This window comes from Tiliqua scincoides, chromosome 5, assembly GCF_035046505.1.
Source record: "Tiliqua scincoides isolate rTilSci1 chromosome 5, rTilSci1.hap2, whole genome shotgun sequence".
Lineage (NCBI taxonomy): Eukaryota > Metazoa > Chordata > Lepidosauria > Squamata > Scincidae > Tiliqua > Tiliqua scincoides.
The window spans coordinates 109,212,249-109,284,337 of NC_089825.1; the positions used below are offsets into that span (position 1 = coordinate 109,212,249).

Consider the following 72,089-nt stretch of genomic DNA (forward strand, 5'->3'; position numbering starts at 1 on the left):
GCAATTTTTTCACGCGCCTTGGGGGCTTTAGGGTTACAGCCCAAGGACTTTGGCCTGCACTCCCTCTGCATTGGGGTGGCCTCTGCTGTGGCGGAGTTGGGTTTATCAGGGGAGGACATTCAAAGGATAGGATGTTAGCATTATCAGCTAGATCATTATAGCTTACAATTCAGGCTCCAGCCAAGATTCTATCATTATCATTATTAATTTCTGGCCTTCCGTCATCATTTATGACCAGATCTTTAAGCACATGAAATGATTAAATATTTGTTGACTTCACTGTCCTCAGGAAGACATTCTGAGATGTATTGCATTAGTAAAGATGAAACAAGTGATGTTAGCAGCTAATTTCAATGAAAACTCATAAACATTTGCGTTTAGATCTGAAACCAGTTCTTTTCCTCAGTCCAACAACTAGTTCACACATGTATGCTCCCCGCTTGATGGCTGCAGCGAAGCTTGCATGTGTGAGCCATCATACCTCACAGTCACCAGTTCAAATCACACTCCACAGTTTAATCTTATAATGAGGTTTAAAATATAATTGCAGCTGCATGCAAGCTCCTTTCCCATCACACTAAACTGGAGAACTTTGGGCAATATAAGAATGTGGTGGAGCAGGTCACAAGGTTGTCGTCCTGTCCTGTCTCATCCGTCCATCCCCCCACTACATAATTGACAATCCAAGGGCTTAGCACTTGGACTGAAGAAAGGAGACTGGTAGGGGAGTTTCAGGGGAAAACCAATGGGTAAGGAAGAGATAAGAATCCTTTTCTCACCCCAAAAGTCTCCACTACAAATGGCATCATCCCAGGTGTGATTTCTTCAAAGGAGAAGCATGGGCCAGGTTTACATGTTGGAGGAAAAGGGAGAACTGGGAGTTCCCCTCTTGGACAATGCTGTGCTTGAGGCAAGTGATGCATCATTTTCCTCTGACAGATATGCCACATGCAGTTAATTATTTGTGGGGAAGAGGCTAGGAGGAGGAGAATTAGTAGCAAGGTGTCAGGTTCTTATAATGAATTTACCAAATTCAGTGGAGACAGCTACTAGCTAAAGTTCAGATACATTCATGAAAAATATATCCATCAATAGCCATTACAAGTCCCCAAACCCATATTTCAGGCTGCAGTTCCATCCACACATTCCTGGGAGTAAGCCCCATCAACTAGAATGAGACTTACTCCTGAGTAGACTTGCCTAGGCTTGGGCTACCAGAGGCAGAAAACAAATCTCTATGGGCCCAATCCAATCTAACTCTCCAGCACCGGTGCTGCCACAATGCAGGTGTGAAGTAAAGGAGTGAATGTTCCTATACATTGAGGAGGCCTCTGTGACTGCCTCCCCATCACAGGATGCAGTGCATGCCCCATTGGTACAGCTGCACCGGCACTGAAAAATTGAATAGGATGGGGCCCGAAGTCATCTTGAATGTGTAAGCATTGTATACTTGTTACAGTATGTATCTCTGTCAAGTTCTGGGGAGTGTAATAATTCATTTCATTTATATGGCACCATTTAGAGTTCAATTCTATTCTTATCCCCCCCCCACTGGTGCAGCCACGCCAAAAATGGGCACACTGTTTCCAGTGGGGGAGGACAAATCAGGAGGCTTCAGAGGCAAAAGGAGTTTTAATTCCCTGACACTTTTGTAAGCCTCCTGCTCCTCAGTGGGTTTCCTCAGACTAGCAATTTCACTAGTGGAAGTTTAGGGAGAAAAGGAGGTGGGGAGGCTGAAGAAAAGGGGGATAGGATCCAGTGCATGCCCCCCACAGCCTCCCTGCCTCCCTTTAATACAGTATGTGGTCCTAGAACTGGAATTTTCCTTGTCTTGATATATTGATGATGCAATGGTAAGTGGGTTTTCTGGGACATGGCAGAGTAAGGGCTATTTGCCCCAAGGGGGGAGAGATAGAATAAGTATAAAGAATAAACACTCTTTCATCTGAATCTGTTATTTCAGACAAATCTAGAATCTGTTAACTTTAAAGTTAAAAACAAATATTAGGAGATCCAATCGCAACTCTCTTCCAAAAAGTTTGTCTTGAGGGAAAAAATGTTCTGTGCTATATTTAGCTTGATCTGTGCATCCAAATTTTGTCTCTGGTTGTAACACTGGATGTACCCCTGCCCTGATACAACACTGTTACAATCAGAAGGGAAGATGATGTGCTTAAAAATACTTCATGTGCGCTGGTTGGAGAAAAGCATTTTTAGTGTTAGCAGGGAATGGAGTTCAGGTGCGGAGGTAGGCTAACCCCCCACCGAATTCCATTATAATGGGGTTGGATCAGATATTCCCATAGTCCTGAGAACTGGAGTTTGTGAAAGCTGATGTTTCTTCTTGAAAAGTTAAAGATATATAAATTCTGTGAGTTTCTGAGAGTTCATTAGGAGGAGGAAGCTGGAAAGAGAGAGAGAAAGCAAAGAATGGGGCAGCACAAATGCTTTCTAGGGATTGAAAAGAAAAACTGCCGTTGTGCTTTGACTGTTGTCATGCTTGTATTTGTGTGGCTAAACCCTCTATTCCATGTGCCACCTTTTGACAAATATTCCATTTAATATTCCCTCACAGATGGAGCCCCTACATCGGATGGTGCAGAATGGCACAGCTGTTACTGAATTTATACTCCTGGGGCTCTCCAGTGACCCAGAGGTCCAACTCATTCTCTTTGGTCTCTTTCTCCTTTGCTACTTGGTTGCCGTAGGTGGAAACACTCTCATTCTTCTCATCATCGCTTTGGACAGCAGACTGCACAACCCCATGTATTTCTTTCTGGGTAATCTCTCTGTTGTGGACATTGGGTTCACATCTTCCACTGTTCCCAAGATGCTGATAAGTTATCTCTCTCAGGACAAGCGAATCTCCCTTGCTGGTTGCTTCTCCCAAATGTATTTCTTCATCTCCTTTGGTGGCGTTGAATGCCTCCTGCTGGGTGTGATGGCATATGACCGGTATGCTGTCATTTGCCACCCACTGCACTATGGTGTATTCATGAACCATATTCATGTATGTATTCATGTATGTTGGTGTATTCATGAACCCCAAAACATGTGTGTGGCTGGCAGCATCTGCCTGGATTTTGGGCTTGCCTAACTCTGGTGTGCACTCTGGCATGATATCCCTTTTGTCTTTCTGCCAGGACAATGTCATCCAACACTTCTTTTGTGACATCCCACACCTGTTTCCGCTCTCCTGTTCTGACACTCAAGCCAATCAAATTGCGACCTTTGTGGTGGGTGGAGGTGTGATCATGTGTTCATTTCTGGTTACTCTGGTGTCGTATGTCTATATAGTTTCAGCCATTCTCAGGATTAGCACAAAGGAAGGGCGTCTCAAGGCCTTTTCTACCTGTGCTTCTCACCTGACTGTGGTCAACATCTACTTTGGCACCATCATCTTCACATACTGTTGAGGTCTGAACCCAGGAAATCACTCAGGTCCTGTGCACAGGAGGGAATGTAACAAACTCTATGGTGAATAGTCTGTTTGTTGCAAGTAACAGGTAGCAGCTGTTCCTGATTGCTGACTCTGTACAGCTGATTGTGGGCGTGCCTTGTGCATATAACAGGGCCGCAGACAAACACTCAACGGTGAGTGTGAGCATGTAGGGTGAGCTGGGGAATTGGAATCAGGATGCCGTAATGTGTGTTGCTGTATGATTGACCAGTGTTGCTGTAAATATCCTTGTATATAATATATCTTGGTGATGGAACCTAACTCTCGTGTCAAGTGCTTCTTTGCCTTCTGACAGATTGCCTTGGACATCAGCCTCGCGTTTCTGTTGTGCTGCCATTTGTTTTTGCTCTGCTGGAGACTCCTACACACACCCTAACCTCCCTCAACAGGTTATGGACCCAGGCTGTTGATGTTTCCAAGGTCGTTCCTGTTTTCATTTGCTGCCTGGAAGCGTGGGTCTTATCTGCTGTTGCTGTAAGACGGAATGCAGGCTGCTGGCACCGAGATGGCTTTGACTGGCTTTCCTATCGTAAAGCTCCATGAGACGAATTACCTCACCTGGGCTACCCATGTGGAAATGTTCCTACGTAAGGAGGGGCTATGGACTGTGGTGGAGAACCCCCCACCCCAACCAGACGCTGCTGAAAGGAGGTTGGTGGAACGTGCGCTGGTTACCATTGTGCTATGTGTGGGAGAGAGTCAGATAGTGCATGTTCGTGGAATCACCTCTGCAGCTGTGTGTTGGGAGACCTTGAGGCAGATTCATGTGCAAACGACTGTGGCCTCAAAGATTGCTCTCACACGGCAGTTGTATCGTGCTCAGATGCGGGCAGGAGCCAGTGTTACAGAGCACATGCTCTACATGAAAAACATGTTCCTGAGGTTGCAGAAGCAAAATATGATTTTTCCAGAGGTGCAGAAAGCCTATATTGTGTTGTCCTCTCTGGATCAGATCTTTGACCATTTGGTCACTGCTTTGGAATGTTTACCAGAGGCTCAATTGACTCTTGCTTACATCACTGGCCAGCTGCAGCAGGAGCACGAGCGACGTCTGGAAAACAACTCCAGAGGAAGGACTACGTCTGCCCCTGTTTCTGCAGGTGCAACCTGCAGTATGGATGTGTCCTCCCCCATGCCTGCACTGCACTATGTGAGGAAGTGTTTTTCCTGTGGTGCAGAAGATCATTTACAAAGGGCCTGCCCTGCAAGGAGGGCTCCAGGAAGCCTCGAAGGCAAGGGCCATGTGGCAAACATAGACCAGAGGTTTCTCTGGTACATGCAACTGAAAAGGAGTCAACCTCCATTGTATGGATATTGGACAGTGGTGCAACTGAGCATGTAGCAAATTCTAAGAGTGTTTTTTTCCACTTTAGGATCACCTGATAGGTCTTACGTGGTATTGGTGGATGGGCTGTCCTCTCCTGTGGAAGGATGTGGGGTGGTTCACTTGCCAGAACTGTGTGAACCTTTGGAGGGGGTCCTATATGCTCCGAATTTACAACACAGTTTGCTCAGTGTATCAGCGTTGTGCAAAAAGGGCTATCATGTTGTTTTTGCTGGGAAGCATTGCACAGTGTCCAAACAAGGGAAGAAATGTATGCTGGGAATTGAAAAAGATGGCCTGTTTATTGTCCAGCCTAGGGCTGAGGCACATGTTACACATGCTATCAACCCTAAGCATCATGGTTGCATCCATGTCTTGCATAGGTCCTTAGGACATCCAAGCTTCAAGGCTGTTTTGCAAACAGTAAAGTATTCAAAGGGCTTGAATTTAACCCCTTGTAAAGAGTTCCTGAATTGTGCTGTCTGTAAAAAGGTTAATATAACAGCAGCTTCTGTGGCAAATAGGAGTGAGCGGGTAGCTAGTAAACCCCTAGAGCTTGTTGACTCAGATCTAATAGGACCCATGGATAAATCTATTGGTGGTGCCAGGTTCCTACTACTTGTTCTTGACAGGTATTCAAAATATATGTTCTGGCTTCCTTATGGCTTCCTTATGGCTATTGGGCGGAGGCTGCAAAATGTGCCTGCTATGTCTTTAATCACACCTACTCCTCTATAGTTGGAATGACTCCCTATCAAATGTTACATGGGGAACCTCCCTCTCTAAAACATTTATACCCATTTGGTACATGTGGGGAAGTACTGGTGCAGAGAAGGAGCAGAAAGCGAGCTCCCAGAGCTCAGCCTGTTACCCTGCTAAGTTATGAACCTGGAAGTAAGGGGTATAGGTTGATGACCAAGTCAGGCAAGTTAATAATCTCCAGGTCTGTGAAATTTTATAACCCTAAATGGACTTCAGTAGAACAAACTGTGTTTATACCTCTTGCACCTGGGATTGATGAAAGTGAAAATGCTTCTCAATCGCCTAGAAGGGTGTCACCTAGACAACAGGTACAACATGTGAACCCAAAATTGAAAGTAGGCAGAAAACAGAAATAACTTCACAGGATCCTGTTTCACCTGTCTTACACAGAACCACACGAGTGACAAAACCCCCTGATCGTTATGTGCCTGAGTCAATTTCAATGTGTCAGACTGTAGGGCCGGAACCCCAGGATTACTCCCAAGTTAAGAAGCTACCTAATGCTGAGAGGATGCGCTGGGAGGAGGCCATGAAGGCTGAAATAGAATCTATGAGAAAGCATGCTGTATTTTCAGCTGCAACTCTTCCCCAGGGCAAGAAAGCGATTGGCACTCGCTGGGTCTTTAAACTAAAACAGAGCCAGACTGGAGGAACACCGGTCTATAAGGTAAGGTTGGTGGCAAAGGGGTTTAGCCAGACAGCTCAGGACTATGATGAGATCTTCTCACCTACTGTCCGAGCTGAAACCTTTAGAACCGTTTTGGTTTTATGCTGCCAGGCGTGGCTGGAAAACCATGTATGTGGATATAGAAACAGCATTTTTACACGCCCCATTGGAAGAGGGGATAATGTTGTGTATGCAAGAGCCTGAAGGATTTCAAAGCCTTCAAGAAGGGCAGGTATTATGTCTACAAAAAGCCATATATGGGCTAAGGCAAAGCCCCCACCAGTGGAATGTCTGTTTAGATTCCCGTCTAAAAGACATTGGGTTCACAGCATCCAAGGCGGACCCATGTCTGTATATAAAAGATAATGGAGAGAACCAGATACTTGTGACGGTGTTTGTGGATGATCTTATTGTTTTGGCGAAGACTCAACAGAAAATTGAGGAGGTATTAATAGAATTAAGGAAACACCTCACCCTAAGAACCCTTGGTCCCATTAGCAAATATCTCGGAGTGAATGTAATACCCACTCCTGGAGGGTACAAATTACACCAGGCACAGAAAATAGTAGAGTTGCTAGAGAGGTGCAATATGAATGAGTGCAAATGTTGCAAAACACCTATGGTCCCTAATTTCATGCAAACTGCAAGTGCAGAGAGTCCACCTTGTGATCGGGAAATGTATCAATCGGTAGTGGGCAGCATGCAATATCTTTCTCAGTGGACTAGACCTGATGTTGCTTGTGCTATTGATATACTGAGCAGGTTTGTATCCGCTCCTACACAGCAACATTTCCAAGCACTAAAAAGACTTCTAAGATATCTAAAGGGTACTCTACATCATAGGTTAGTTCTTAATCCACAAGGCCCAGAAGAACTACTCATATATGCTGGTGCAGACTGGGGCAATTGTCCAGACACAAGAAAGTCTATTTCTGGTCTGGCTATAATGTTTGCAGGCGCTCTGATTGGCTGGTGTTGCGTAAAGCAGACGTACGTTGCGCTATCCTCATCAGAAGCAGAATATGGTAGTCTATCCTTGGCCTGTACCGAAGTAATATGGTACAAACAGCTGTTGATAGATCTAGGGCTTAACATGAGTGTACCAATCCAAATTCTGGAAGACAATGAAACATGTATTGCCATGGCAAAGTCAGACAGAATTAAAAACAGAACTAAGCATATAGAGCTGAGACATGCTAATGTAAGGGAGGCAATACAAAACCGTTTAATTGTATTAAACTATTGTCCTACGGAGGCACAGCTGGCGGATGTATTGACAAAACCATTGTCTGTAACGAAACATGAAAAATTCTGTTATCAGTTAAATGTAAAAGATTGTGCACTGGGACAGGACCAGAATGATTTGGAGGGGTGTTGAGGTCTGAACCCAGGAAATCACTCAGGTCCTGTGCACAGGAGGGAATGTAACAAACGCTATGGTGAATAGTCTGTTTGTTGCAAGTAACAGGTAGCAGCTGTTCCTGATTGCTGACTCTGTGCAGTTGATTGTGGGTGTGCCTTCTGCATATAACAAGGCCGCAGACAAACACTCAACGGTGAGTGTGAGTGCGAGGGTGAGCATGTAAGTGAGCTGGGGAATAGGAATCAGGATGCCATAAATGTGTGTTGCTGTATGACTGACCAGTGTTGCTGTAAATATCCTTGTATATAATATATCTTGGTGATGGAACCTAACTCTCGTGTCAAGTGCTTCTTTGCCTTCTGACAGATTGCCTTGGACATCAGCCTCGCATTTCTGTTGTGCTGCCGTTTGTTTTTGCTCTGCTGGAGACTCCTACACACACCCTAACCTCCCTCAACACATACATCTGTCCCAACTCCACATACTCCCAGGAGCAGGATCGGATTTTGCCTGTGCTATACAGGATTCTCACACCAATGCTTAATCCGATCATCTATAGCTTGAGAAACATGGATGTGCAAGGGGCACTCCAGAAAGCCATAAAACTACATTCACAGAATCCAAATGATTGTGGGTTTACTGCTTCAATATTGTGAAGTCAAGACTCAGTTCTCTATATTAGCTATATTAAATATGCTTCTGCCTGCCTTGTGGAACTTTCAAGTTTCACTCTTGGAACAGAGGATGTTTGTGATACAATCCACTTTTGAAAGTGTCCCACATTTTAGAAATAATTCACAATGTGGTTTGGAATGAAATTGCTGTTTGAGAAAAAGATGTCCAAAACAGGACGTTTCCTTGGTGCCCTTCCTCAGTCAAGTCCCTTGTTCTTATTGTGTCTGTGAGCTCCTCAGAGCAAGGACTTCTCTTCTAATGTAAAGTACCATGCACATTGATGGTGCTATATTTTTATTATTAATAATAATAATTACATCCCACTGGGTGCAAGAAGTTATCAATTTCTATGGAGTACACTTTGAATCTACAGAGGTTGGAATGGTTAAGACCTGTCTGATTTACACTCAGCACAGATGCTTCTCCTGGAATTTATAGCTGAATCCAGTGACCTTGACATAGGTAATGCTGAATCTCGCCATTTCTAAGCTGCAGCTGTTGGATGGGAAAAGGACATTGCAGCTTGAGGGGCATCTTGCAGGGGAATTTTGCATGTTGGAGGTCTATTCCAGGCAGGGAATAGCCCTGGAGCCATGGAAGAGGTTCCCCTTTCCAAGGAACAGTAACATTCCTGGAGCCCCTGAGCCAGCAAAGAGGCTGAAGAGGGGGGCGGGAAACCCTGTGTAACCAGATCACAGCAAGGTGCAGCAAGGTAGAGCTCTCTCTCTCTCTCTCTCTCTCTCTCTCTCTCTCTCTCTCTCTCTCTCTCTCTCACGCACACACACACACACACACACACACACATGCACACACAGGGGCAGGTGTGGTAGCAACAGAGGGGATTGCTTTAAAAAACCAAGGGAGTGTTTGCCAAATCCCCCCCACATGTTGCACAAGCAAACCTACCCACCAAGCAAAGCATGAGAACTTCCATGATGGTGGCCAGAGGACGAGGCTTCCCAAGCAAGCTCACCATTCCAACTGTGAAAGAAGCAGGACAGCTGGCAACAGGAGGGCTGAGTACAGAGTGGAGGGGAGGGAACTGAGAACAGCTGCCTTAGTTTCCTTCCATCCGGAAGTGTCAGGATGCAGCAAATTTGCATATATCTATGGCATTTAGCACAACGAGGTTTTTTGATAATCATGCGGAACTACCACGGATAAATAGGCTCCACCTGTAGATCTGTTACCATTTTTTATTTGGAATGCGCACACACACACATCTGTTACAATTTTTTTATTTGGAATGTGCATGCACACACACATGAATATATTAGGTTTATATCTTTGTATAATAGGGATGATGAATATATTGGGAAACATATTTTTCCATACAAAGTAAGATGAGCTACAACTTAATGAGCACAACAAATTTAGATTCTTCTAGCTTGATTCAAAGCACCTCATGTAATCATAATGTAAATTGTTTCCTCCTTTTGCTCTCAATTTTCAAGCTTTTATTTCAAAGCTTTTCTGTTGCTGGATCACCATTAGCTTAGTTTGCCAGAAATATGGGATATGTTTCTGACAACACTGTGTGAACTATAACACTTATAGTTTCAATATCCATATTTAGAAAGAGGATACTGGGTGGGTAATGGAAATCTTCTCTTGGGGTCCCCAAAAATGATATTTCTATTATACTGATATCTGACCCTAAGGATTCCAGAGTAGCACACATGCTTCTCTTTTATTCTCACAAAGCCTGAGAAATAAATTTGTGTGACAAATTTTGACTGGCCTTTGGTTACTCAGAAGTCTTCGTGGCTAAGCTGAGATTTGAATGTGGATTTTCTCAGTACAACTCCAGCATGTGATCCACTAAAACAACAGTCCTTTCTGAGTTTGGCAATAAGATTCTAATCTGCAGTTGCTTTGTTGCCAAGTGGGATTTCATCTCCTGTAGCCACCTTTCACATGTGCCTTAAGCACAATTCTATCCTGCGCTGGAACAGGCAAGCAAAGAGGCTAGTGCTGTATCCAGCGCAGGATAGCCACCAGAAGTAGCTCAACCAGAGGCAAGGGGAAATTTTCCCCTTACCCCTGGGTAAGGGTCGCTGGCCCCTATGGGTCTCCTCAGACTTGTGCCACCTCCTCTGCTGTGAGGTGAAAAAGGTTGAAAATCACTAAGACAAATGGAATTGAAAACACACACAGAGACACACACAATGTCTTCAGAATATGCAAGAAAAAGAAAAAAAGTTATGGGTTTAGGAGGAAATCTGAGCTTCTGGTCACTGACAATTTCCTTTTACCCACAGCGCTTGTGCTAGTAGATATTCTTTCAGTACGTTATGTTCCATACCCAACATGCACTGGAGACCTTTACTTCCTTCCCAGTGCAGAGCAATTTTTGACTGTGGATCCATCCAACATGTTTACTTTAGTCTGGCAGGTCTTCAAGTGCTTTGGGAAGAACAATTCTCAACCCTGCAATTTTCATAATCGGTCAGGTAGTGAATACGCCAAGGATTAGCAGAAGGCACTTGCAGATTTTGTAACAACACACAAGGTGATACACTCTTCACTTCTATAGTTGGTTATAAAGACCCAGTTCAAAGCAATTTGGGTTTCACATTTCTGAGAGTTTCACTGAAAACAGGCAGAGCTGTAACTAAAGGGAATTTCAGGGTCTGTGTAGTGGGGAAGCTGTAACTAGTGTCAGATTTGAGGTCCATTTTATAGCACTTTTCAAGAATGCTGATGGCAGTAACAGCACTGATGATGGCCAGATATGTCACAATGAAGGGGGCCCAGTATGTCTGGGGCCAAGGCTTTCTGATCTGCAGACTGATTCCTTTACTGCTGATAACTTTGCTACTGCAACTGCCTCATAGTGTCAGTATGAATTGTGACCCTCGAAGTGATTCGCAGTCCTGCCCCGTAGACACTAATTCTTTAGAAGGTATTCTAATTGGTGAATTTACATCTTTCGTACACGCAGAGCTCAGGGAACTTCCCTTTAATGCCAGACCAAAATGGTCACTCATCATGCTGTAAGTACTTATTTCAGCCATCCTCTCCTGGATAATATCTGAATGCAGAAACAATATAATTTTTTAGATATCAGTTATTTGATTTTTCTCTGTAAACCGCTTTGTGATCTTTTGTTGAAAAGCGGTATATTAATACTGTTAACAACAACAATAACAACAACAACAACAACAACAACAATAATATACAGATACAGGCATTATACAATTACTCTTGACATTTTTGTTACATTTCTCTGTTTCTCTGTGTGTGACTAGATTCCTATTCAAGTAAAGTCCTCTTGTTCCGCAACATGTCTGTCACTTTCAGTTTGCAATAAATCTTTCTAAATTTGGATTGAGAGCAGAAGAAATCCAACCATCCTGAATTTATTCCTATGGAAGGGATGAGATACATGCATGTCTGTTAATCCATGTTCCAACTTGTTTCCAAGCTGTTCTGCAGCGTCTTTTGTAGCCTAATAATTTGGCTGCAAAGAACCAGGGCAGGGTGCTCAGGCTCTGAAAGAGCAGCAACACTCGTGAAGCTGAAAATCCCATATCTCAATCCACTGCCAGATCTCTGTGGCATGCTGACTTTCTGCTACATTTCTCATAGTGGTATAAGTTAGGAGGATGGTGGCACAGGGGTGAGCCTTCTCAGTAGTGGTGCCACAATTAAGGAACCCCGTACTGGGAAAATTAAGATCTACCCCCCCAAGGCGTTTAAGTGAGGGTTCAAAACCTTTTTGTTTCGTTTGACATTTGGGTGATGGCTTGTCTCCTTCCTGTGCTTTCACAGAAGATCCTTGAGTGTTTTTACCCTTTTCAAATTGGATTTATTTATTTTTTGCTGGTTTTATTTATTGATTTGATACAGTGTATATTTTATCCTTAAATTGTAAGCTGCATACGGCATGTGCTCCGGCAGAGGAAAGTTGGGATAAATATCTTTTAAATAAATAATTAAAATAAGAAGAAGCTAGAAGAAACCAAAGGAATTCAATTCCTGCCTCAGCTCAAGTCCTTCCCCAATTACCTTGGCCAAACACAAAATAAATCTCTATTCATCACTGAAGTGTTCATCCTGGGGTTGGGATGTACCATATCACAGCATGGATTAGGATTCAATGGAGGGACTATCTAAACATAAAACAGACACTCAGATACAATGTCTGTTTATCTAGGTAGCTATGTTTAAAATCTGTGCTATGTGATAAGCTGACATCAGCTTGCAGCAAATAAAATCAAATTTGGTGAGTTCATCACAGCCCTCAAAGGGAGGATTTTAGAGGATTAAAAAAAAAGATGTGGAAAACAAAATTATTCAAAACATTAACGTGATCCTTTAGAGGTATGCGGGTTTTGCTCTTACATGGCATAACTCCAACAGTTTCTGTAGCAGAAAGAGTTCATTGCATGTGCCTTAATCAAGTGAAACTCTCATTGCAGTATGTTCCCCAGGAAATACCATGAAGCTCTTGCTATTGAGTTTGCCATAAATGAGATCAACAGGAATGCCAACTTCTTATCCAACAAGACGCTGAGACGCATCACCTTTGCAGATATTTTGAATTCATTGGGGAGCGCTTATGGCACTCTGAATCTCCTTTTCACAGGGTGTCGCTATAATTACCATTGTGGCCAGAAACACAAGCTCATGGCCATCATTGGAGGGATCATCCCCCAAAATACAATCCACATGCCCAGCATCTTAAATACCTACAAACTTCCACAAGTATGTTCCTTCCTTGAAATGAACATTGCACTTGATTAATGGAAATGAAGGGAGCAGTCCAGCTGGTGCATTTATTCGTAGGTCATTCCCCCAAAGCAGCCAAGATAAAAAATTTGGCTCTGCCCATTTGGCTCAGCCCAGGTCCTCTTCAGGTAGCCACCTGGTACTTGCACCAGCATACATTAGAAAAAGAAACTCTTTTTTTCTGTTGTTTTGTTCTGTTTAGAATGGCTGTTATGAATACAGAAGTGTGGTGTGTATGTTGTTGTGCAATTTTGTGTTTAGTTAAACATTTCTCTTCATGTAGAATGAATTCAAATTTCTCCGTATTGAGAGATATGTATGTATTTCTCTATCCTTTGAACTTAGCCCTTCAATACTCCTGCCAATAGCAAAGCATTAGAGGACATTCAGATTTCACAATGTTTGGTGCTGAATCAGAAACCTTGAGGGGCACATTCCCTCTTGCTAGAGATTGGGAGAAAAATTTTGAAACTCAGGAGGAGAGAAAGGTTTCTGTCACCTCTAAAAATACTGTTGTCTTTTCTCCTTAGTTCAATTACAACTCCTTTCACCATGTATTGAGTGATAAAACTCAGTTTCCTTTACTCCATAACATGCTTCCAACTGGAAATTCTCAGCATGATGGGATTCTTCATCTCCTTAAGCACTTTGGATGGACATGGATTGGTGTCATTGTTTCAGATGATGAAATTGGGGCAATTTTCCTGCAGAGCTTGACATCTAAGCTCCTGGAGAACAACATTTGTGCTGAGTTTACAGAAATAATTCCAACACTAAAGAGTTACTGGGATCCATCTGATGATCTCCTACTTTGTACCACAGAAAGAATAAATTCTACTCTGTTATTGAGCAAAAGCAATGTGATTCTTCTTAACGGGGATGGACGATCAATGGAGATTTTCCGAAGAGTTCTAATCCTCAATGAAATTAAATTAAGAAAGCCAATAGAAAAGGTTTGGATCATTACAGCTCAGTGGGATTTTGCAGCTGTAGAACATCTGGCTCTGTTTACACCCAAAACATTCAATGGTACGTTATACTTTGCCCTCCACTCAAATGATATGCCAGGATATGAAGATTTCTTGGAGACAATCAACCCTTACCAATCAAAGCTTCTTTTCATGCCACAGTTTTGGGCTTTGGCATTTAAATGTTTTCTTCCCTTGTCCTCTGTGAGAGGAGTTGCAAAGTGCAGTGGGAAGGAGAAGTTGAGGAGCCTCCCAGCACCTGTGTTTGAAATGCAAATGACTGGCCAGAGCTACAGGATCTACAATGCTGTGTATTCTGTCGCACATGCTCTCCATGCCATGTTTTCATCAAGATCCAAGCCAAAAGCCATCAGAGATGGAGCTACATTGAGTATCTGGAATCTCCAACCATGGCAGGTCGGACTATCTTGCCCGTCTCTCTCAATTTGAGTGTAATAAACCACAAGTGCATTTTGACACAAAAACTGGCTGGATTCTGGTTCCTAATTCATGTGCAGAAGGCAGTGGAAAGTACTTGTAGTCATAAATGAATTTCTACATTAGCTGATAGTGCAATAAGTATCATCATTATTAAGAATATTTATATCCTTTAAAAAAAAAAAGCAATTCACAAAGCAGCTCACACAGGTAAATTAAAGAATGGCTCCCCATCCCCCAAAGGGCTCACAATCTGGAAAGAAAAGAAAAAAATGGAGAAAGCACCAGCAACAGCCACTGAAAAGATGCCATGCTGGGGTGATGAGGGACAGTTACTTGCCATCTGCTAAACATGAGGACACATTTTAAAAGGTGCCTCTTATAGCAGTTGGTAGGGATGGAAGAAATTCCTCTCTATTCAATGGGTTTTATTCCCAAGTGTGTAATGATATCTGCACAAATCCTCTGGCCTGCTCCTTGCTTCTGAGCATTTCTCACTAATGGGTTGTGTTGAGCTTTGTAAGTTACAAGTTGTTCAGAACTCGCTAATCTTTGCACACTGTGGCATCACATGATCTGAAGTTAACAGCCTGATCCTGATGATGCCGAGTGCTTTCTGGCTTTTTCCAAAGGTGACTTGCCAGATCTCGTGGCGCGGTCACTGCCAGAAGTGGTGAACAGCCAGGTCCGCATGACACAGGCAGTGGAAACCTGCTGGTTCTAGTAAGTGCATGTAGGTGGTTGGAGGGAGATGAGGAGGGGAGGGCCAGGTGGGGTAGGCAGCATGGGGTGGCAATGGTGCAGGGAGTATGGCAGGTTGGGACTGGGAAGTGGGTAGGTTCAGCAGCAGCAGTAGCCGTCAAATCCTGACCCATTCCTGGCTTTGATCCCCTGAACTGCAACCTCACAGAAGTGTGTCACATATAGAGCTGGCACAGGTCTGAGTAGCCCTTTTGGCCAGGCACAGGTTTATCCTGGGAAAGTCAGAAATTCCCTCACAGGATTAAGCAGGAGCTGCATTGGGGCCTCTGCATTGGTCATGTGGGGAATTAGGTAGTATCGGACCTAACAAGTGTCTACCACCACTGCTGCTGTTTGCTGCAATGTCTCTAAAATGGCCGTTGTCAGTGATCTGTGGAAAGGCATTTCTGAAAGTGAGATGTCCTCTCTGTGTCATAAATGAGCCAAAGGATTGGGCTTCTAGAGTAACATCCACCTCATGGTGCAAAATAACGGGAACACTGAGCATGAGAGGGCTGAGCATGAATGAACACAAGGTGTGGGCTAGTGTTTCTCAAACTGTGATTTGGGACCCACTAGGGGGTTGAGCATGAAGGAGCACGGAGGAGTGGCACAATGGCCTGAGCCAGGCCAGCTCATATTCAAAAAAGACCAGGCACAGAAACCAAGACCTTGAACAAAGGCCTTCCTAGAAGGGTGAAAGGTCCCCATGCACCACACATCCCAGGTTTCATCTATGACGAGTCAACAAAAAAGTAGGAAGCTGAACTGATGGGAATAGACAGCTACAATTGCTCAATTCTGCAATTCCTTCTTGGAAGCAAAGTTCTGTTTTATGCTCTCCAAAAAACAGAAAACCCTCCCAACTTTGCTTCAATATAAAACACTGAACTTCTTCCATGATGAAATGCTCACCACTACATACCATCTCACGGAACTAGGAGATCAATAATTCCTGTTCTGAGCAGGTGTGTGAGATACATTTCCAAAAGCAGCAGCTGGAGCGACTCTCCCCAAAGTCCACTGATAAGCAGCTAACAAGGTTCATATGACTTGGATTTACCTGTTTGTGTCCGTATGGCATGTGTGTTTATATGCGTGCGCACACACGCACATACACACAAACAGAAACAATCTGTTCTTCTATTTATCTGTCTTTCTACCTCTCACCTTCTGACCCAGATCAATTCTTTCCTGAGAAACGTCCATTTCAACAACAGTGCCGGGGAGGAAATTTCTCTCGACCAGCAGGGAGATCTGGCAAGTTCATTGGATATCATCAACACAGTCACATTCCCCAATCACTCCTTCAAGAGCATCAGTGTTGGCAGGATGGACCCCCAGGCTCCTGCAGGCAGAGAGTTCACCTTGAATGGAAGTGCCATCCTGTTGAATCCCAGGTTCAAGCAGGTGAGGAGAATGATGCTGTTTTCTGAATCAAGAATTGGGAGACTGCAGGGGAGGCTGAGGCTGTAATTCTTTGAAAAAATGGAGTGCGTTCCATTTAATTCCGTGGAAATGACTTCTGAGTAGACATGAACAGGATTCTACTCTAATGGCCCAATCTTAACATACCAGTGTGCCTCCAGGACTAGGGTCCTGGTGGTGGAATACGGTTACAGCATTGGGAAGTGCTCGTAGCTGCTTGCTTCCAGGCTACCGCTCTGGATGGCAAGGGTACCCTCTCACCATGATTGAAAGAGAAGATCCTCTGAAGGTCCTTGGTAAATCAGCAGGGTGGGCAGAATGGGGCCAGGGGTGGGAGGTTTGGAGCAGATTTGGGAAGACTGGGTTTCAGAGGAAGGAGGGTGTGGAACGTGGCACAAGTGACTTGTGCTGGAAGCTATCCCTTCTGGAGCCAACCAACAGGCGCCCTTTGTCTCCTCTGACTTGTGCCAGCTGAAGAGCTGGCACAGGTCCAAAGAGAACCAGTGTTGGTCTGGTTATAGAGTTGATAAGAGAAAGGTATAAAATAGCTGGTTACTTTGAGGGCACATGGATGTAAACAGAAGACTAGGTATGTCATTAAATGGAGAAAAATGAACATCATAGCAATCTGTACCATTCAGTTGATACCTACACACACACCCATTTCCTGTGATCATTCTTAGATGGTGCCCCAGTCCAGATGTGTTGAGAAGTGCCATCCTGGCCAGAATAGGCTTGTTCGCCAGGGGCAGCAGATTTGTTGCTATGATTGTGTCCAGTGCCCTGAAGATGGGATTTCAGTGCAGATGGGTGAGTGAAAGACTGCAAAGTTACTTTCTGATTATTATTGCTATTATCATTTTTATCATTATTTCTACATGAGGATGAAAAAAAAAATGTTTGTTCAGGCCTGGGAGGAATCAGGAATGGCGGAGCAGGCCTCCTCTGCATCCTCACCCGCTCCCAGGCCTGAAAATCCTACATGGGGCTACTTGTTTCTGCACCTATGAATAAGCTTGCACAGTTTCAAGTAGACCTATAGAGTTTGCAAGGGATTGATAAGGAGTATCCATCTGAGGGAGGTCATGATTGAGACATTCAAAATGATGCAGGGGATGGACAGAGTGGATAGAGAGATGCTCTTTACACTCTCATATAACACCAGAACCAGGGGACATCCACTCAAATTGAGTGTTGGGAGGGTTATGACAGACAAAAGAAAATATTTCTTTACTCAGTGTGTGGTTGGCCTGTGGAACTCCTTGCCACAGGATGTGGTGACGGCATCTGGCCTGGATGCCTTTAAAAGGGAATTGGACAAGTTTCTGGAGGACAAATCCATTACGGGTTACGAGCCATGATGTGTATGTGGAACCTCCTGATTTTAGAAATGGGCTATGTCAGATGCAAAGGGTCTGACAAGGATGCAGGTCTCTTGTTATCAGGTGTGCTCCCTGGGGCATTTGGTGGGGCTGCTGTGAGTTACAGGAAGCTGGACTAGATGGGCCTATGGCCTGATCAAGTGGGGCTGTTCTTATGTTCTTATGAGTAAGGGGACAAATTCTCCCTTACCTCAAGGAGATCTCCAGCTGCCTCCATTCCAGCCCTGGATACAGCGGAGGCTGCACCGACCCCACTGGATCGCACAGTGGCACTTTGGGTAGGATTGGGATGTAAACTGAGTTCAATGAGACTTGCTCCCAAGTAAGTGCTTATAGGATTGCTGCCTATTTCATTCATTCTGAGATATTCCCCATTGAAAAGTGTGGTTTTCATTGTAATAGGACAACCAAAACTGCAAAGCTTGCTTAGCAGATACACTCAACAGCCTAACATGTGACATCAAATTATCCAAACACCACATTTCTTTCAATAGCACTGATCAATTTAGAAATATTTTAATCACCTTAATTCATGTGGAGAAGGGCTTTCTTGCATTTCTTTCTTTTCACTCAAAAACAGGTCAATCCTCTGTTCGGACATTGCCAAATTTCCTTTTACACTAGGCAAGAGCCTCTGTCCAGCATACCAATATTTTTCTTAAAAAGCAGAACACTTTGTGAGTTCCCCTCACCAACAAAAGGGGAACTTTACTCCCTGGAAGAAAACTTGGTGGGTCAGAAAAATCCTGTGGCTTCTGTCACTAACTCATTTTTCATGCTTAAAAAAAAAAAAAAAGATTTTGAAGTGTAAGAGCACATTCCTGGGCTCAGCGCAGCGGCTCACCACCAGCACATAATGTCTCAAACGTGCCGTAAGACACGTTTGTGAGGCTTACTGCTAGGCAAGCACCGGTGGTAGCCCAGCACCTCCTGGCACTAGGTTGGCATCAGACGGGCACCTGCGCTCCACTGTTTGGCGGTCACATGGACCACCGGGCTGCGGTAAGTTAAGCGGAGGCATGGGGGGATGCGGGGAGGAGGTGTTCTGGGGAGGGGGGAGTGGGTGGAAGCTGGGGAGAAGGCAGGGAGCAGGCGTGACGGGGAGCCAGGAGGCTCAGAGAGGGAGGCGGTGTCGTGCTGGGGGGATGGAGCCGGATGGGAGGGAGGTGGGACCAGTGGAGCAGACTGGTGGATCCTGAGTGTTCGTGTGGGGCTCACTGCCCAACACAAACGCTTGTACATCACTCGGCAGTGAATTGAGTAGCCACTTTCCGGGGCTACTTCCTTTACCCTGGGGAAGGGGACAAAAGTCCCCTTCTCCCAAGGTGCCACTCCCCAGCTGCCATGGGCACACAGGTTCTTTGCTGCCGCTGAAGTTGAGCGCCCTGGGAGCTGAGGATTGCGCTGTAGTTCTCTGCAAAGCCTGGATCACATATCCCCAAGTGAAACATTCTGATGATGGTCTAATTATAGCCACTGAACATTCTTGATGGATTTTGAAAGAGTCAAATTGAATTAATTCAGTTCAATGACTTCCTGTTTCAAAAGCAAAACTTGCTATCACTTTCTTTTCAGTGAGCTTCTTGAAATCTCTATAATACCTGATTTCATGCCAGTTATAAGATGCTGATCCCATCAAGTTGAATGGGCTAATATAGATATGCTGAAATTATGGAGATTGGCTTATTTCTTTCAGATGCAGAACAGTGTGACAAATGCCCAGAAAATCAGTACCCTAACAGTCGCAAGGATCAGTGCATCCCCAAAGTTTTAATCTTTCTATCCTACAAAGAGAACTTGGGAATCCTTTTGTCTTCCTTGGCTCTTTTCCTTGCCCTGCTGACAGTTCTGGTGATGTGGAGCTTCATTCAACACCGGAATACTCCCATTGTCAAGGCCAACAACTGGGGCATCACCTGCACTCTTCTCTCTTCTCTGCTGCTCTGCTTTCTGTGTTCCTTCCTATTCCTTGGTCGGCCTGGGAAGGTGACCTGCCTTCTCCGCCAAACAGTATTTGGCATCGTCTTCACTGTTGCTGTGTCTTGTGTGTTGGCCAAAACCATCACTGTCATTTTGGCCTTCATGGCCACCAAGCCAGGAAACAGCATGAGGAAATGGGTGGGGAAGAGGCTGGCAGTCTCAGTCATCATTCTGTGTTCTCTCATTCAAGCTGGCCTCTGTATGGTTTGGCTGGCAACATCTCCCCCCTTCCCAGAGTTTGACATGCACTCCCACATTGACCAAATCATTATACAATGCAATGAAGGGTCAGTTTTCATGTTCTACATTGTCCTGGGCTACATGGGATGCTTGGCCTTGATCAGCTTCATCGTGGCTTTCTTGGCCAGGAAGCTGCCTGATACTTTTAATGAAGCCAAACTGATCACTTTCAGCATGTTGGTGTTCTGCAGTGTTTGGGTATCTTTTGTCCCCAGCTACCTGAGCACCAGGGGGAAATATATGGTGGCTGTGGAGGTCTTCTGCATCTTGACCTCCAGTGGTGGGTTGTTGAGTTGCATCTTTCTTCCAAAGTTCTACATTATTATTCTGAGGCCTGAGCTGAACACTAGAGCCCAGCTAGTACGGAAGAAGGCTACTAGTCCATGACACTTGGAATTGATCTCATATTTACCACCCCCAGCTTTTCTTTCTCATCTCCTTTATTAGTGAGCAAACAAACAACTAAAAAACAAAACAGCAACCAAGTAACCAGAAAAAAATAACATACATAAAGGTTACAAAATATTTTAATAAGCAATCTATTGAGGTGTTTGTTTCTGATGAGTAACACCTCTGCATGAATATTAATAAGCAAGTTGCAAACCATCTCTACTAAAGCATTCAAGTCTTTCAAATGCCTCCCTAATATGTAGCTGTTATTTGTAAGCCACATGTTTAAATGTTGGTAATGTGTTCAAATGTTGTCATCTGTAAGCCATGTGTTCTGACCTCCCCAGATCAAATATTAAGGAGGCAATTTCCTCCACACCCATATCAGAGGTTTCCATATCCATGCGTGGGGAGGGGGAATGGAACAGATACATAAACTCCATGCATTGTTTAGAAACCAAATTGTTTATAAGCAATGCATGGAGTTTATGCATCTGTTCCATCCTCCCCCCCCCCACACACACACACACTCACGTGGACCTGGAAACCTCTGATATGGGTGTGGAGGAAATTAATGATTGCCTCCTTAATATTCGATCTGAGGAGGTCAGCCATTCAAGACAGAGGGAAGCCTGAAGGTCAACAATCTGAATCTTTATTTTGTAGCAATTGCCTGGCACAAACATCCACACCCCTGATCTAAGTCAGTTGTGAAGTCGTGTGCATACCCAAAGCAAAACTACATGCACCTATATAACTTTTCTAGTATTCCTATTTATCAAAGACTATCCCCCTTTCTGCATATAATTAAGCATACCCAATTTACCCCTGCTAATTGGGTAAGAGGCACTTTTTTCAAGTGGGTGCTCCTCTTTTTAGCAGGGGGAGAGTAACTGGCCCACCTCACCCCAGCACTGTCTGTTCTAGTGGCTGTCTGCTGGTATTCATTTGCATCTTTTTAGATTGTGAGCCCTTTTGGGACAGGGAGCCATTTAGTTATTTGATTTTTCTCTGTAAACCGCTTTGTGAACTTTTAGTTGAAAAGCGGTATATAAATACTGTTGATTGATTGATATGGAATTCACCTGTCTCCCAACTTGGGCACGTGCAAAAATGAGTTTCAATTTCCTAAATACCATATGAAGTAGGAGAAACAATGCTGTGTCTACAGACAGGGCTTGATCCAATTTTGGTATGCAGACATAAATACAACCTGGTGATCGTTGCTGTAACATACTGCCCCAGCACCCAGGACAGTGACAGTATGATGTGATATTGTGATGTTACTTCTGAGTTCTCCCCAATGGGTGGAATGCTCACTGCTGGGGCGCAATGGCCCCATTCCTTCTCCTGTGAACAGAGACTCTACAGGAGAAGGAATGGGGCTTGTGAAGCCATCAGCGCCTCCTCCATAACTAAGGTGGACCTTGCAGCAGTCTTGTGCCCTCCCGGCTTAGCGCACAGGGAATGTGCCTATCAAACTCCACCCATGTTAGGGCTCTGAAAGTGATAATATACAATCAGAAATACACATTAATTGATTATGAATGAGAAAAAAGGTTAAATTGGTAATTTACCCCTGCTAATTGGGTAAGAGGCACTTTATCAAGTGGGTGCTCCTTTTTTTAGCAGGGGGAGAGTAACTGGCCCACCTCACCCCAGCACTGTCTGTTCTAGTGGCTGTCTGCTGGTATTCCTTGGCATCTTTTTAGATTGTGAGCCCTTTTGGGACAGGGAGCCATTTAGTTATTTGATTTTTCTCTGTAAACCGCTTTGTGAACTTTTAGTTGAAAAGCGGTATATAAATACTGTTAATAATGTTAATAATTAAATGATAGAGTATTAACTGGTCAACATCACTTTTCTAGTAACCCATCTCACAGGGGTTCTCTTGTTCAGCTACAGGTGAATGCTGTTTAGCAATATTCCAACCAGCAACGGACCACATACGCAATGGTCCGTCGCTGATCGCTGTCACACCCCCAAAGCCACTGGAGCTGAGAGGATCTGTGCTCCCCTTATCTCCGGATGCTTTTCTGAGCCCTGCAGAGGCCACACGCTCCAGAGGCTTTGAAAAGATTACTTTGTTTAACAATGGCATCACTTAACAATGGGGTTGCGGCAACGCAGCCCGATCTTTAAGCGATGCGCACCTGCATTCTAAAAATAGAATTTACACAGGCCTCATAAGAATGGTTAGTGTGCTAATACCAAAGCTCACACCACACTGGTCAACTAAGTATTTAATAAAATACTGCTAAATGTACCAGTTAAGGATCAGGGTACTGCTATATTGGGCCATATCCCTGGTACTTAAAAATAAGCTTGTGTATTGCCCTTGTTATAAGAATTCACTTATATAACGTTGACCTGTGCAGTGACTGTCCTTGTTTCCTCGTCTCACAAAATCACCTGATGTTCCTATATGACCTGCAAAACTCTCCTGAAATGCCTCAAACATAAGGTCTCTTTCTACTGCTGATATGGCTTGTTGGCAACCTTCAGTCTTGAAAGACTATGGTATCGCACTCTGAAAGGTGGTTCTGGAACAGCGTCTAGTGTGGCTGAAAAGGCCGATTCGGGAGTGACAATCCCTTCCACACTGGGAGCAAGTGCAGTCCGTCCCTGGCCTGTCTCCCTGGCTATGGGCCTTCCTTCTTTGCCTCTTAGCCTCAGACTGTTGGCCAAGTGTCTCTTCAAACTGGGAAAGGCCATGTTGCACAGCCTGCCTCCAAGCGGGCCGCTCAGAGGCCAGGGTTTCCCACTTGTTGAGGTCCACTCCTAAGGCCTTCAGATCCCTCTTGCAGATGTCCTTGTATCACAGCTGTGGTCTACCTGTAGGGCGCTTTCCTTGCACGAGTTATCCATAGAGGAGATCCTTTGGGATCCGGCCATCATCCATTCTCACGACATGACCGAGCCAACGCAGGCGTCTCTGTTTCAGTAGTGCATACATGCTAGGGATTCCAGCACGTTCCAGGACTGTGTTGTTTGGAACTTTGTCCTGCCAAGTGATGCCGAGAATACATCGGAGGCAGCGCATGTGGAAAGCATTCAGTTTCCTCTCCTGTTGTGAGTGAAGAGTCCATGACTCACTGCAGTACAGACGTGTACTCAGGACGCAAGCTCTGTAGACCTGGATCTTGGTATGTTCCGTCAGCTTCTTGTTGGACCAGACTCTCTTTGTGAGTCTGGAAAACGTGGTAGCTGCTTTACCGATGCGTTTGTTTAGCTCGGTATTGAGAGAAAGAGTGTCGGAGATCGTTGAGCCAAGGTACACAAAGTCATGGACAACCTCCAGTTCATGTGCAGAGATTGTAATGCAGGGAGGTGAGTCCACATCCTGAACCATGACCTGTGTTTTCTTCAGGCTGATTGTCAGTCCAAAATCTTGGCAGGCCTTGCTAAAACAATCCATGAGCTGCTGGAGATCTTTGGCAGAGTGGGTAGTGACAGCTGCATCGTCGGCAAAGAGGAAGTCACAAAGACATTTCAGCTGGACTTTGGACTTTGCTCTCAGTCTGGAGAGGTTGAAGAGCATTCCATCTGATCTGGTCCGGAGATAGATGCCTTCTGTTGTAGTTCCAAAGGCCTGCTTCAGCAGGACAGCGAAGAAGATCCCAAACAAGGTTGGTGCAAGAACACAGCCCTGCTTCACGCCGCTTCGGATGTCAAAGGGGTCTGATGTGGAGCCATCAAAGACAACAGTGCCCTTCATGTCCTTGTGGAAGGATCTGATGATGCTGAGGAGCCTGGGTGGACATCCAATCTTGGGGAGAATCTTGAAGAGGCCATCCCTGCTGACCAGGTCGAAAGCCTTCGTGAGATCTATGAAGGTTATAAAGAGTGGCTGTCGTTGTTCCCTGCATTTCTCCTGCAGTTGTCTAAGGGAGAATACCATATCAGTGGTGGACCTGTTGGCTCGGAATCCACACTGTGATTCTGGATAAACGCTCTCTGCAAGTACCTGGAGCCTCTTTAGTGCAACTCGGGCAAACAACTTTCCTACAATGCTAAGGAGAGAGATGCCACGGTAGTTGTTGCAGTCACCCCTGTCGCCTTTGTTCTTGTACAGCGTGATGATGTTTGCATCCCTCATGTCTTGAGGTACTCCACCTTCTCTCCAGCAGAGACAAAGGATTTCATGCAGCTCAGTGATGATGATCTCTTTGCAGCACTTTAGGACTTCAGCAGGGATGCTGTCTTTTCCAGGTGCCTTGCCAAAGGCAAGGGAGTCCAGGGCCACGTGAAGTTCTTCTAGGGTTGGTTCACTGTCAAGCTCCTCCAGCACAGGCAGGCACTCAATGTTGTTCAGCGCTTCTTCGGTGACTACATTTTCTCTGGAATATAGCTCAGAGTAGTGCTGCACCCAGCGTTCTATCTGCTGCGTCCAATCTTGGATGACCTCGCCTGTTGCAGACTTCAGAGGGGCAATTTTCTTCTGTGTTGGACTTAGGGCCTGCTTGATACCATCATACATCCCCTTGATGTTGCCCGTGTCAGCTGCTATCTGTATCTCGGAACAGAGCTGGAGCCAGTAGTCGTTAGCACATCTCCTGGCAGTCTGCTGGACTTTGCTGCGAGCACCTTGGAGGACCTGCAGGTTGCGCTAACTGGGACAGGCCTTGTATGCTGCTTGAGCTCTCCTCTTTTCCTCAATGACTGGTGTCAACTCCTCAGAGTGGGCTTCAAACCAGTCTGCTGTCTTGTTGGTCTTCTTGCCACATATGGACAAGGCGGTGTTGTAAATGGCATTCTTGAAATGTTCCCATCTGTTGGATGCGTTTGCATCGACCGGGCCTGGAAGAGATTCCTCAAGCGCTCGTGCAAATTCCTCCACTTTTCTCTGATCCCGGGTCTTGCTCGTATCAATGTGAGGTCTTCCTTCCCTTTTCGTGTGATACAGTCGTTTTGTTTGCAGTTTCACTCTGCTGCACACCAGCGAGTGGTCGGTGTCACAGGCAGCACCCTGATAGCTGCGTGTGATCTTGATGCTGGGAAGGCTGGCGCGTCTGGTGAGAATCAGGTCGAGCTGGTGCCAGTGCTTTGATCTTGGGTGTCTCCAAGAGACTCTATGTTGGGGCTTCGTGTTGAAGAACATGTTGCTGACACAGAGACCGTGATGACAGCAAAACTCTAGCAGGCGTTGGCCATTTTCATTCATTTGATATGGCTTAGAAGAGCGAGATTCACATGCTTTAGTAAAGCACTAAATAAGGCCAAAGCTCATTCCTAATCATCTTCAGTGACGCAGGTATGAAGACCATTTCCACCTGCCTTCTGGACGTGAAGGCAGTTTCAACAAGCGGATTTTATCCTCCTGACAGTCATGGCTTTTGATGGATTCATTACCATCTGTGCCATCCACTTCAGTACGAGGACATAATGAACGAAACAGCCTGACTTCAGCTGGCTGTCAGTGCCTGGATCACTGGTCTTTCTTATGCTGCAACACACACAGCCAGCATCATCTCTTTCCGTTCTCATGTTATGAGTCACTTCTATGAAATCCCAGCATTACTGAAGCTCACCTGTTCAGACTGACACCTTTTTGAAACTGGGTTTCTGGTAATTAGTCATGGCACAACAATGGAGGCTTCATGTTCACTGTTGCAATCTCTGTGTACATCTTCTCTTCAGTGCTGAGAAACCCCTCCAAGCAGGGAAAGCAAAAGCCTTCTCCATTTGCATGCCCCTCCTCACTGCTTCTCAGTCTTTGTGTTTACTGGAGGTTTTTCCTATATGACGCCCCTCACTAATACTTCATCTAATGGGGACCCACATTGCTCTTACATACGAGGAACTACAATTAGTTCCTTCAATCATGAATCCTATATATATATATATATATATATATATATATATATATATATATATATATATATATATATATATATATATATATATATATATATATCTCAGTGTTTCTCAAACTGTTGTCAGGACCTACTAGGTGGGTCACGAGTCAATTTCAGGTGGGTTCCCATTCATTTCAATATTTTATTTTTAATATATTAGACTTGATGCTATCATGGAATGTGAATATTCATTTCAATATTTTATTTTTAATATATTAGACTTGATGCTATCATGAAATGTGACTGCATTTGGGGAAATGTTACAGACCTGTACTTTTGACAAGCTACTGTGTATATTCTTGTAACAATGACAGTAAATAGGATTTACTCCTGGCTAAGTGTGGGCTGGACTGCAGCCTAGGATTGTTAAAAATTTTCCTGCTTGATGATGTCACTTCCAGTCATGACATCACTTCCAGTCGGTCCTGACAGATCCTCAATCTAAACAGTGTGTCCTGGTGCTAAATGTGTCAGAACCACTGCTCTATACTATGAGAAAAAGCAGGTCAGCATTGCACTCTGGAAGCTCTTGCATTACCAGGCAATCTTTTAAGACAAGTGAAACGTGCAGATGGGTTGAAATCTTTCAGGGAAGTTCAGGGAGGTGAAGGTAAATTATGGATAACTTTTATTGTGGGAATGATCATACTTTGCCAGAAAGAAGGAATCAATACTAATATGCAATGCTATCTATTCAGCAATTGCTCACAGAGCTGAAACTTCAATGAAAGTAGTATCTAGGTTGAAGAATGGAAAAGAAAAGTCTTTACAAGGAAAAGGGGAGCCAGTGGCATCACTAGGGGGGTGCAGGGACTGTGGGCTGAACCGGGTGACACGCACTGGGGGGGTGACACGCTAAAATCACAGTGGTTAGGAATAATACCATCATATCATATACCGTTGAATGTGGAATTTCCAGAAAAATGCAATGAAAACCGGAGTGAAATATCTCACTTCTCTCAAAAGTCACGGGCAAAAAACCGGAAAACAAAAAATGCAAGGAGCCCTATGGAAACTGAAACTGAGCCGTATTGTGCGTTTACTCATGAGTAGGCAAACTTGCCTTAGTCCTTTGGAAAGGGCAAATTGAGAGGAATTGAACAACACCAGAATGGTCCTGATCCATTGACTGCAGCCTCCCTCCAAGCTCAGGAATGTATTGAGCCCTATGGAAAGTGAAACTATGGCTGCAATCCTAACCACACTTTCCTGAGAGTAAGCCCCATTGAACAAAATAGAACTTATTTCTGAGTAGATCTGGTTATGATTCTGTCCTTAGCCACACAGTCACATTTACTCATGAGTAAGCAGATGTGCCTTGGCTCATGATCAGGTCAGGCTTGTTGTCACGTGTTGTCTTGTATGCTCCCTGAAGCATTTGGTGGGCCACATGAGATACAGGAAGCTGGACTAGATGGGCCTTTGGCCTGATCCAGCAGGGCTCTTCTTATGTTCTTATAGGTATAGGGGAAAGGGAGGCCACCAGAGAGGTCCCAATCTGATGAACGTGGAGCTCAACAAATACTCCAGAAGGCAGCCACTCCCCCCCCCCCCACTAAAAGGGATAAATACAGAAACTACAGCTTGTAAGGTGAACTTTTTTCTGTTTTAGACTTGCAAAGCCAGGTGGATCCTGACAGTGATCTTGTTTAAACAGAATAAATTAAATTGAACTGGGCACTGGGTAGGGCAGAAAACCTTACTGACTTCTGGGGGGGAGGAGTATTGCAGATAGACTACAGAGAAAATTCACTTGGTAGAGCAGGGCTGGCTTCCCTTTGTTTAATTATTTCTTTTCCTTTAATTATTTATAATTATTGATTTTAATTTGCTTGATGATGTCAGTTCCAGCCATGACATCACTTTTGGTAGGTCCTGGACAGACTGTCATTCTAAAAAGGGAATCCCAGTGCTAAAAGTTAAAAGCTAAAAGCTAAAACCACTGCAATAAGGTGTTAGCAAGTTTACACCCTGGCGGGGGTTGTGGTGACCCCACTAGTGACCAAAATCACAGTTTGGAGGAATAATACCATCATGTTATATATCAATCAATGTGTAATTTCATGCAGAATGCAGTGAAACAAACCGCGCTGAAATATCTGTGTTCTTTCAAAAGGTACAGCTGAAAAGCCAGTGGGGGCAGGGAGATGGTACATCGCCCACCCACCACCCAGGGTGTTGCCCCACTCACTGCATGGGGCTGATGAGCTGAACTCCTACACCGGGTGACGTGAGCCTAGTGAGGGGGGGAGGAGAAAGGAGGGGAGAAAGGAGAACCTTGGAAAGTAAGCAAGTTAGGAGGGTCTGTTAATCCTGAACTGTCCCGCCTATGGAACATACGAACATAAGAAGAGCCCTGCTGGATCAGGCCCAGGGACCATCTAGTCCATTCCTGTTCCTCACAGTGGCCCACCAGGAGCGAAGGGTAGCTGTTCCTGCTACTACACTCCACACAAAGCACTGACCAAAAGCAAAGAGAGCTTTGGCAAAATTGCACCTGATCCACAACCTTTTGGAATTGCAACTAAGGAATGGACTCAGGAGAATCACTATTGGAAAAAAAAAATGGAAATAAAGCTTCCAAACATTCAAGGAGATAATTTACTTTACTGTTTCCCAGGTCTGTCTGTCTGTCTGTCTGTCTGTCTGTCTGTCTGTCTGTCTGTCTGTCTGTCCAACTGTTTGATTGTTTCATTGACAATGGATGTAAATTTAATAACACAAGTTATTTCTAGGGGTTTGGCACATGCACTCCTCCCTCCACCCAGAACACTGCCACTTGACAGCTCTGCCAACCCCTCTTCAGCATGGAGGTTCTGTAACTTGGTATCAGAGTATCCGCATGGGGAGGAGAATCTACCACACTTGTGCCTCCCCCATTGATCACCATGCTCTCTCCTTGGGCACTGAGTGGTGGGCTCTTTTCTGGCAGCGTCTCCAACCACAAACTCTCAAGGAGACCTCCCACTGACCTCTCATCACAGGTTGCATGATGAGATTCTACTTAAATAGATTCTTTTTCAGGCCCCCAACTCTCCTATGTCCCTCCTTCTCAGCCCCACTCCCACAAATTGGGAGCCCCACACCCACAAGCTGTGTTCCTCTACACTGCCCAGTGGCCTCACCCAGTTGGTTATGCCAGGTGGGGGCAGGATTCACTGTCCTTGCAAGGCCTCTCCTGTGAAGAGGAGGGACAACTTTGTTGACCAAGGTTGAGAGTAGCCACAAGGGATTCACTGGAGGAAGCAGCAGACCAAGGTCTGATGGCTCCTGGGGCTGCTGAAGCCAGTGTGCATCCCCACATGAGTCTGGAGACGAATACAGGTATTTCATTGTAAATGTATTGCAGATCAAGGACGGGTGACCCCCTTCTTCTATTGTGCTCCAATGAACCAAAGCTGAAGCTCATCAGGCAGTGTGTGTTTGTTTCTGTTTCTGTGTGTGTTCGTGCATGGACCTGTACAGTGTGTGGGTATATGTATGTGTGCGCGTGTGTTCCCACACATGTACAATAGTCCAGCGGAGGGAAAGTATGAGATCAATTTGAACTCTCATGGACTAATAGCCTCTTTCCATACTAGCTGGGCTCTAGTGTTCCGCTCAGGCCTCAATAAAAGAATGTACAATCTGAGGAGAAAAATGCAGCTCAACAACCCTGCGCTAGAGGCTAAAATGGAGAAGATCTCCACAGCCACCATGTACTTCCTCTTGGTGCTCAGAGAGCTTAGGATAAAGGACACACAAACACTGCAAAAGATACAAGCCTGTCTTCCCTCTCAGTGGATGTTAGGGGCCAGTGCAGTTGCTGAAGCAGTGATAACATCTTCCGGCTCTTCCCTCCCCACCACTCTTGGCCGTAATTGCCCACCCCTTACAGCCTCAGTTTGGGGTCATCAGAGCAGTGCCTCTGAGAGGAATTTTCTCAGGGGGGACAATGTTTCTTTTGGGCCCCTTTGCAAAAAGGGGGGGGTGAAATAGAGTGGGAGAGGGTGGTGACAGGCAAACACAATGGGGACAGGGAGGCACAAAATAGGATGGGGCAGGGTGGAGACAGCTGGAAAAGTCTTTGGAGACCAGGTCTACCCTCACATCGGCAACTGGATACAGTAATACAGAAAGCCAAGCACACTGCTAAGTCTCTCTAAAATCTTTTACATACAGAAAATCATACAGAAAATTAGCATCATCATATTTTGGCTCACACTAGAGTGGAAAGTGTCCTGTGCATACCAAACTCTGCTTCTGCAGCAGCTATAGCCCTACAGCTGTGTCCCTGAGCTCCTCTACACTCCTTCATGATAAGCAGATCCACAAGCCAAAGAGATACTGTAGCAGTCCAGTTTCCTCCCAGATTTGACACTTTTCTAAGGAGTGTCACGTATGCATTCCTTGACCAGCATATATGGCTTGCCAGTAGCTGCAATAGCTGCAGCCACTCATGGTAGTGTCCCCAGCATCCCATGCAGGCAACATGTCTGAGCAGATAGGAAAATGTCTGATCCCAGGAAATTTCTGGACCCCTCCTTTGGATCTTGGACCCTCCTTTTGACCCTGAACCTGAGTACAAATTACCCCATTTATCCCCCTCTCCTAGGCCCTGCATCAGAGGTTGGGGCTAACAGGCCTGGGCCAGACATTACCAAAAGTGCCTTCCAGTCACATCTGGAGGTATTCTGAAGCATGTGGAGACCATGCATGGCCTTCCCATGCCTCAGAGGACCTGCCAGAGCCTTCTGAGATGCTTGTTTTGCCTGGGAGGGGAGCAGGGGCAGCAGCAGAGGCTGCTGGTGAATCCTATGTCCCCCTCCCTCACTCTGAGTCGTGGAACACTACACTGGCCTCCTCAGTTCTGTGCCAGCTCAGGAGCTGACGCAGATCCAAGGAGACTCATAGGGGCCAGCAGAGTTCTACACGGGGAAGGGAACTAATGTTCCCTTAAACCAAGGAGATTCCAGCAGCTGCTGTGGCCCCAAAATATATGGCAATGGCGAGAGGGAGGGGCCAGCCAGCAGCCAAGTAGACGTGCCTTTCTCGAGCTCTTGAAAGGAACTCTGTTTTTTTCCCAAAAGCTGCGGATCTGAGGAGAACCGGAGATATTTGTCAGGAGAGAAGCCATGGGAGGAAACCGTGTTGGTGCATGTAGATGCGCTGATGCTCTGAGGCCAGCAGAAGCCTCCACGGTGGCTTCCTTGCTGCCGCTTGTGTTGGCATGTCCGCGCAAACACAAGCAGCAAAGGTAGGTGTGGGGGGCGGGGAGGAGGCAGGAGGGGGGGTGTTTCTGAGCAGGGGGAGGGCAGGCAATGGGCAGGCGCGCAGGGAGCTGGGGGCAGGGCTGGGACCTGGTAGTTATGCCAGATCCAAACACCTATCCCTGGGCAGAACGGAGCAACTTCAAGTCACTCCGCTCTCCTCGGACATGCGCTGCCTTCAGAGGTGGCGCAGGTCCGAGGAGACCCATTGGGGTCAGCCCTTACCCAGGCGTAAGGGGAAGAGTTTTCCCTTGCCTCTGGCTGAGCCGCTGCTGGCCAGGAACCTGCGTTGGATGCAGCGCAAGCCTCCTGGCTTGCCTGCTCCAGCGCAGGTTTGGATTGCGCCTTAAGTCTCCTTTTATCTCCCCTTTCCCTCCCTTACCATCCACAGGGCCAACCGCTTCTCTGGCAGGTTTCCTGCTTCTAACATATTTGAAGAAGCATTATTATTCCCCTGTGTTCCTCATAGTCTCTCTTGGCCTCTCATATCACCTTCTTACATTTCTTTTGCCACATTTTATGTTACTTTTTATTCTCCTCATTCTTTAACATAAATGGCTAACCCCACCTTCAACATGGCCCTCCCTGTCCCTCCTGTAGAATTTATAGCCCGGGATTGGGGTATCCCACTGATTCTTCGCATTCCACCAGATATCCCTTATGCCCACTATATCAAAGTTTTCTCTAGTCACCAAACATTCCAGTTCTCCCATCTTCGCTTGGAGACTTCAGGTATTTGGATAAAATCATTTGTACATGGAATGCCCCAGGGTGGGCTGCTTATTAGCTCCTTTATCCCTGCAATGTCCAAACTGTCTATTGTGCCAAACCATCTATCGCATTCCATTAGGCTTCCATTCCCAATTTCTTCTCCTATTCTGTCCTTACTTTTTTTTCCCTCTAACCACCCCATCCTTGTCACATATGGATGCAGAGTCCCGAACCAGATTCCCCTTGGCTCCTGTCACTTTTCCCCCAGGGGTCAGTTTAAAAGCTGCTCTGCCACCTTAAGAACATAAGAACATAAGAACATAAGAACAGCCCCACTGGATCAGGCCATAGGCCCATCTAGTCCAGCTTCCTGTATCTCACAGCGGCCCACCAAATGCCCCAGGGAGCACACCAGATAACAAGAGACCTCATCCTGGTGCTCTCCCCTACATCTGGCATTCTGACTTAACCCATTCCTAAAATCAGGAGGTTGCGCATACACATCATGGCTTGTACCCCATAATGGATTTTTCCTCCAGAAACTCGTCCAATCCCCTTTTAAAGGCGTCTAGGCTAGACGCCAGCACCACATCCTGTGGCAAGGAGTTCCACAGACCGACCACGCGCTGAGTAAAGAAATATTTTCTTTTGTCTGTCCTAACCCGCCCAACACTCAATTTTAGTGGATGTCCCCTGGTTCTGGTATTATGTGAGAGTGTAAAGAGCATCTCCCTATCCACTCTGTCCATCCCCTGCATAATTTTGTATGTCTCAATCATGTCCCCCCTCAAGCGTCTCTTTTCTAGGCTGAAGAGGCCCAAACGCCGTAGCCTTTCCTCATAAGGAAGGTGCCCCAGCCCCGTAATCATCTTAGTCGCTCTCTTTTGCACCTTTTCCATTTCCACTATGTCTTTTTTGAGATGCGGCGACCAGAACTGGACACAATACTCCAGGTGTGGCCTTACCATAGATTTGTACAACGGCATTATAATACTAACCGTTTTGTTCTCAATACCCTTCCTAATGATCCCAAGCATAGAATTGGCCTTCTTCACTGCTGCCGCACATTGGGTCGACACTTTCATCGACCTGTCCACCACCACCCCAAGATCTCTCTCCTGATCTGTCACAGACAGCTCAGAACCCATCAGCCTATATCTAAAGTTTTGATTTTTTGCCCCAATGTGCATGACTTTACACTTACTGACATTGAAGCGCATCTGCCATTTTGCTGCCCATTCTGCCAGTCTGGAGAGATCCTTCTGGAGCTCCTCACAATCACTTCTGGTCTTTACCACTCGGAAAAGTTTGGTGTCATCTGCAAACTTAGCCACTTCACTGCTCAACCCTGTCTCCAGGTCATTTATGAAGAGGTTGAAAAGCACCGGTCCCAGGACAGATCCTTGGGGCACACCGCTTTTCACCTCTCTCCATTGTGAAAATTGCCCATTGACACCCACTCTCTGCTTCCTGGCCTCCAACCAGTTCTCAATCCACGAGAGGACCTGTCCTCTAATTCCCTGACTGTGGAGTTTTTTCAGTAGCCTTTGGTGAGGGACCATGTCAAACGCCTTCTGAAAGTCCAGATATATAATGTCCACGGGTTCTCCCGCATCCACATGCCTGTTGACCTTTTCAAAGAATTCTATAAGGTTCGTGAGGCAAGACTTACCCTTACAGAAGCCATGCTGACTCTCCCTCAGCAAGGCCTGTTCGTCCTTTTTAATCCTATGTGCCAACAGTCTGGTTTCATTCTGGTTTAAGTAAAACACGTCCCTCTTGTACAGGCCCCACTTGTCCCAGTGCCTAATGAATCTAAACCCCTCCTCTCTACACCACCGTCTTATCCGCATCTTGAAACCCCCGATCTCCACCTGTCTAGCTGGCCCTGCGCACGGAACAGTTAGCACTTCCAAGAACACTACCTTTGGGGTTCTGGCTTTCAGCTTCCTACCCAATAGCCTAAATTTAGCCTCCAGGACATCCCAGCTATACTTGCCCACGTCGTTAGTGCCGACATGCACCACAACTGCTACCTTCTTCCCAGCACTAGCCTGACTAGATGAGAAGTGATGCCCGCAGCCTTTGCACCAGGCAGGCAAGTCACCATGTGGTCCTGACATCCATCGCAAATCCCCCCTATCTATGTTTCTGATAGTCAAATCCCCCACTACAAGAAACTCCCAATCTCCCTTCAGCAGAGGAGTATCCTGAGTGCAATTGAATACGGGCCCATCATAAGTAAGTTAGAGCAAGTTAGTTAGGGTAAGTAAGTTAGAGAGGGCGAGCATGAAAATACATTTGGAAAGGGTGGTGGTGGTAGCTGGGGGGGGCTTTTATTGCCCATCCTATTATTATTCATATTCTGACTGTTTTGTATAGAGGTAATAGTGGTCATTTGTTCTTGATTGACTCAGATTTGTTATGGGGAGAGTTGAAGCAGGGCCTGCATGACTTGATTGTCAGCAGATGGGATGGGGGAAGCTGACACAGGCTAACCCACCCCACCCTTATATGACATATTCAGTGCAGTAGGAGGGGCGCTTGTATTGTTCTTCCCTTTATATATCTCTTTGGTTTCAGTAATAACTATATGTCTTTGTGGCTTTATGAAAGGGGACTCTTTTTCTGAACTAGAACATTGACATTCTTGGTATGTCTTGCCTGTTGATGCTATGCCCATTGGCTGGAAGTTGGACAGAGAAGAAATGCAGCCGGCTCTCCCACTGGGTCTCCCACTCCCAAATCAGTGCAAGAATGAAACAGAACACAATTGTTGAGAATACACATGTATTCTCATTTGAGAGAGGGTTTTTTATTAGTTGGGCCAATGAGGAATGTGAGTCCCCCACTGGCAGCACAGTGTGGCCTGTCAATTGTCAAAAAACCGATGATGTGCTTAGACCATTTTCGTGACTTGCCAGTGTGCCATGAAATGAAAAAGGTTGAAAATAACTGCTGATCATGAAGACAAATGGAATTGAAAATACACACACACACACACACACACACACACACACACACACACACACAATGTCTTCAGGATATGCAAGAAAAAGGAAAAAGTTATGAGAGCTAACAGGGTTTGGGAGGAAATCTGAGCTTGACTGGTCACTGACAATTTCCTTTCACCCACAGTGCTCGTGCTGGTTGCTATTCTTTCAGAACGTTCTGCTTCATACCCAACATGCACTGAAGACCTTTACTTCCTCCCCAGTGCAGAGAAGTTTTTGACTGTGGATCCATCCAACATGTTTACTTTAGCCTGGTAGGTCTTCAAGTGCATTGGGAAGAACAATTCTCTACCCTGCAATTTTCAAAATCGCCACGATAAGCAGAAGGCCCTTGCAAAGTTTGTGACAACAACACACAGGGTGATACAATCTTCTCTTCTGTATTGGGTTATAAAGACCTAATTGAAAGGAATTTTGGCTTCACATGTCTGAGAGTTTCACTGAAAACAGGCAGAGCTGTAACAAAAGGAAAGTCAGATTTGAGGTCCATTTTATAGCAACTTTCAAGAATGCTGATGGCAGTAATAGCACTGATGATGGGCACATATGTCACAATGAAGGGGGCCCAGTATGTCTGGGGCCAAGGCTTTCTGATCTGCAGGCTGATCCCACTGCTGCTCATCACTTTGCTACTGCAGCTGCCTCAGGGTGTCAGTAAGAATTGTGAATTTCAGTGGGATTTGGAGGTCTGCACTGGAAGCAGTAATTCTGTAGATGGCATTATAATTGGTGAATTTGTATCTTTCATGCAGGTAGAACTCAGGGAACTTCCCTTTAATGCCAGACCAATGAAGTCATTCGTCACTTCGTAAGTATTTCTTTCAGCCATCGTCTCCTTAAAATACCTGAATGGGGGAAAAATAGTTGTATCTCGTTATACAGTTACTCTTATCATATTGGTTACGCTTCTCTGTTTCTCTGTGTGTGACTAGATCCCTATCCAAGTCAAGTTCTCTTGATCAACAACATTTCTGTCACTTTCTGTTTGCAACAAATCTTTCCAAATTTGGATTGAGAACGCAAATTGAGCCGTCCTAAATTTATTCCTATGAGAGGAGAGAGATACATGCATGTCATTTAATTAATCCGTGTTCCATCCTGCTTCCAAGCTTTCCTGCACCATCTTTTGTAACCTTAGAGTTTGGCTGCAGAGAAACAGGCCCGGGTGCTCAGGCTCTGAAAGAGCAGCAACACTCGTGAAGCTGAAAATCCCATGTCTCAACCCACTGCCAGATCTCTGTGGCATGTCGGCTCTCTGCTACATTTCTCATAGTGGTTTGAGTTAGGGTGATGGTGGCACGGGGATGAAACTTCTTGGTAGTGGTGCCACAATTATGGAACCCTCCACTGGGAGAATTAAGATCTATCCCCCCCAACATGTTTCAGTGTGGTTTTAAATCGTTTTGCTTTGTCTGGTGTTTGGGTGATGGCTTGTCTCTCTCCTGCACTTTTATAGAAGATCCTTGAGTGAAAGTAGTTTTTGCCCTTTTCGAATTGGTATTATTTATTTTTTTCTGATTTTATTCTTTTTTTTTATAAATTGTATATTTTATATACAACTTGAAAGCCGCCTTTCGGCATCTGCTCCTGCAGAGTAAAGGTGGATAAATATCTTTTAAATAAATAAATAAAATAGGAAGAAGCTAGAAGAAACCAAAGGAATTCCATTCCTTCCTCAGCTCAAGTTCTTCCCCAGTTACCTCAACCAAACAGAAAATAAATCTCTGTTTGTCACTCAGGTGTTGATCCTCTGGTTGGGATAATCCATATGGCAATGTGGGTTAGGATTTAAAGGAGGGAATGTCCAAACATAACACACATGTTCCGATGCAATGTCTGTTTATCTAGGTAGCTATGTTTCAAGTCTGCTATATGATAAACTGAAGTCAGCTTGCAGCAAATTTAAACAAAATTGGTCAGCTCATCACAGCCCTCAAAGAGGGTTTTAGAGGATTAAAAAAAAAAAGAGGTGGGAAACAAAATTATTGAAAACATAAAAATGATGCTTTGGAGGTTTGAGGGTTTTGCTCTTACATGGAATGACTCCAACAGTTTCTGTTGGAGAAAGAGGTCATTGCATGTGCCTTAATCAAGTGAAACTCTCATTGCAGTTTTTCCCCCAGGAAATACCATGAAGTCCTTGCAGTTGTGTTTGCTGTGAATGAGATCAACAGGAATGCCAACCTTCTACCCAACAAGACAATGAGACATTACATAATCTCAGATATTTTAAATACAGTGGGCGCTTTGGCCACTCTGAGTCTCCTTTTCCCAGGGTGTTGCAGTAATTACCATTGCATCGAGAAACACAATATCATGGCCATCGTTGGAGGGCTCGTCCCCCAAAATACGATCCACATGCCCAGCATCTTAAACATCTACAAATTTCCGCAGGTATGTTCCTCCACTGAAAAGAAAATTCCACTTCATTAATGGAAATGAAGGGAGCAGTCCAACTGGTGCACTTATTTGTGTGTCTTTTCCCCCAAAGCAGCCAAGTTAAAGATTTGGTTCTGCTCATTTGGGTCAACCCAGAAAAAAAGAAATTCTTTTATTGGTTTAGTTTAGTTTAGAGAAGCTGTGATGAATACAGAAGTGTTGTGTGTATGTGTGTATGCTTGTTTGTGTTTAGTTAAACATGTAGGAAGAATCCAAATTTCTCCCTATACACACACACACACACACACACACACACACACACACACACACACACACACACACACACACAACATTTGGTCATGAATCAGAATCCCTATGGGGCACATCCTCTCCTGCTAGAGATTGGGAGGAAGATTTTGAAATGCAGGAGGAGAGGAAGGTTTCTGTCACCTCTAAAAACACTGTTGTCTTTTCCCCTTAGTTCAATTACAACTCCTTTCACCATGTATTGAATGATAAAACTCAGTTTCCTTTACTCCATAACATGCTTCCAACCAGAAATTCTCAGCATGTTGGGATTCTTCATCTTCTTAAGTACTTTGGATGGACATGGATTGGTGTCATTGTTTCAGATGATGACAGTGGAGAAATCTTACTTCGAAGCTTTACATCTAGGCTCCTGGAGAACAATATTTGTGTTGAGTTTACAGAAATTATTCCAAAACTAAAGACGTACTGGTATCCAACAGATCTCCTACTTCAGACAAAAGAAAGAATAAATTCTACTCTGTTACTGAGCAGAAGCAATGTGATTCTTGTTAGCGGGGATGAACGATCAATGGAGACCATCCAAAGTGTTCTATGCATCAATGAATATTACTTTAACAAACCAATAGAAAAAGTTTGGATCATTACAGCTCAGTGGGATTTTGCAGCTGTACATGCTCTGATGCACTTTACACCCAAAACGTTCAATGGTATGTTATCCTTTGCACATGGTATGTTATCCTTTGTACATGCTCTGATGCACTTTACACCCAAAACGTTCAATGGTACGTTATCCTTTGCACTCCGCACAAATGAATTGCCAGGATATGAAGATTTCTTGGAGACAATCAGCCCTTACAATACCTGGAAACCTTTCCTCTTAGTATATTTTTGGTGTTCGGCATTTGAATGTTCTTTCCCCTCCTGCCCTGCAAAAGGATCGGGCAAGTGCAGTGGGAAGGAGAAGCTGAGGAGCCTCCCTGCACCTAAGTTTGAAATGCAAATGACTGACAGGAGCTACAATATCTACAATGCTGTGTATTCTGTTGCACATGCTCTCCATGCCATGCTTTCATCAAGATCCAAGCCAAAAGCCATCAGTGATTGGGCAACATTGAATATCCTGAAACTCCATCCATGGCAGGTTGGACTATCTCTCAATTTGAGCATAATAAACCACAAATGCATTTTGACACATGCACTGACTGGATTCTGGTTCCTTATTCATGTGCAGCATGCAAAGGAAATTATCCGTAGTCATAAAGGAATTTTTACGTTAGCTGGTCATAAACCAAAAGTGGAATCCAGAGCTTTTTTATTCATCATTATTAAGAATATTTTTATTACCCAGCATCCCCCAATAAAGACACAGGCAAGGGCATATGGTACAAAGGGCCACTTTATTAACTATTTAAATATACTTCAGATTGCAACAGGGCCTAACAAATAAGTCATGCTGGTTCTACATGGGGGAAACGGAGCTGCCCGTCTACTTCCCCCTATAGTGATTTGGGCGACCACACCAGACTCTGGGCAGTGTCAGTACAAGCCTGCTGCCCCCTTCATTGTCACCCTGAAGGGGCAGGGTGGCAGGCTAGCTCAGGCCACCTGAGTGAACCCGAGGTGCGCCTTTACCACCAGGCCGAGGTTCATCCAGCCTGCGTCACCCAGCCGGGAATGCCAGCATGACCAAGCGTGGAGTCCACCCGGCCCTTGCCATCCTGCAGTGTACACCAATATAACCTTACCTACCCAAAACCCGCATGACACCTGCCTAAAGTGACCAAGACCTGTGGAAAACCCCCATTCTGCCCCTAACACCAAGTCCGGGGTAGGCAAAAAACCACCAACCGATGTGCCAATTAGGCTGATGGCAAAAATTCCTACCCGGCCCCAGAAGGCAACCAGCTAGTCTTGGACTGCCAAAGGGTAGGCGGGTGGGTGACCGCTGCCTGGTCCCGACTGCACGGGCTTCTCTGAGCAGCCTGCACGTGGCCTCAGACCAATTAGCCCCCAGCCAATCAGCTGCGATGCTGACTCCTCCTGTGCCTCATGTGGGCGCAGGGCAAATGCCGGTGGCGCGCTAATACACGTGCCACCGGAATACCTTTAAAAAACAAAAAGTAGTTCAGAAAGCAGCTCACACAGCTAAATTCAAGAATGGTTCCTCATCCGCAAAGGACTCACAATCTGGAAATAAAAAAAAAATATGTAAGAAGCATCAGCAACAGCCACTGAAAAGATGCCATGCTGGGGTGATGAGGGACAGTTGCTCACCATCTCCTAAACAGAAGAGGACACCACTTTAAAAGGTGCCTCTTATACCAGTTAGTGGGGATGGAATATGAAGTATCTTCCTCTATATTCAATGGGTCTAATTCCTAGCTATGTAATAATAGCTGCACAAATCCTCTGGCTTGCTCCTTGATGATGTTTCACAATGAAGTGCTAATGAATTGTGTTGAACTTTGTGAGTCACAAGTGGTCCAGAACTTGCCTACATTTACACAGTGTGGTGTCACATGATCTAAAGTTGACAGCCAAATCCTGATGCTGCCTATCGATTTCTGGCTTTTTCCAAAGGTGACAGGCCAGATCTCATGGTCCGGTCACTGCCAGAAGTGGTGGGCAGCCAGGTCCTCGTGACAGCAGACAATGAAAACCTGCTGGTTCTAGGAAGTGCATGTAAGTGGTTGGAGGGAGGTGAGGAGGAGAGGACGCAGTGGGGTGGGGTGGGCAGAATGGGGTGGTGATGTTGCAGGGACGAGGGTAGTTTGAGACTGGGCAGGGACTCAGCAGCAGCAGCAGCGGCCATCAAATCCTGACCCCTTCCTGGCTTCGATTGCCTGAACTGCATCCTCACAGACAAGTGCCACCTATAGAGCTGGCACAGGTCTGAGTAGGCCTTTTGGTCAGGCACAGGCTTATCCTGGGGTTGTCAAAACTCCACTCACAGGATTAAGCAGTAGCTGCATTGGCGCCAATGCATTGGCCATGTGGGGCGTTAGGTAGGAGTGAACCTACCAAGTAGCAACTGCCGCTTCTACTGTTTGTGGCAATGTCTCTAAAATGGCCATTGTCCATTTTCCACAGTGACCTGTGAAAAGGCATTTCTGAAAGTGGGATGTCCTCCCTCTGTCATAAATGAGCCATAGAATTGAGCTTTCAGAAAAACATCCACCTGATGGTGCAAAAGCATGGGAACACTTAGCATCAGAGGGCTGAGCATGAACAAACGCAAGTGTTTCTCAAACTGTGACCCACTAGGCGGGTTGCAAGCGAATTTCAGGTGGGTCCCCATACATTTTAATATTTTATTTTTAATATATTAGACCTGATGCTACCATCATATGTGACTGCATTTGGGGAAATATTACAGACCTGTACTTTGAAAAGGCTCCTATGCATATGCTTTTAACAATGATAGTCAATGGAACTTACTCCTGGGTAAGTGTGGGCAGGATTGCAGCCTAGGATTGTGAAAAAATTTTCCTGCTTGATGATGTCAATTCATGTCATGACATCAATTCTGGTGGGTCATGACAGATTCTCATTCCAAAAAGTGGGTCCTGGTGCTAAATGTGTGAGAACCATTGCTAAAGGCTATAACTGCAACATACATTTGATTTATATCAGAGACTGTAGGGAATTAAACATTAAGTGCATCAAAAAAGAAAAATGTTACCTTCTCTGCTTAACAGCAGAGTAGACCTAGGCACACCCAATATATGCCATGCTTTTCGCAAGCACTCAGGTATTGGCATATCCTGCCAATTCCTATCCTACGTTAAAACTTTCTGGGGATGAGCATGTTACAGAGGTCATACAGGAAAAGCAGCACAATGGCCTGAGCCAGGCCACCTCACATTGAACAAAGACCAGGCACAACAAATAAAGGCCTTCCTAGAAGGGTGAAAGGTCCCCATGCCCCACGCATCCCAGGCTGCTTCATCTATGATGGGTCAATAAACTGTTGGGGGACTGAAAACAATTGCTGTATTCAATAATTCCATCTTGAATGCAAAGTGCTGTTTGATACTCTCCAAAAAACAGAAAACCCCTCCCAACTTTGCTTCAATAGAAAGCACAGAACCAGTCTTTAGTCCTTATTCATGATGAAATGCTCACCACTAGATACCATCTGGCAGAACTAAGATAGCACTAATTCCTGTTCTGAGCAGGTGTGTGAGATTCATTTCCAAAAGCAGCACCTGGAGTGACTCTCACCCAAGCCAGCTGACGAACAGCTAACAAGGTTCAAGTGACTTGGATTCACCTGTTTTTGTTCAGTTGGTGTACGTGAGCACACACACACACACACACACACACACACACACACACAATCTGTCTTTCTATTTATCTAACTTTCTACCTCTCAACTTCTGACCCAGATTAATTCATTCCTGAGAAACATCCATTTCAACAACAGTGCTGGGGACGAAATATATCTCGACCAGCAGGGAGAACTGGCAAGTTCATTTGATATCATCAACACAGTCACATTCCCCAATTACTCCTTCAGGAGGATCCGCGTTGGCAGGATGGACCCCCAGGCTCCTGCAGGCAAAGAATTCAATTTGAATGGCAGTGACATTGTGTGGAATCCCAGTTTCAAGCAGGTGAGGAGGGTGATGCTGTTTTCTGAATCATTAATTGGGAGACTCAGAGCCCAAGCCTGTGGTCTGCGGCACGGATCAGCGCTGCTTGCCACAGTTGCAAACGTGCCATAAGGCACGTTTGCAGGGCTCACCGCCGGGCTCCCGCTGGTTCTAACCCAGCGCCAGCTGGTGCTGGGCTAGCGCCAGGTGGTGCCCAAGTTCCGCAGCTCAGTAGTCTCGAGACTGCCAGGCTGCGGAACAGGAGATGGGGGCGGAACAGATACATAAACTCCATGCATTGTTTACAAACCAAATTGTTTCCACGCGCGCACACACACACACTAACATGGAAATCTCTGATATGGGTGTGGAGGAAATTAATGATTGCCTCCTGTAGGGAGCCTCTACAGGAGAGGGAACAGGGTTTGTGAAGCTGCCTCCTCGGTAAACAGGGTGGAGCCTGGGGCAGTCATGCGCCCCCCGGCTTAGTGCCCAGGCCAGATGCCCCTCTGGCTCTACCCATGTTAGAGCTCTGCAAGTGATAATCACATCAAGTGATTATAAATGAGAAAAAAGGCCAAGTGATAAAGAATTAATTGGTCAAGACCAATTTCCTAGGAACCCATCTCACAGGTGTTCTTTTGTTCAGCTACAGGTGAATGTTGCTTAACAACATTCCGATCAGCGACGGACCGCATGCATGACGGTCCGTCGCTGATCCTTGTCACACCCCCAAAACCTCCGAAGCTGAGAGTTGCTGTGCTCCCCTTGCCTCCAAATGCTTTTCTGAGCCCTGCAGAGGCCACATGCTCCAGAGGCTTTGAAAAGAGGATGTCGTTTAACAACGGTGTCACTTAACAAAGTGTGTGCGGGACCACATCCCCATCATTAAACGATGCACACCTGTACTCTAAAAATAGGATATACAAAGGCCTCATAAGTTTTGCAGATTTTTACCAAAATTCACACCACACACATCAACTAAGTGGCTAATAAAATGCTGCTAAATGCCCCAGTTCAGGATCAGAGTGCTGCTATACTGGGCGACATCCCTGGTACGTTAAATATATGTATTGCTGTTCCTCTTCACTGATACTGAGAAGGTATCGATTTTAAACAGAAGACATTATGAAAGCCTGGTGAACAGCTCTATGGATGGTTCGGTGGAGGGATGCTGTAGTGTGGTGGGGCTAGGACTGGGCTCTCAATAACTCAGACCTGAAGAACTGACAGGGAATGGTGGAGCAAATCCCTGAATATAGCAAATGAAGTCCCTCCACCTAACCATCCATAGAGCCATTTCACCAGGCTTTCATACTGTCTTCAGTTTAAAACTGATACCTTCTCAGTAGCAGTGAAGAGGAACAGCACTGCATTGGGGGGCGGTTAGTTAGGATTGAGCTGTTAATCAAGCACACCAAATGTGTACGTGAAAGTGCTTGTGTTCAGTTGGAATTCCTCCAACCCTTTGGGATGGGATGCTCATCCAATTCCTCCATGTGATGGTATTAAAAACATGTTTGATGTGGATGGCTGGTGGTTGCCACATTATAAAGATAATGTACAGCTCTTCTCTATTCTCAATAGTCCCTTGCCACAATTATGACACACTCAGCTCTCTGAAGCCTCATTAACATCTAAAGTCAAGGGTATGCTTTATTTATATCTTAAATTTTTCTTCCACACGAAGGACTATTCTGTCAACTTAAGTGAGTTCTTTATACCATGCCTATTATCTCTGTCATCCCTGGGGACAATTATCTGATCTTAATAAACTTTAAAAATGACTTATTCATAGTTCAGTAGTAAATGAAGCTGGAGAAAGCTGAAGGTTCTGTCTGACTTAAGTTGACATAACTGCTGACATAAGTTTCTGGGTGCAAAAGATCGTCCATAGATGGTTTGAGGATTTGAGATCCTGACAATATAATTTTCCATTTCTAGTTTGATTTCAGCTTTCAGTCACTTTCTCAAAACTTTCAGCTTTCATTTTCACTAAACTGACACACTTGCAACTTTATGCTATCAAAGAAAAGCTTGAAAGGATATGGGAAGGGACCAGTGAACTCTGAATCCAACCAACTCTTGCATCAATCTGTGTATAGACATGGAGATAAGAGGACAGTGACTATTTTATGACATGGAGTGACATGGAGATAAGAGAACAGTTATTTTTTCCCCCTCTAGAAACTGCTATGTCCTGTCCTACCAAAGAACTCTAATTGAAGATGGACTCCACTACTCCTATACGAAGACAGAACCAAACAGGTATCACAGGATTCATCCTTTTGGGATTATCTGTTGACCCATAGAACAAGAGGCTTCTCTTTGCTATAGGCCTGTTAGTCTACCTGTAGTCATCATTATATTGATCAGAGTTGACCAATGCCTCAAAACTCCCATGTACTTTCTCTTGGGCAATCTCTCTTTCATTGAGATCTGTTACACATCCACCACACTCCCAGAGGTGTTGTGGGACCTCTTGCTGGGGAACAAGTCCATCTCCTTCATAGGATGTGCTCTACAAATGTATTTCTTTGTCACTTTAGGAAGTACAGAGTGTGTGCTCCTCTCAGTGATGGCATATGACCATTATGCTGCTATCCATCATCCTCTCCAGTATACACTGATCATGAGCCAGCCCATATGTTGGAGTCTGCTTGCAGCTTCCTGGATCATTGGCAACTTCAATTCTGTTATCAACACATCACTGGTCTTTTCCCTAACTTTCTGTCACAATTGACCATTTCTTCTGTGACATTCCTCCTATTCTGCATCTCTCTTGCTCTGATGTAGTTCTTGTCCAGTTGATGATCTTCACCGTCTTTGCATTTCTTATGATTGTGCCTTTCTCCCTGATCCTTCTTTCCTACCTCCTCATTGTCTCTTCTGTGCTCAAGATCCGCAGAGGAAGTGGTAGGATAAAGACATTCTCCACTTGTATTTCTCACCTCACTGTGGTGAGCATCTTCTATGGCACCATCGTCTACACCCACCTGCGACCCTCCTCCAATCATTCCTTGGATGAAGATCGCCTGGTTTCTGTGTTGTATGCCATCATTACTCCCCTGCTAAACCCCTTGATCTACAGCTTTAGGAACAAGAAAGTGCAGGGGGCCTTTTGGAGAGCGCTTGGGAAAAGCAGGTTATAAGTATGGGATGAATGTCTTGAGAAGGTCTGATGTGACACATAGTCAATGGATAGCCCAACCATATCCTGCACTGGAACAGGAAGGCTGAGTAGCCTGTGCTGTATCCAGCACAGGGTAGGAGGTGGCTGTTGTGCAACTTGGAATCAGGTCTTATTGGTCACCTGTTGGTTTCCTTCTGCTTCTGACCTAAGGACAAAATATGTGCTCAACTCTGTGTGTACTAATTATTGAAACACTAATGCATTTGTAAAAGCCTCTGCTAAAAAAATAATAATAAAGATTGATGGAAAATCTCCCGGTGATTTTTTGTTTGACCTAGGTATGAGTTTGCAAAAGTTAGGGAGGGCCTTCAATGTTCCTCTCATCTTCATAAGTTGTTTATCTAAAGGGGCATGTCATGAACATAACAGGGGTTAGGTTACTGGGGGAGCTGCTCCTGTCATACCCCCACCAGACCCAAAATGCTCCTAATCCGCCCACCCTGTCTCCCCTGTTTTCCTCCCTGTTTCCCATCCCCCACTCCCACCAGATGCTTACCTGTACCAGCAGGTACAACTGAGTCTGGTGATTTCCTTCTAGTGCTGCCACCTCTTGCAACAGCACTTGGAAAAATTGCCATTGGTAGCGCGCACAGTTCACCGCCATCTGCCATTTTACAGTAGCAGAAAACCTTTCCACCACTGTAAATGGCGTGCGCTGGCCTGATGCTAGTTTGGATTGAACCATGTGGCAAGGTCTGTCTGGGACAGGAACAAGTGCAGCTAGAAGGCCAACCATGGCCCACACCTGCTTATCCAGGATTAAGGTGGGGTCCAGGAGCATTACCAATTTGTGTACCTGGTCCTTCCTGCGGAATTCAACCTCATCAAGAATCAGTTAACATAATGTCATTGTCCACAGCATAAGGAGAATTTCTATCTAGCCCATGTTTCATTTTAATGTAAGGTGTAGATTTGTGATTAAATGACCATCTGAGTATAAATATCATCCTCTTGTGAGGAGGAAAAGCTTGCCGTATGTCAGGTAGTTGCCACTCTATGTATATTCTGTTGCTTCAGCACCATCTCTCTGAACATTATGTGTTTCATATTTATATATGCCTGTGTGTGCCTACTAGTGTGAAAGACATACAAATTCATCCAGAATCCCGATCGCCCAATTGAAAGGTGTTCAGAGTTTGTTTAGCCTGACCTGGAACACAAAAATCTCCTCCCAATGGGGAAGTGGAAGTGGCTGGGGTTGGCGGCTATGGCTGGCCTTTTAAAAGGCACAATACCCAGCCCGCTTTGCACGTGGGCACCGTGGGAGTAACAGGTTCACCGGGTTCACCATACTCCACGGCTGTAGCAGTAAGGCATGGGGGCTTCGGGTGTTGGGTGCATGGCCAGGGTTTGTTGGGAGGTTTCTTCTCCCCATTCCTTGGGCAGTTTTTTGCCCTCTTCAAGCCCACCTACATTCACCGGTCGCCTCCCGATCGCCCCCTCACCATTCGCCCCAGTGCCTGCAAACCCAACCCTATCCCCCAGCCACCAGTGCCCCCAGACTTAATTAATCTTGGGCAGGAGGACCTTTTAGTTCTGGGGGACCTGCTGTTCCCTCTCGCGCAGCCTACCTTGTCGCATGTGTGGGGGCAACATTGCCACATGAGGGTGGGCCGCTCCAGTGTGTGGGCTGGGGCGCTGCTGAGGCAGCTGGCCTCCTGTGGGGGCCAGCCGCCCCGGTCGTCTGTTGCTGTGGGGGCTGGCTGCTTCTGAGATATGCCTTCGGAGCCTGGATGCTGGCCCGTTGCAGGGCGTTACCGCCACGGCCACCGGCTGGTCAAGCGGCCCACAGCCTCGGCGCAGGTGGGGGACGGCCGACTCTGTGGGGCGAGGTGGTGGCATCTGCGGTCCGCGACTGCCATCATAGGAAGGGTTTTCTCCCGACTTGGGGCTTGAGGATGCTGCGCATGTGCAGAGCTGGCACCATCTTGCCGGGCACAATCCTGGGGAGGTCTCAGCCTCCTGTGCATGCACGGCTTCGTGGCACCAGCTTTGCGCATGCACAGCTGGCACCATGATGGGAGGGCGATGCCCCGGTCCATTGCGCATGTCATGTTTGGTTGGTTGCCTCTCCGCACCTGCACATTAGGGCTCAGGTGCCAGCTGCACGTGCACGACTGGCACCAACTCTGGAAGGGCCTCCTCAGGACTTGGCGGCCACCATCTTGGGGAGGTTTCCTCCCTGCGCCTATCTGAGTCGGGCCTTGCTGGGGTGCCGGTCACGGGGCAATCGGCATCTGGAAGGGGACTGGCCCCTTCCGAGCCCTCGGCACCCTCAGAGTGTTTGGTTAGGCACAATTAGGTGCTTGTGGGGGGCTTCCTCCGGGGGGCTGGTGGGCCTCCATCAGTGCCCCCTTCAGGGGCATTGGGGGCTCATGGCCATCAGAGGGCACATTGCATGGGGGGCCTCACCCCCGGCACAGCTGGGCAATTTTGGGGGGTTGTGGTGCCTCCATCAGTGCCACCCTCCAGGGGCATTGGGGGCATATGACCATGGGGGGCCATGTTGGAAAGGGGGCCTCACCCCCTTGCCCTTCTGGGTGTTTCGGGAGTTACATGGCAGCCTGGGGGGCCCAGTCAAAAGGGGTTTTCACCCCCCCCACAGAGAGCTAGGTGGGCACTGTCACAGCCACAGTCAATTTTGATGAGTCTTTTCCTTCCTCAGAGCTGGTGTGCAACATTGGGGGTGCGCTTTGGGGGTGCAGAATTCAACCCGCAGACCTTTGGGGGCAGCATTCACCCCTCGGGGCAGGCAGGGCTAGGCCCCCGTTTTGTCCCCACAGAGTTGGTCAGGCTCACTTACCGCCTCCATCCCGGGTGCATGGGGGGTGCACTTCGGGGGTGCAGTGCCTCATGTACCACCTTGCAGGTTGGATGAAAATAATCTGGCACTAACTGCTTGCCTCTTCACTTTCCTTCCAGGTTAGCACCTTCTTTCTTTGCTTCAGTCTCTCTTTGTCACCATGCATAGGTCGCAGGGCAGAGCTGGCAGCAAGGGGCCTGCTGCCACAGAGCCAGTGGGGAGTGGGGAGGCTCCCACAGCGGGGCTAGTGATCCCCACAGCAGGGCCGGGCAGCATAGCTGCACAAGTCATGGCTTTACAAGGGGAGACACTGCCTTCATCAGGTGCTCCCTGAGTGGGGGGCAATGCCCTGCCTGAGAAGCGCGCATGCACCTCGCTGTCCAATATCCTGCAAGGGATTCTGACTAGGATTACAGCCTTGGAGAGCGGCAGGCCACCCACAGGCCTAGCTTTGACCATGGCGCAGAAACCTCCAGAGGCCTCTACTGACAACACGGCAGTGGTGGCTCCATTTGAGTACGTCGATGCTCCAGAGCCCTACCTAGGGGCCAGGGCCACCACGGGTGAGTATGGAATTGGTGACCTAGCTAGGGTGGTAGAAGTTTGGGGAGGTAATGGCATCCCGCATGCCCTGCAAGGACATACAGGGGCCATGAGGGCTGACGCAGTGGAGCAGCCAAGATCGCTCCAACCCTTGCCGGTCAAAGGTTTTGGGGAGATTCAGTGGCCCCTCTGCCCGTCACTTTCTCCACGGCTGCTGGCCCATGGTAGGGAGTAACTCAGGGCCCAGCCTGGGGGCATACAGACAGATGACAGGCAAGCGGGCTCCCCACAGAGCTGGGCCGTCCAACATACTGTGTATCAGCAAGGTGGTATGATGCAGGTGGCACTCCCCCAGCAGGCGGTGGCAGCACTGCAGTCGGGTCCCCTGCAAGGATCCTCTGCTGCCCCATCTGGGGTGCAGGACGGCGCCCCAGAGGCGAGTGTGCTGATTGCTGTGAGCGTGGTGGGGCAGGGAGGGCTCCCAACTGAGCAAGGGGAAGGTTACTCTGCATCACAGCAGGCCAATGTAGCCCCAGCCTGGCATGCAGGATTGCCTGCATAGGTCGGGCCTAGGCCGGCGGTGGACGCTTGGCCCCTATCATCACTGGCCTCCAAGGTGGTGGTGCAAGGGGCTCCCCCTCCCCCCATGCCGTACAGGGAGGAGGCCCTTCCACTTGGGGATCATCTGGCCCCTGCAGTTAAAGAAAAGATAAGGAAAGGTGAGTATGTAGATCTCTCCAGCCTTCTCCAGGGAACCGGAGCCTGAGAGCAGGCCAGGGGAGTGCACTCACGAACAACAGACGCTGTGTAAGCCCAAGATTGATTGCAATTGGACCAATTGGTTGACGGGGTTTACCATTTAAATGGGGGTTGTGCTGCAGAAGGATTTGTCCAGGGGCCCAGCGCTAACGAAGTATCAGGACTTGATCCACAGGGCCTTTAGAGTGTACTCGGGTTCAGGTTGGTTGGCCTATGACAATGATGGCGAACCTTTTAGAGATCGAGTGCCCAAACTTCAACCCAAAAGCCACTTATGTATTGCGAAGTGCCAACATGGCAATTTAACCTGAATACTGAGGTTTTAGTTTAGAAAAAAACAACTCATACATTAACATCTTTTGTCTTTAAAGAAAAACACAATAACAGAGCTTTCAATGATACAACTTTTAATTAAAAGGTCAAAGTTTGCATTTGGCCTGCTTTTGAACCATTAATGTTATTTTTGCTGTTGTTTGCATGCTGATAATTTGTCTAACCTTGGCTCATACTTTGTAAGTTTGAGAGCAACATATGCAGCACCACTCAGGTCTTCTGTTAGTCTGTTTCTGGTGTCAGATTTGATATCATTCAAAGCTGAAAATAGTTGCTCACCAGCATAAGATGATCCAAACAAAGCAATCCCAAGTGCTTTCATTGACTTAAAATTATTTGGCAGAGAATTCCACACTTTAAGGATTTCATTTTCAGAACTAACTGTGCTGTCCTTTGTCATCCCTTCTATCTTCTCAAGTGTTTCACGCAGGTAAAGAGGGTACACAGTTGCTCTCCCCTACTTTAAAAGATGACTGGATTGCCCAGGATCTAATTAGACAAGGTTAAACATAAGGAAGTTACCAAAGTTACACTGAATAAGAAGGGCATTTCCATGCACTAGGGAGAAATGAACCTTAGCAAGTGTCGTGTAGTGGCTAAGAGACATCAACTATCTGCAACAGGAGGATAATAATACTGACCTACCTGAGAGTTACTGCAAGTATGGACAAGACAAGCCAGGACAGCATTTTTGAAGTGCTGCATAAATACTTATTAATACTTATTACCACCCCCTGTATAAATACAACAGCAAAGGAATAGGGCAGCAGTCACAACTGAACAGGAAATGTGCAGAGTGATCCTGTGGCACTTTACTCAGAATTCAGTTTACATTGAAAAAAGGCTTACTTCTGAGAAAGCCTGCACCAGATTCATGCCCAAGTGAAAGAGAGGTGGGGGTGGAATGAGGACAACTACAGACTTGGGGCCCAATCCTATCCAATCTTCCAGTGCTGCTGCTGCTGTGCCAATGAAGTATGCACTGCTTCCTGTGGTGGTGGGGGGGGCAGTCACAGAAGCCTCCTTAATGTATGGGAACATTTGGTCCATCACCTTTGGATGCACTGGTGCTGGAAGGTTGGGTAGGATTGGGCTTTCAGGGCCTGTCTACTCAGAAGTAAGCCCCATTATAGTCAGTGGGGTTTACTCCCAGGCAAGTGTGGACAGGATTGCAACCTCAGTGCTCAAGCCTATGCCTGTCTACTCAGAAGTAAGCCCCATTATAGTCAGTGGGGCTTACTCCCAGGCAAGTGTGGACAGGACTGCAGTCTCAGTGCTCAAGCCTACGCCTGTTTACTCAGAAGTATGCCCCATTATAGTCAGTGGGGCTTACTCCCAGGCAAGTGTGTACAGGACTGCAGCCTCAGTGCTCAAGCCTATGCATGTCTACTCAGAAGTATGCCCCATTATAGTCAGTGGGGCTTACTCCCAGGCAAGTATGGACAGGACTTGAGCCTCAGCGCTCAAGCCTATGCCTGTCTACTCAGAAGTATGCCCCATTATAGTCAGTGGGGTTTACTCCCAGGCAAGTGTGGACAGGACTGCAGCCTGAAGCTTCCACCTGATGCCCAATTTGCAGAGATGAAGCCCCCAGGCAGCTAGTGAATGTGTCCAGGTCAGAGAGACCAAGAGTGACTGAGGAGCAGCGACCCAGCTTTGATGGCGATGACGTGCTCCCAGATCTAAGCACTGGATCTCTGCCTGGATGGCCAACTGCTGCTGCTGCTGCTAGTTCATGGTGGGGGCAGGCTCTCCCGCGACCACCCCGCCCACAGACCTACCAACAGCCGGCCACTCAGACCAATGCAGCTCCCAACAGCTGACCACTCAGCCCAGCAGCCAGCACACTCCAAGCCCTGGCGCTGTCAGTTCATCCTCACTCTGGCCAAGGAAGCCCCGGGGGACAAGAGGGGGCCGGGCACAGAGGCCAGTTGAAACTCTGTGACTCCTGAGTAGACATGCATAGAAGTAGGCTGTCAGGCTGCAATTCAAGCCACACTTTCCTGGGAGCAAGCCCCATTGACTACAGTGAACTTACTTCTGAGTAGACATGCAATCCTACAGTAGGATTGGGCTCTGAGGCTGCAATCCCAGCCACGCTTTCCTTGGAGCAAGCCCCAATGACTTTAATGAGACCTACTTCATGCAGGGCTGGCGCCTCAAAACCTGCAGCAGCAGCAGCAGCTATGCTGAGCCCACTGACACGCCTTCACGATGTGTGCGAGCTTTGAATTCTTTTTGTTTACATACTGAAATCAGATAAGTCTTTTGTAGTTCATTGGGGACTGCTGTAGTGTGCAGGTTGTGATTGTGCCATGGCATTTTCAAATGTTGTTTAAAAGTTCTTTGGTTCCTTTTTCCATCATGACAAGCAATTGCTTTTGGGTTTTTTTGAATGTCAATGTTTTTTTAAATCTTTCCATGATGCTAAAAATGGGGTGGGCCTTTCTTTGCTTAGACCTTTCGCCAGGATTTTTTGCTGGTTATCTGGTCTGGGTTGGCTTTGCAATTGGAAATTTGGAAACAGGATTTTTTTTTTTTTTCATTTCAGGCCTTGGTTTGTTCTTGCAACTGTGGTGGCTTTAAAACGTTTCTGTAAAATTAAACACAATAACAACACAGCCTGCCCTAAATTCTAGGGATTTTTGGCCTGTCCTTTTTGGGTCTCACAACCCTTAAACATATGGGTTAGTTACTTAATTTTTTGGCTAAAAGGCAAAACTGTGCCTTTTTGTGGGGGTGCTTTTCTTTATCTAATATTAAACAAACAAACAATTACATTGTCAAATATATTTCATATCCCTCTTTTTAATTCTTTAAAAAAAAATGGAAGATACACTTTACATGTATTAGTGGGGAAAAAACATAAAACTAATTTTTCTTATATGGGGTGCTATCTTTGAAATATATATATTTCTCACTGGAAACAATTCTGTTTAATTTTATACATACATTATCCCTCTTATTTACATACTTTTAACAGTGGTATTGTACTTTACTTCTGGCTTTCAACAGGCAACATAACTGTTGCTAAAACTGACATGCTTTTGCCTTCTTTGTGAGATCTTAAACTTTGAACTTTCTGATGTAATTAAACCACCACAATTGACTTAAAATATTACTATTTGCTAATCATTTATACATATACATTAAACTATAAAGGAACTAAATTGACTGGTATCTTTCTATACCAGATCTGGGGGATCTGATATGGTTTTCTTTAGATGGTATTCTGAAGAGGTTTGCAAACCAAAAAATTTAAACTGTCAAAGCATTTTTCTTCTTCTCTTCTGTGATTGTAAACACAGCAAGACTTTCACGGTTGTTTACACTTTCTTATCTATGTTTGGGAACACTGTGGTTTACTACTAAACTAAACATACTGCTGGTGACTTTCGGTTTGCTTTTCATATTTAAAAACATAAAACTTAATAACTTATGACTTTAAATACTATAATGACTGCTAATAATGGGTAAAATGGTTAATAACTACAATTTTAAAAGATGTGGAATGAGAGATACTATAAAAGTTTAAAAACTATCATAGTAGCTTCAACTTATGGGGAAAAAAGTTTGGGAAATTTTTTATGGAAACTTACTAAACTTAAAATGACTGGTGGTTGCTGTCTTAAAAGGTGTGGAATAAAAAAAAAAACACTGAAAAAACGATGGCTATGGTTTGTTTAACGTGTTTTATAGCTCATCATTGGTTGTTGGTGCTTTTCACATTTTTAATTGGAAAATGGAACTGTTTTTTAAAGGCACTGGACAAAACTAAAAGGCCAGTGCTGTTGCTATTATTACAGCTTTTTTTGGACTCTTAAAATAACTGGACTCACAGGCTATCCTGCATTTGGTGCAGGAATTAAAATTTAGGGGTTAGCCTTAGGGGATTCTTACTATAAGATTTTTCTTAAGGTGATAGCTAGTTTACTATGTTTTACAAGTCTTTGGCATATACTAGTGATGCCAAACACTTTAAATGCAATCTGTACCTCTAAAAGGCACAGAATGAAGGGGAATTGATTGTTTTTTGAGGGCTTACCTGTGGCATTGTACCACAGGGCAAATCATGGTTTTTTGTTCTGATGAACTAATACCCAAAAAAGAGGAGGCTAACACAAAGTTGGGCTGTTAGACTTACTTTAAAAAAAAAACTTGCTAATGGTTCTTTTGGTCCTTCCTTTAAGGTGGTTGATGCTTATAGAGCCATACTGCATTTTGTGCAGTAGTTAAAACTATGCGCTTTAGTTGCTTCTGATTGCCAGAAATGTGGCATCACATTTTAAATATAACGTATGTTTGATAGTTAGGATAATAAGCTTGTGGTTTTGCTGTGTTAAATGCTTCTTCACCTAACAGCATGTAGGAAAGCTGTTTATGGTGGGGGGTTGGTCTTGCTGTTTAAACTATTGGAGTGATGTCTGTCCTGGCAAAATTAGGAGCATTAGTATACTACATTTGACTTTTTTGGCAGAGTGGCTGCTTATTTACTATACTTTGTGAATTTTTGGCATCTATTAATGATGCCAGAATATTTAAGTGCTTTCTACACTTTTTGTGGCACAGAATGAGGAGGAGTTTGCTATTTTTTAAAGATTTGCCTATATTATTAGGACAAGCTTATAATTTTTGGGAATATTTGTCTGTGCTATTTGATTTAAAATTAAGGGCTTGCTCCATAATTAAATGGCTGTAAGGCTTGATTTACCTAATATTAACACAAGATGGGGTTATTTTACATCATAAAATTTTAATTTGGATTTGGGAGGCCAAATTAACGTGATTCCATGGGTTGGATTTGTATGTTTACTTCATGGAGATCATAAGAGTCTCCATTTTCTAAATTTCTTTTCTTATGACAAATATTGGTATATTCTATGGACTGATGAAAATAACAATATGTTTGACTTACAATTGTTCTTAAATTAATGAGTGCAATGCCTCTAATTTTTATTTAGAAAGAGGCTATTGCTTCACCTAAACTGGGCTATCTGGTAGCCAGGTAAGTGGCAGGACATTGCCTGTGGAGTTGTGCCACATGGCAAATTATAGTTTTTATTCTGACAGAATGAATACACAAGGAAGATTATGGATAGCTTAAGAGTTTCTTTTGTTCTGTTTGCAAAGCACCATGTTTAAAGGTGCTTCTCTCGGAATACCGAGGGCATTGTTTTTGTTGTTCTTGTGGAGGTCTAGTTTTGGCTTTGCTGTGTGTTACTCATGTTTACCTATGCTTGCTTACTGTGGAGTTCTTTTCTTACTAAGTTGGTACAGAGGGGGGAAAATACAAGCTAACAAAAAGGGTTTTTTAAAGAGCACCTGGAGGAACACATATGAGTGCTTTTAAGAGTTAATCTCTTGCTCTGTTGCTTGGGCTAAGGAACACAGTTTCTGATAAGAGGACAGATGTATTCTTGTTTATTTCCTCTAACTGCTGTAACCACTCTGCCTGCAGAGTGAAAGTTTGGATGGTAAATTAAGTCTGTGACCTCTTAGAAGGAAACAAGGTGCTCAGCTTTATAAACAGTGTGTAGCTGAAGTCTTGTACTATTTTACTACTCACCTAAATACTTATGTTTACCATTGGTTGGGGTCCCAAAGGACGATTGAGCTCTTTAACCCTCGCCGGGCATAATTTTGGCCCCACGTGCTGGGTGCCTGATGTAGCAGCACAGGATGCTGCTCTGGGGAGCACCCAAGGCTTTTTGGGGCCTTGGTGCTTGATGGGAGACACACAAGACTGTACCTTGTTGCCTGAGGGAGAGTGCTAAAGAGAAGCACTCTGAGGGTTTGAAAGTTAGAACTGGAGCAAGTCAAGGCAATGAGTTCGGAGGCAGAGGACAGGCCGTTTGATCAAGACCACCTGGCTCTACTGTACCTGGTCATTGCAGAAAGTCTCTGCCCGCTGCGCTAGATGTAGCAGTAATGCTACCTGGGAAGCAGCCTGAGACCCCAGAAGTCAAGGACTGCTTGATGTGGTGCAGAAGCCAGAGCAAGGAAAGATCCCCATTCGCTGTGCTAGATGTAGCTGCGAATGGGGAACAACAAAGAAAGTCAGGCTGCTAGAAATAAAAAAAGCAAGGGTCTTTGTGCCAGGGCGCCAGGAGACCCTGTGCTAGGGCTAGAAGTTGCAGAGGGTCCCTGTTGTTCCCAGGTTCAGATGAAGCAATGAATGGGAGCAGCCTATAACAGGTTGCAGAATATAGCAGAGAGCAAAGCAGTTTGTCTGCTATACTTGGCTGGCCCACGTCTGGGCACCTAGCATAGCCACAAAGTTGCTGAGAAGCAAATAGACCTCAAAGTCAGGATGCTTGTAAAAGCAAATGCAGTGAGAAGTCAGAGAGACAAAAAAAATCCAAAGGTCGCGACTCAGGGCTGCTTGGAAAACACACAAGGCTGTAAGAGTGAGGCTAGAGCAATAGAAAGTCAAAGCAATAGGTGGGAGGTAGACAGCAGACAAGCTGCTTGAGTAAAAAAAAAACAAGACAGCCTGTCTACTGCATCTGATTGTTGCAGAGAGTCTCTGTCCTAGGACCAGAAGTCCCTGTCCCAGGATTAGAGGTCCCTGTTCGGGCGCCAGATGTAACATTTCAGTGCTACATGAGGAGCAGCTTGAGATGCTGCGTTGGTGTGGCAAATAAGCCATAGCAAGAATTAGACAACAGACACAGGTTTCAGAGAGGTTGAAAGTGCTGGAAGCAGGAGCAAGAATGAAATCAAGGGAGAAGTGAAGTGAAGTCTCCCAGCTCCTGACCCAGCTTTTTATTAAGTCTCAAAACACATGATATACGGTTATGTAATAGGGAAATTTCCACAAGGATGCTACCTTGCTTCATACTTGCTAGTTCTAGCTTAACCACAAACACATTCCTAGATAAGATTCTCCTTAACATCCTGTGTTTACAGGCTCTGGGCGAAGACCCTCAGCATATCATCAAGGCCAAGAGTGTGCTCTTGTTCAGACGCAGGTGTGCCTGCGTCATTATTGCCAAATACTGCTAAAGCATCTTAAAGCCCAGTGCCTGTATATTCTATCTTTACTACGTCCGGCCTTACCCCAGACAGAGGGAGGAAGGAAGCACTCCAATTGGGCTGCTGCGGGTGACTCCTCCCTGGGGGCCTGGCTATTCCCCCTGCTGTCCGTTCCTTTTCTAAGCTTGTCCTCACCCCTCCCTCCATTGCCCCGGCTGCTGGCACCTTCAAGGGGCAGCGAACAGAGGCTTGAGCCTGGCAGCTGGGCGATGGGTTCAAGTGCCCACCAAAAACGATCTGCGTGCCCTCTGTGGCACGTGTGCTATATGTTAGCCATTACTGGCCTATGATGAACAGTTCCGCATGCGCGTGGGAACTAACCCACACCTCTCTTGGGATAGGAAGAACTCGGAACTGTGGTTTCAGCTCGTGATGCCAGGTGGCGTTGCTGGGGGTAAGCGACCTGACAGTGGACACATGATTGTCAGGATTGTGGGTTCTCGCTCTGCAGGACCGGTTCAGACGGGGGTGCCAGGCAGGTGGGTTCAATTCCCATGAGTTTGCTATGAGTATGTCTCATCTGGGCGTTGTTCCAGAGCGAGTTGTATGTTCCAGCACACTTGCAGCCTGTGTGGCACAAGCCACCTGCTCACCTCCTGCCCAAGGGTTATTGGGGCCAGGAGATGGAGGGACCGAGGCTCAGGTCAGAAGAAGGGAGGAGGTGCAGGCGATGCAGCCATTTCCAAAGGGGCCAAGTCTGATTAGGCTGGCAGAATTGGCAAGGCGAGTACCCTGATCGCTCTGCGGTGGTATTCCTGTGGGAAGGATTCACGCAGGGTTTTCATATCCACCTGCCACACCCCAAGGGCGTGATTTTAGCTCAAAACCTGAGGTCAGTCATAGGCATGGAAGACATGGTCCAGAAGAAGATTGCCAAGGAAGTGGGTTTGGGGTGAGTTTTGGGCCCTTTTCCTACTCCCCCCCTGCCTGACCTCAAGGTTTCCCCACTAGGAGTGGTGCCTAAGAAGGCCCCTGGAGAATACCGCCTCATTCACCATTTGTCCTACCCCACGGGAACATCGGTGAACGATGGCATTCCTGACCAGTTCTGCACGGTTCACCACACCTCTTTTGACCAAGCAGTTCGCATATTGAGACGCTGTGGCCCGGGAGTGCTTATGGCAAAATGCGATATTGATATTGATATACAGCTTTCTGACTGCTTCCGATGCATCCAGGGGATTTTTGCTTGCTGGGCTGTACTTTTGGGGGCCAGTTCTATTTAGACCGGTTGCTACCGATGGGGTGTTCGCTGAGTTGTGCCACTTTTGAACACTTTAGTACTCTGCTGGAATGGGAGCTACAGAGGTGGTGTGGAACGCGCACTACTGCTCATTACCTTGATGACTTTCTTTTTATGGGCGCAGCTGGCACAGCACAGTGCCAGAGGCTGCTAGACACTTTTGAGTCCCTGGCATGCGATTTAGGGGTCCCGCTGGCTAAGGACAAGACTGAGGGCTCCTCTTCCTGCATGACCTTCCTCGGCATCAAACTTGACTTGGTGGCAGCAGTCAGCAGGCTCCCGGTGGACAAGTTGACGGCTCTAGCGTCCCGCTTGCAAGCAGTTATTTGGGCACGGAAGGTTACGCTGCGCAAATTGCAGGCTTTGGTGGAGCACCTGAACTTACCTTGTAGGATGGTCGCACCAGGGAGGGCTTTCCTGCATAGGCTGTATGCTGCCATGACTGCGTTGCGCTCGCCACACCATGAGGTGCAGGTGACGGCGGCCATGCGGGTGGATATGGTCATCTGGTTACATTTCCCGGAAGAGTTCAACGGGGTTTCATTTTGGCGTTCAGAGCAGCTGCTTAGGGCAGACCATCAGGCGCACTCGGATGCAGCAGGGGGTCTTGGGTTTGGCATCTTCTTCTGTGGTCGCTGGTGCGCTGCACCGTGGCCATGGAGCTGGGTGCAGGGTGACGTCATGGCCAACCTTACATTCCTGGAGCTGTTCCCGATAGTGGCTGCAGTGCACATCTGGGCAAGGGAGTTCCAGAACGCCACGGTGCGTTTCTGGTGCGACCATCAGGCTGCCGTGGCAGTAGTGAACTCCATGTCTTCCAAATCCCCCAGGGTCTTGACGCTTGTGTGGCGGTTTGTCCTGCAGTGCCTACGCATCAACGCTCTTTTCATACACATGGTGTGCACATATGCATATATTTGTGTACTACTTAGGTTTATATTCTCTCTACGGTTTCCGTACAGAGTCTTCACCTACCAAATGTTTATGCCTAATAAAGGTTGCCTTGACTTGACTTGGCTCTTTTCATAGCTCAGCACGTTCCCGGGGTGAAGAATTGCATCGCGGATGCTTTGTCTTGATTTCAGAAGGAACGTTTTCGGGAACTCACACCTGGGGCGGTGCCGTCCCCGAACAGCATGCCCCCATGGCTCTGGGACCTTGGCTTGCAGAAATAAACGAAGTCCTATGTGCCTCACTGGCACCCATCACGCAGCAGGGCTACTCCCATAAGGTAATAGAGTTCACTGAGTTTAGACAGGCAGCCAACTTACCCAGCTTCTGGCCAGCACCGGCAGAACACATTATGCTCTTCCTGCTCCACCTGCAGAGATCTGGGAGGGCTGTTAGCTCCCTTCCAGGCTTCATGTCTGCTATAGCCTTTGTTTGCAAAGCAGCAGGACACCCCGACTCCACTCAGGATTTCAGGGTGAGGAGGATGTTGGAGGGCTTGTCCAGGAGAACACCCCCTGTCCGGGACCGCATGCGCCCCATCACCCCGGAGTTGCTCGGGGGCATCGCAGGGAACTTCATGGCCCTCTGTTTGTCACCGTGTGAGGTTCGGCTTTTCAGGGCAGCCTTGTTTACGGCCTTCTTTGGCGCCTTTCGGCCCAGTGAGTTCTTAGCGAAAAGCAAGACTGAGAGATCTGCCTAACTTGGGTGCCCGGAGGAGTTTCATTTACACTCAGAAGGTCTAAGACGGATCAAAGGGCCTAGGTTTTGCGGCAACCCTTAGGGAGGTGGTGGGGATGCCCTTGTGCCAGGTTACGGCATTACAGGAATATTTAGCACTTTCAGGGGCACACAGGGGTGCCCTGTTCCAGCATATGGATGGCTCTGCTCTCACCTTATTTCAGTTTCGGGCAATTTTTTTCACGCGCCTTGGGGGCTTTAGGGTTACAGCCCGAGGACTTTGGCCTGCACTCCCTCCGCATTGGGGCGGCCTCTGCTGTGGCGGAGTTGGGTTTATCAGGGGAGGACATTCAAAGGATAGGATGTTAGCTTTCGTCGACTTACAAGCACTATGTGCATGCCTAAGGTGGCTTGGGCGATTGGAGCATCCCCCAATTGTGGGACAGCAACTTCAAAGGGGATGCCTTGCAATAACCTCTCCACTTTTACAGGACACTTTGGTAGCCCGGTACGCGTGTTAATCTGCGGCCACTCCATTGTTTTTTGGGCCCACAAGAGGGCGGCTGCAAGCCTCCTTGGCTCACAACTGGGCCTCAGCCCTGCAGTGCAGGTTGCCTGGTTAGCCAGGCAGGGGATGCAATGGGGCCAGCTGCTGCCCGCGATGATGGAGTTCCTGAATGCAAACCCCCCACCGGACATTTTGGTGCTCCACCTGGGTGAAAATGACCTATGCAGGATGTCCAGTCTGGCTCTGAAGAACAGAGCATGCGAGGACATCGCCACCCTTCTGGGTTGGCTTCCTGGTACCACCCTGGTTTGGTTGGATTTACTGCAACATCATGTATGGCAGGGAGCCTTCTGCTGCGCTAAGGTTGAAAGGATGTGCAAATAGGTCACCAGGGAAATTGGCCGGTTTGTGTCCCGTGCTGGCAGCTGTGTGGTATTGCATCCTGCAATAGTTTTCTCGCTACCTTACTTGTACAGGGGCGATGGTGTGCATTTGTCTGAGGAAGGCACAGACATCGTTCTTAGGGACCTGCAAAATGGCCTTAAGGCGCTTCTGCCCCTGGTTGGGAGCGGGGGGGTCAAGCGCTATGCTGACCCCTCCTGGTGGCAGGTGGTGCGGGTTAGGAGGCGTGAATGGGACTTCGGGCATGCACCTTCAGGCGGCATAGGCAGGGCAGAACCCAATTTCAGTCCTCAGGAGCTTGGCGGAACGAGGACGTAGACGGGGCCCTGGCCGGGACCGCAGGGTCCACCTCAGAGGCTCAGCGGCTCGAGGTGGCAAAGCCCACGGTCTGGCTGCCTTCCCCTTAAGGGACAGACATGGATGAGCTGTGCTGCCCAACAACGGGGCGTGACTGGGAGTCGGGTGCATGCCTGCCTTGGGGCAGAGGTGTTCTGGTACCGCCCAGAGGTCCCACCTCCACACCACAGGGGGCTTCGCTGCCTCAGATGCTGCAGGTCTCAACCTCCTCCGCTGTTATAACTGCTAAATAAAGTGGCCCTTTCTCCCATACCTGAGCGTTCATTGGACAGTGCGAAAACAATGCACATTCATTGCGCAAAGTTACAGAGCTACAATTTCCTCAATTGCTCCTTTTTTAATAGCAAGGAGTTATTAGGGAAGCACAAGAGATGGACACTTCATAATTGTTTTTTTTTTATTTATTTAGATGTTTTCAGCTGTCAGAGAGGGAATGTTAATCACCTGGTCCTGATCCAATGTATGTTATGGTGACTTCAGAGTGTGGCATTTTAAGGTTGTGTTTATCATCCTGTGACTTGCAATATGTCCAAGAAAATAATTGTGAATGTTCCTCTATACCTCAAATGTTGGGTATCTAGTGCTAATCTACCTCTACTGAATACTCTTTCTTCAATTCCCAAAAGGAATAAATAATGTTATCTGTAAGAATCAAAATAGTATGTAGCAATCATTCCCCTGGGCACATCACACTGGCGTATTTGCCTAGCCTGGTCTGTGTACTGTAAGATTTGGAGCTGTGGCTTGAAGGAGCCAGAGGGAGAAGTATTGGTGAGCTTGTTCCTGGCAATTTAAGAGGATTTCTCTTTTATTGAGATATATTCGAGGATGGAGCTTCAGAATGGCTTACTTACTGCATAAAACAAAAAGATCAATACTGAGCAGGTAAGGTTATAATTGAAATACCATGTGTGATAAACAACATCCTCATTATTTTGTTACTATATTACAATCTATGTTGGCTTGCAATTCAAGATCTAGCTAGATCATTATAGCTTACAATTCAGGATCTAGCCAAGATTCTATCATCATTATTAATTTCTGGCATTCCGTCATCATTTATGACCAGATCTTTAAGCACAAGAAATGATTAAATATTTGTTGACTTCACTGTCTTCAGGAAGACATTCTGAGATGTATTGCATTAGTAAAGATGAAACAAGTGATGTTAGCAGCTAATTTCAATGAAAACTCATAAACATTTGCGTTTAGATCTGAAACCAGTTCTTTTCCTCAGTCCAACAACTAGTTCACACTTGTATGTTCCCTGCTTGATGGCTGCAGCGAAGTTTGCATGTGTGAGCCATCACACGACACAGTCACCAGTTCAAATCACACTCCATAGTTTAATCTTATATTAACAGAGATGAGTTTTAAAATATAATTGCAGCTGCATGCAAGCTCCTTTCCCATCACACTAAACTGGAGAACACTGGGCAGTATAAGAATGTGGTGGAGCAGGTCACAAGGTCGTCGTCCCGTCCTGTCCAATCCATCCATCCCCCCACTACATAATTGACAATCCAAGAGCTTAGCACTTGGGCTGAAGAAAGGTGACTGGTAGGGGAGTTTCAGGGGAAAACCAATGGGTAAGGAAGAGATAAGAATCCTTTTCTCACCCCAAAAGTCTCCACTACAAATGGCATCATCCCAGTTGTGATTTCTTCAAAGGAGAAGCATGGGCCAGGTTTACATGTTGGAGGAAAAGGGAGAACTGGGAGTTCCCCTCTTGGACAATGCTGTGCTTGAGGCAAGGGATGCATCATTTTCCTCTGACAGATATGCCACATGCAGTTAATTATTTGTGGGGAAGAGGCTAGGATGAGAAGAATTAGTAGCATGCTCTCAGGTTCTTATAATGAACGTACCAAATTCAGTGGAGACAGCCACTAGCTAAAGTTCAGATACATTCATGAAAAATATATCCATCAATAGCCATTACAAGTCCCCAAACCCATATTTCAGGCTGCAGTTCAATCCACACATTCCTGGGAGTAAGCCCCATAAACTAGAATGAGACTTACTCCTGAGTAGACTTGCCTAGGCTTGGGCTACCAGAGGCAGAAAGCAAATCTCTGTGGGCCCAATCCAATCTAACATTCCAGCAGCAGTGCTGCCACAATGCAGGTGTGAGGTAAAGGAACAAATGTTCCCATACGTTGAGGAGGCCTCTGTGACTGCCTCCCCATCACAGGATGCAGTGCATGCCCCATTGGTACAGCTGCACCGGCACTGAAAAATTGAATGGGATGGGGCCCAAAGTCATCTTGAATGTGTGAGCATTGTATACTTGTTCCAATATGTATCTCTATCAAGTTCTGGGGAGTGTAATAATTCATTTCATTTAGACGGCACCATTTAGAGTCCAATTCTATTCTTATCCCCCCACCCTCACTGGTGCAGCCACACCAAAAATGGGCACGCTGTTTCCAGTAGGGGAGGACAAATCAGGAGGCTTCAGAGGCAAAAGGAGTTTAAATCCCCTGACACTTTTGTAAGCCTCCTGCTCCTCAGTGGGTTTCCTCAGACTAGCAATTTCACTAGTGGAAGTTTAGGGAGAAAAGGGGGTGGGGAGGCTGCAGAAAAGGGGGATAGGATCCAGTGCCTGCCCCGCACAGCCTCCCTGCCTCCCTTTAATACAGTATATGGTTCTAGAACTGGAATTTTCCTTGCCTTGATATATTGATGATGCAATGGTAAGAGGGTTTTCTGGGACATGGCAGAGTAAGGGCTCTTTGCCCCAAGGGGGGAGAGATAAAATAAGTTTAAAGAATAAACACTGTTTCATCTGAATCTGTTATTCAAACAAATCTAGAATCTGTTAACTTTAAAGTTAAAAACAAATATTAGGAGATCCAATCGCAACTCTCTTCCAAAAAGTGTATCTTTGGGAGAACAACAACAACAACAACTTTATTTTTACCCCGCCTTTCTCCCCGAAGGGACTCAAGGCGGCTTACAACAGATTAAAAACATAATTTAAAACAAATAAAAACATATTAACACATCATAAAAACAGCAGTCAGATAAAAAATAGGTAAAAGGAGCATAAAGTAGCAGCAAATCAAAAAAGAATCAGGCCTGTAAAAAATATTAAAAGATGTTAAAAAGATGTTAAAATGTCCGAGAACTCAGAAGGCTTGTTTAAACAGAAGGGTCTTCAGGCCTCGCCGAAAGGTCTCAAGAGAGGGAGCCGTTCTTAAGTCAATGTTCTGTGTTTTATTTAGCTTTATCTGTGCATCCAAATTTTGTCTCTGTTTGTAACACTGGATTTTCTCCTGCCCTGATACAACACTGTTACAATCAGAAGGGAAGATGATGTGCTTAAAAATACTTCATGCGCGCTGGTTGGAGAAAAGCATTTTTAGTGTCAGCAGAGAATGGAGTTCGGATGCGGAGGTAGGCTAACCCCCCACCGAATTCCATTATAATGGGGTTGGATCAGATATCCCCATAATCCTGGGAACTGGAGTTTAAGAAAGCTGATGTTTCTTCTTGAAAAGTTAAAGGTATATAAATTCTGTGAGTTTCTGAGAGTTTATTAGGAGGAGGAAGCTGGAAAGAGAAAGAGAAAGCAAAGAATGGGGCAGCACAAATGCTTTCTAGGGATTGAAAAAAAAGAACTGCTTCTGTGCTTTGACTGTTGTCATGCTTGTATTTGTGTGGCTAAACCCTCTATTCCATGTGCCACCTTTTGACAAATATTCCATTTAATATTCCCTCACAGATGGAGCCCCTACATCCGATGGTGCAGAATGGCACAGCTGTTACTGAATTTATACTCCTGGGGCTCTCCAGTGACCCAGAGGTCCAACTCATTCTCTTTGGTCTCTTTCTCCTTTGCTACTTGGTTGCCGTAGGTGGAAACACTCTCATTCTTCTCATCATCGCTTTGGACAGCAGACTGCACAACCCCATGTATTTCTTTCTGGGTAATCTCTCTGTTGTGGACATTGGGTTCACATCTTCCACTGTTCCCAAGATGCTGATAAGTTATCTCTCTCAGGACAAGCGAATCTCCCTTGCTGGTTGCTTCTCCCAAATGTATTTCTTCATCTCCTTTGGTGGCGTGCTGGGTGTGATGGCATATGACCAGTATGCTGCCATTTGCCACCCACTGCACTATGGTGTATTCATGAACCCCAAAGCATGTGTGTGGCTGGCAGCATCTGCCTGGATTCTGGGCTTGACTAACTCTGGTGTGCACTCTGGCATGATGTCCCTTTTGTCATTCTGCTGGGACAATGTCATCCGACACTTCTTTTGTGACGTCCCACCCCAGTTTCAGCTCTCCTGTTCTGACACTCAGGCCAATCAAATTGCGACCTTTGTGGTGGGTGGAGGTGTGATCATGGGTTCATTTCTGGTTACTCTGGTGTTGTACGTCTATATAGTTTCGGCCATTGTCAGGATCCGCACCAAGGAAGGGCGTCTCAAGGCCTTTTCTACCTGTGCTTCTCACCTGACTGTGGTCAACATCTACTTTGGCACCATCATCTTCACATACATCCATCCCAACTCCACATACTCCCAGGAGCAGAATCGGATTTTCTCTGTGCTATACGAGATTCTCACACCAATGCTTAATCCGATCATCTATAGCTTGAGAAACAAGGATGTGCAAGGGGCACTCCGGAAAGCCATGGGGAGGGCTTAAAACTACATTCACAGAATCCAAATGATTGTGGGTTTTCTGCTTCAATATTGTGAAGCCATGACTCCGTTCTCTATATTAGCTATATTAAATATGCTTCTGCCTGCCTTGCGGAACTTTCAGGTTTCACTCTTGGAACAGAGGATGTTTGTGATACAATCCACTTTTGAAAGTGTCCCACATTTCAGAAATAATTCACAAAGTGGTTTGGAATGAAATTGCTGTTTGAGAAAAAGATGTCCAAAACAGGACGTTTCCTCGGTGCCCTTCCTCAATCAAGTCCCTTGTGCTTATTGAATTTGTGAGCTCCTCAGAGCAAGGACTTCTCTTCTAATGTAAAGTACCATGCACATTGATGGTGCTATATTTTTATTATTAATAACAATAGTAACATCCCACTGGGTGCAAGAAGTTATCAATTTCTATGGAGTACAGACACTGTCTTTAATTTTGAATCTACAGAGGGTGGAATGGTTAAGACCTTTCTGATTTACGCTCAGCACAGGTTCTTCTCCTGGAATTTAAAGCTGAATCCAGTGACCTTGATGTAGGTAAGAACGTAAAAACAGCCCCACTGGATCAGGCCATAGGCCCATCTAGTCCAGCTTCCTGTATCTCACAGCAGCCCACCAAATGCCCCAGGGAGCACACCAGATAACAAGAGAACTGCATCCTGGTGCCCTCCCTTGCATCTGACATTCTGACATAGCCCATTTCTAAAATCAGGAGGCTGTACATGCACATCATGGCTTGTAACCTGTAATGGATTTTTCCTCCAAAACTTGTCTTTTAAAGGCGTCCAGGCCAGTCGCCATCACCATATCCTGTGGCAAGGAGTTCCACAGACCAACCACATGCTGAGTAAAGAAATATTTTCTTTTGTCTGTTCTGACTCTCCCAACACTCAATTTTAGCGGATGTCCCCTGGTTCTGGTGTTATATGAGAGTGTAAAGAGCATCTCTCTATCCACTCTGTCCATCCCCTGCATCATTTTGAATGTCTCAATCATGTTCCCTGTCAGACGTCTCTTTTCTAGGCTGAAGAGGCCCAAACGCCGTAGCCTTTCCTCATAAGGAAGGTGCCCCAGCCCCGTAATCATCTTAGTCGCTCTCTTTTGCACCTTTTCCATTTCCACTATGTCTTTTTGAGATGCGGTGACCAGAACTGGACACAATACTCCAGGTGTGGCTTTACCATAGATTTGTACAACGGCATTATAATATGAGCCGTTTTGTTCTCAATACCTTTTCTAATGATCCCAAGCATAGCATTGGCCTTCTTCACTGCCACCGTACATTGAGTTGACACTTTCATCGACCTGTCCACCACCACCCCAAGATCTCTCTCCTGATCTGTCACAGACAGCTCAGAACCCATCAGCCTATATGTGAAGTTTTGATTTTTTGCCCCAATGTGCATGACTTTACACTTTCTGACAATAATACACTAACTGACAATAATACTTACTGGTAATGCTGAATCTTGCCATTTCTAAGCTGCAGCTCTTGAATGGGAAGAGGACATTGTGGTTTAGAATGCTGGTTTGCCAGACATGGGGCAGGAATTGTCTTAATGGGATGGAGGGCAGTAGAATTAGAGCTGTGATAGAATTGCCAAATTTCAGACTGAAAGTAACAATGATAAAAATATGGCATTTCTTTTTTTAATGCACTCTGTGGAAATATTCAACATTTAAAAATTGTGTTCAGTCCCATTGTTTCCTCTGGCTTTCACTGCTCAGTCACTCTATTCTTTGGCCTAACTACATGATTCACACAGGCGATCTTACCCAGTCAGGGATCACATTTGTATGGGACAATGCTGCAGTACTACATAGTAAATCACAGCTGTGAATGCAATTGGAGTGAAGCAAGCAGACTTGCTGCCTGAAACCTTGCAAATCTGTCTTGTCAGAATTGGCATTGACACCCGCCTCTAGTTTAAGTGCCAGCTGAAACTCCACCCAAATTTTGTCCCCCCTTTCTTGTTTGCAGGTGTGTTAGCAGGTGCATACCCTCCTGCCACCACTAACTCCTTCTTGTCCACCTGGCTGCTTTTGCTGAAAGCATGGGGAGGAGAGCGCAGTGCAGTGCAGTGATTCAGGAACATCCTAACACTACTGTCATCTTACTTTCATCTGGCCACCTCCCTCTTGAACCTGCCCAGCCGCATTCAAACACACTGACAGCACAATCCTAAGGGCCGTTTACACCGCTGGAATGAGTGTTCCAACAGCATGGTTTTATGGCTGCTGCAACCATGACAGTGCCAAAGCCTCAAGTCATGAGTGGCTGTGTTTGTGTAAGAACAAGGAGTTGACACCCGCTGCCACTGGTAAGTTTGTGTAAGGGTTAGGAGGAATGAAGGGAGGGTGGAATGGGGTGGGGCGGGCAGAACAGGAAGGTGACAGGGTGAGGAAGAGGACAGATTGGGCCTAGAAAGGGGGTGGGTTCAGCACCCACAAAAACCTAACCCCTTTCCCGGACTATGGAGCTAACGCAGGTTCAAGTTGACCCATGGCAGCTGTTAGGGCATCCCCTGGGGCAAGGAAACAAGTATTCCCTTACCCCAAGGAGGCCCCAACAAGCCAAAATGTCCCTGCAGCATACAGTAGAAGTCGTGTTGGCAAACTGTGTTATCACTGGGGAGTTATGGAGTAGACCAAAGAGTCCTAGAGGCAACTGGAAGCCCTTCTCAGAGGTAAATAAAACTTTTATTAATCACCTCTGGTTGGCCTTCAGGCTCCTGTTCTAGCCCTTCCCCACCATTAAATGCAGCACATGCTGCATTGAGTACAATGGTGGGTGGTAGGATTGGGCCGTAAGGGTTGTAAATTTTCAGTTCTCCAGTTTTCAAGAAAATTTTAGAACAATTCAAGAAAAAAGAAGAAGCAAACACTTCAACATTTATCATCTTTCAATGCCTTTTGTAAACAGTGTTCTCTTAAATAGAATTCTCTTAGCAGCAACAATAGACCATAGGATCCAAACAGCCCAGTTCAGGGCATATTCCCCTGTGCCAATGCAGTGGCACCATTGCAGCTTGAAGGGTGTCTTGCAGGGGAATTTTGCATGTTGGAGGTCTATTCCAGGCAGGGAATAGCCCTGGAGCCCTGGAAGAGGTTCCCCTTTCCAGGAACAGTAACATTCCTGGAGCCCCTGAGCCAGCAAAGAGGCTGAAGAGGGGGGCGGAAAACACTGTGTAACCAGAACACAGTGAGGTGCAGCAAAGTGGAGCTCTCTCGCTCTCTCTCTCTCTCTCTCTCTCTCTCTCTCTCTCTCTCTCACACACACACACACACACACACACACACACAGAGAGAGAGAGAGAGAGGCAGGTGTGGTAGCAACAAATGGGATTGCTTTAAAAAACCCAGGAATTTCCAGAAGGCGTTTGACACGGTCCCTCACCAAAGACTACTGAAAAAACTCCATAGTCAGGGAATTAGAGGACAGGTCCTCTCGTGGATTGAGAACTGGTTGGAGGCCAGGAAACAGAGAGTGGGTGTCAATGGGCAATTTTCACAATGGAGAGAGGTGAAAAGCGGTGTGCCCCAAGAATCTGTCCTGGGACCGGTGCTTTTCAACCTCTTCATAAATGACCTGGAGACAGGGTTGAGCAGTGCGGTGGCTAAGTTTGCAGACGACACCAAACTTTTCCGAGTGGTGAAAACCAGAAGTGATTGTGAGGAGCTCCAGAAGGATCTCTCCAGACTGGCAGAATGGGCAGCAAAATGGCAGATGCGCTTCAATGTCAGTAAGTGTAAAGTCATGCACATTGGGGCAAAAAATCAAAACTTTAGATATAGGCTGATGGGTTCTGAGCTGTCTGTGACAGATCAGGAGAGAGATCTTGGGGTGGTGGTGGACAGGTCGATGAAAGTGTCGACCCAATGTGCGGCGGCAGTGAAGAAGGCCAATTCTATGCTTGGGATCATTAGGAAGGGTATTGAGAACAAAACGGTTAGTATTATAATGCCGTTGTACAAATCGATGGTAAGGCCACACCTGGAGTATTGTGTCCAGTTCTGGTCGCCATATCTCAAAAAAGACAGTGGAAATGGAAAAGGTGCAAAAGAGAGCGACTAAGATGATTACGGGGCTGGGGCACCTTCCTTATGAGAAAAGGCTATGGCGTTTGGGCCTCTTCAGCCTAGAAAAGAGACGCCTGAGGGGGGACATGATTGAGACATACAAAATTATGCATGGGATGGACAGAGTGGATAGGGAGATGCTCTTTACACTCTCACATAGTACCAGAACCAGGGGACATCCACTAAAATTGAGTGTTGGGAGAGTTAGAACAGACAAAAGAAAATATTTCTTTACTCAGCGTGTGGTTGGTCTGTGGAACTCCTTGCCACAGGATGTGGTGATGTTGTCTAGCCTGGACGCCTTTAAAAGGGGAATGGACAAGTTTCTGGAGGAAAAATCCATTATGGGGTACAAGCCATGATGTGTATGCGCAATGTCTGTGTGAACAGATACACTGTTATAGTTTCAATATTCATATTTAGAAAGTGGATACTGGGTGGGTAATGGAAATCTTCTCTTGGGATCCCCACAAATTAAATTTCTATTATGCTGATATCTGACCCTAAGGATCCCAGAGTAGCACACATGTTTCTCTTTTATTCTCACAAAGCCTGAGAAATAAATTTGTGTGATGAATTTTGACTGGCCTTTGGTTACTCTGAAGTCTTCATGGCTAAGCTGAGATTTGATTGTGTATTTTCTCAGTACAACTCCAGCATGTGGTCCACTAAAACAACATTCCTTTCTGAGTTTGGCAATAAGATTCTAATCTGCAGTTGATTTGTTCCCAAGTGGGATTTCATCTCCTATAGCCACCTTTCACATGTGCCTTAAGTACAATTCTATCCTGTGCCGGAACAGGCAAGCAAAGAGGCTTGTGCTGTATCCAGCGCAGGATAGGCACCAGAAGTAGCTCAACCAGAGGCAAGGGGATATTTTCCCCCTTACCCCTGGGTAAGGGTCGCTGGCCCCTATAGGTCTCCTCAGACTTGCGCCACCTCCTGTGCCGTGAGATGAAAAAGGTTGAAAATCACTGCTCCTGATAATGAAGACAAATGGAATTGAAAACATACACACAGACACACACAATGTCTTCAGAATATGCAAGGAAAAGAAAAAAAGTTATGGGTTTGGGAGGAAATCTGGGCTTGACTGGTCGCTGACAATTTCCTTTTACCCCCAGCGCTTGTGCTATTTGCTGTTCTTTCAGCACGTTCTGCTCCATACCCAACATGCACTGGAGACCTTTACTTCCTCCCCAGTGCAGAGAAGTTTTTGACTGTGGATCCATCCAACATGTTTACTTCAGCCTGGCAGGTCTTCAAGTGCTTTGGGAAGAACAATTCTCAACCCTGCAATTTTCATAATCGGTCAAGTAGTGAATACGCCAAGGATTAGCAGAAGGCACTTGCAAAGTTTGTAACAACACGCAAGGTGACACTTTCTTCTCTTCTATAGTGGGTTATAAAGACCCAGTTCAAAGCAATTTGAGCTTCACATGTCTGAGAATTTCACTGAAAATAGGCAGAGCTGTAACTAAAGGGAATTTCAGGGTCTGTGTAGTGGAGAAGCTGTAACTGTTGTTAGATTTGAGGTCCATTTTATAGCACCTTTCAAGAATGCTGATGGCAGTAACAGCACTGATGATGGCCAGATATGTCACAATGAAGGGGGCCCAGTATGTCTGGGGCCAAGGCTTTCTGATCTGCAGGCTGATTCCATTGCTGCTGATAACTTTGCTACTGCAACTGCCTCATAGTGTTAGTATGAATTATGACCGTCAAAGGGATTCGCAGTCATGCCCTGTACGCACTAATTCTTTAGAAGATATTGTAATTGGTGAACTTACATCTTTCTTACAAGCAGAGCTCAGGGAACTTCCCTTTAATGCCAGACCAAAATGGTCATTCATCATTCTGTAAGTAGTTATTTCAGCCATCCTCTCCTTGATAATATCTGAATGGAGA

The 72,089-nt window shown here is 45.9% G+C and overlaps 2 protein-coding genes across 3 annotated transcripts; both read left to right on the top strand.

Moving 5' to 3' along the window:
* Window positions 1-2,593: 2,593 nt before the first annotated feature.
* Window positions 2,594-45,780, top strand: LOC136653081 (olfactory receptor 5AR1-like). The gene is made up of 7 exons (XM_066630006.1): window positions 2,594-3,002; window positions 3,037-3,406; window positions 8,037-8,206; window positions 35,509-35,638; window positions 37,670-37,778; window positions 42,422-42,649; window positions 45,529-45,780. Exons 1-7 carry the CDS (start codon window positions 2,594-2,596, stop codon window positions 45,778-45,780), a joined length of 1,668 nt encoding a protein of 555 aa, XP_066486103.1.
* Window positions 45,781-59,129: 13,349 nt separating this feature from the next.
* On the top strand, window positions 59,130-66,090 carry LOC136654393 (olfactory receptor 5AR1-like). 2 transcript variants are annotated; one of them, XM_066631386.1, is made up of 2 exons: window positions 59,130-59,141; window positions 65,188-66,090. In XM_066631386.1, exons 1-2 carry the CDS (start codon window positions 59,130-59,132, stop codon window positions 66,088-66,090), a joined length of 915 nt encoding a protein of 304 aa, XP_066487483.1. The 2 variants fall into 2 exon arrangements, with proteins under 2 accessions (XP_066487483.1, XP_066487482.1); XM_066631385.1 differs by lacking the exon at window positions 59,130-59,141 and having other exon boundaries at window positions 65,161-66,090.
* Window positions 66,091-72,089: the final 5,999 nt, after the last annotated feature.

Excerpts from the sequence above, each read along its gene's own strand:
- LOC136653081 (XM_066630006.1), top strand. The coding sequence starts at position 2,594 with ATGGTGCAGAATGGCACAGCTGTTACTGAATTTATACTCCTGGGGCTC. Across the intron at positions 35,639-37,669 it reads AACATGTTTACTTTAGCCTG|TAATTACCATTGCATCGAGA; the intron begins GTAGGTCTTCAA and ends AGGGTGTTGCAG. Across the intron at positions 37,779-42,421 it reads ACATCTACAAATTTCCGCAG|ATTAATTCATTCCTGAGAAA; the intron begins GTATGTTCCTCC and ends CTTCTGACCCAG.
- LOC136654393 (XM_066631385.1), top strand. The coding sequence starts at position 65,161 with ATGGAGCCCCTACATCCGATGGTGCAGAATGGCACAGCTGTTACTGAA.